Below are 60,669 nucleotides of genomic sequence, written 5' to 3' on the forward strand. Positions count from 1 at the left end.
GATCAGTCAAAATTGTATTCATCTATTGCTATGGTAGTTAATCCGATTAACTACGTCACTTCTACGGCGTAGTTAATCGGATTAACTACCATAGCAATAGATGAATACAATTTTGACTATACCGCCCTGCACTACAACTTTCACGCGGTACCGATGCATTGAACCATAAATGTCAAAGAAAGGCTGATCACTCGCACCTGTATGATAAGCATTTTTAAAAAGAGCGGTATTGTATTCATTCTATGTTTGCTAACATACACAGGTGATTAGTGCAATCTGCTTGTAGTGCAGGGCGGTCTATTCAAAAATTGTATTCATCTATTGCTATGGTAGTTAATCCGATTATGACGTCACTTCTACGGCGTATAGGCATGGGTAACAGTTATGGTCTTTTTAAAATTAGTAAAACTGCAAAAATACGATGCTATGAAGCTCTTCAAGGTTATGTTAACCCGACGAGTTTAACCAACAAGCACGGTCTTTTCTTGTCGTCCGTCTTATCAAATCCATTCTTTGATTTTATGCAATACTGCTCCGCTCTCAGACCGGGCTCTCAGATTCAATTGCACCAGCGCGCTGCAGCGGCCCAAGAAGATGACAAGAGTTGGACGCAGAGTGGGTTCAGTACGGGCGCGCTCGTGGACGATAAACGATGATGATATAAGCCTAATGATTAAGGTTGTCGGGAAAAGGGTAAACGAAACCTCTACAACAAATTCAAAATTGACATGAACTTTAAGCTGCCAGTTCTGACAAATATACTTAGTAAATACGAAAAAATGCCTACTTGTCAAGACAAATGATCCAACAATGGTTACAAGGCCAAGTCCCACTAATAATGTCATGGGACACGCTTCCGTAGAAAACTAAATCTTGAAAACCTTGAGTGAATATACGAGGCTAAAGCGTGAATAACAGTTCAGGTTAAATTAATAATTACCTCGACATACTCGGTAGAACCTAGAAGCCCATACTCTTCAGCATCCCAACTAGCAAAGATTATTGTGCGTCTTGGTCGCCAACGCCCTGCAATATCAAAAAGGGAAAATAAGACTTCGTCCAAAACCAATTGGTCCAATGAATTTTGATGCAAAGTATTTGAGTCCAACTAAGTTTCGGCCAATTATATTTTGTTTGTCCCCTTTTATTTGGCCAACAGAAAATTATCCTATCAGGTCAAAATAACGTTGGACCATGTAGCAATTTTTTGACGGACCAAAGTATGCGTGGACGAAATATCTTTTCGACCAAAATAATTTGAACGAAGTTTATTAGGAGAGACAACATGATTAAACTGACTGTATTTGGGATATTGAACAAAGTTTGGCGCGATTTGAAAAGTGGGAAATTCAGATAACGCGGTGAAATTGCAAAGCCAGCATGTTCCACACACCCGAAGTCAGAGGTGGTCAGCGTGTGCCATCGATCGGCAGTGCAACTGGTCACGCTGACCGCGGTCTTTTCGATATAGAGGATTTCGATCAGAGGATTTTGCATCTATGCCCATTGAAAAATATCATTTTACAGCAAGTAAAAAAATAATATTGCTCAAAACCAATATTGTTCAAGGTTGCCCCACAGGATTACAAAGATACACTATTGCTCCAATAACAATAGCTATCAAGCAGGAGGGTGAGAGTTCATAAGAGCATTATCGTGTCGGGACCTCGGGTCACAGGAAGTGGGAAGATATGGTATTCCACCACCATGACATTACAACACGGGAATAACATCATGTCCCCGGCCTTAGCCCTGCGGCCTTGGATGTTTTTGTTGATACTGAGGTCCAGTATCAACAAAAAACATCAAGGTCACAGTACCGGCAGGCCCGAGGCCGGAGACTCCCATAATCGAATTCTTTATTAATTGAGTTCCAATATAGAAGGGCCCCGCAGGGCAGGAAAGAAAAAGTAAGAGAACAATATGTATGCGATGACACTGAATTTAGAGCAGATAATAGTAAACCGGCAGTCGACTTACCTGACACAATTAATTCCCCGTAAGCTCTAGTTATCTCCAGTAATGATGCCGTTCCACTTGATGGGTCCATCGCCCCATACACCCATGCATCTCTATGATTTCCTAATATAACATAACGATCTGTCGAAAAAGTCAAAATATATTCAACACTTTTATGCGCGGGACAAAATGGCAAAAGCCAATAAGATGCCGCATCACACCCGTTATTATGTAACTGTTTATTATGTAATTGTTTGCGGGGTCATAATTTTTGATACGATTGATTAAACACCGGAAAGTGTGATATGAAGAATATTTTGTTGATATCTCACTTGTGTCAAAAAAACTCGAATTTATCGGTTTTACGAATATTGGTGACATTTAAAAAGTTGTAATTCAACAGGATTACGCGGTGTCAAATTGCTAACGGATGTTACACTCGGCTGAATTGAACGCATGGCAAGTGCGCGTCATCGATCGGTTAAACTAAAGCGTAAGGGAACAAACCAAAGATCGATGACGTCCTATAAACGAAACTGGTTTCGTTTAGGGGGGAGGGGGTAAAAATACTCGATTACGTCTGTACAAAAACATCGGTCTGAAGAATGTGTCATTATTATTATGTCAAAATTTTCAACATTTCTTTAATACATTTCTGGCAGAGAGGGAGGGGGTCGGCTGAGAAACGAAACTAGTTGCGTTTATAGGACGTCATCGATCTTTTGGTTTGTTCCCTAACACATTGCAAAACTTTAAAAATTCGCACAAATATTCGTCAAATCGGTAAATTCTGGAAGATTTCGAAATCATTTGACAAGGTATCAAACTGAAGCTAACAAAATTGTTGACACATTCCTACCAAATTTGCTGTATTTAATCAATCGTAACACATATTATGACCCCTCAACTGCTCAATTCAAGGCAATTATAGGCATTATGGGCCTATTTTGAAGTTCGATACCTGGTTCAGTCGTGCCCGTAATAGTTCCAATAACATTGTAAATTGTTCGTTGCTCTCGGCTTGAATGAACACTAAGTTTGACTTTCCTGTAAAGTGAAAATTGAATTGAGAGACGAAAAAGCAGCAGAGCAAAAGAAAACAAGACGAAGAGACAAACAGAGATAGATGAAGGGAGAGAAGAACGAATATTAATATAATAATTAAAATCTTACATTTTTGTTATTGGCGATAATGTTCCATTTACCATGTTTGTTGGGGAAGACAGTAGGATATATACCGTAAAAACTCGATAGTTAGCATATGTGCTTACTATCGAGAGCTTTTGAAAACATGAAACTGTCCGGGGCTTTACCAATTGAGCTAATGGGGTTGAGACACACATTTGCAGGTTTACATGTTAGTCTATAATTATTGTATCGATGATTTGCTCAAAACCCTTTACACCTTTGTAGATGGGTTCTTCTTGTTTGCATGTTTTAAAAGCGCTCGATAGTAAGCACACATGCTAATATCGACTTTTAACGGTATATGTTTACGTATAATCATTTTAATTCGTATAATTCGTTTTAAACAAAATGCATATTACAAACCTATTGGTGTTGGTGGAACCGGGACCCAACCGATACGTTATGTTTAGACTCCCTCTCCAGTCGTTCGGAACTTCTGGCCCAGTCATTTCACTAGAAAATATTCAGAAGGAAAAAAGCATTTACGAAACGTACACCCCAAAATAATCTGGATACGTCACAATATTTTACTCTGAATTAAGGGACAATAGTAGAAGTATTATTTTAAACTTCCGCGGACTTTTTTTTTAGAATTTAATACGAAACATTATAATGTTAAATCTGATGATAAAAATCATTAAAAACAATAAACGAATGGGAAGTCAGGAGCCATATTTTTCCAGTTTAGCCATTCATAATTCCATAATGTGTTGCTATTCTTGAGTTATAAAAAGGTTTTGGGCGTTTTCCCCTACATGGAGCGGAAATAAGGCCATTTATAACTCGCATTGGGGTCTCCTTTGTGTATCACTATCAGCTTTATTTGTCTCAATACTTGAATAAAAATATTGGTAGGTCTTGCTCCCTCCCAATCCGTCTTAATAAGTTATGTTAGATTCTTAAAGGGGAGAATCATTAAAATAACCACCAGTGTCAAGTTATTACCGGAGAAAACGTCTAGCATCGTCATAGCCAATAGGATGTACTGGAATTTTTGGAAGGTCTGTGTCTTCATCATCCAAACGATACATATATGCTGTGAAAACAAATGAGTATGAACTAATGTGATGGTGGAGCCTAACTTGCCACCACGACTAGTTTTTTACATAATGTTGTGATATCATTGTGGCTGATTGGACGGTGTCTACACTTAAAACGCTTCACTTTTGTGTCACATTGGGCCAATGTATATTTACAAATCAGGTGCTATTTTTACGTGCCTCCTGGCCCGTACGTGCAGTGAGATTAAAAATCCGTGCAGTGACAATTAGAATTCCGTGCTTAACATGTGCACTATGCAGTATATACATGATATAGATGCTTTTAAAGCCTTTCTTACGCCCACATTCAGGTAAAAATATCAAATATTTCGCGCGCTTGTGAGGGCACTCAACACGTGACTAACGTCACGGCTGTGTAATAATTATTTATTAATTTGCTTTGATTCCAATTGAAATTGGCCTTATCATACAGTTATATACTTCGAAATTTGTTCCTCTGGTAGGCATATACTAATATATATTTTACGTATTCACATTTGGTGATCTTTTTGTCTGTGTATGACTTACGTTTAGCTGGGTATCCAGGGGTAGCTGGATCGCCCTTTGCATCACTATCAAATACATTACCCCTCTGTACCCCTGTTCCCGGCAGCCACCAACTTGATGGGTAGACGTAGGACTCCCCTTCCAATGCATATTCTGCCGGATCGGAATACAAAATCACCCCTATTGCACCTGCCCTTTGAGCAAGTTTGACCTATAAGAAATTATTAATACACAGAGTATAGTTATCTATTTTCACATTTTGTTCGTGTTCGCTCATATTCCCAGTATTATCTTATAAATTGAACGATATGGATCCCCGGCACGGATCGCCTTCTGTTCCAGCAATGTCGGGACTCGGGAACATCTTTTTGCCGAATCTAAGACGTTTACGGTTGATATCTTAGGTACCGTTATCGGTTGACAGGATGAAGCTTGGTGTGAGACATACCTGGTCCTGAATATCCAGTATAGATGACTTATAGATGTCTTTTGAAATTATTTGGGACTATCTGACTATATCGAGAAAGTACAAATTTAAACAAAGTTCTCACGACTTACATTGTGGAGGTTGGTGGCCTGCGACCTGCATCCACTGACTATCTGACTATAGTTTTTTATTTTTACGTCTTCGACTTTTAACATCAATTTCAGAAATACCATTTCAATCTTCTTTTACATATATTTGCAGGTCACAATTAACTTATTTCATCGAGCTATCGATACATATACAAGCTCTATACAATACAGTCTGTCTCAAAAGAAATTGTGCAAGTAAAAAGTGCCCTCTCTGGCAATTACAAAATACCGTTGTGATATGATGCTGATATCAACGTCCAGGGAATAGTCTTAGCTCTCCAATGCTGTTTGTTCTGTTCCATTTGCTTGTTTTAATCTCGAGATATGTTTCGTTAAAGACGAAAGGGTAAAATCACAATTGTGCCACTTTTACTAGGGAAGAGGGCTTTACATGTAACAGTGATAGCATCAAGTTTATCAAGAGTTCCTTCGTGAAATCAAAAGAATGCATCAATTACACAATACAAAATTTTGTTGACCTTTTTTACTGTTTTATCATGATGCAGGAATGATGATTCTCTTTTCCCACTTAAAACAGATTAAAAGATAAATAAATAGTTCACATTCTGCTGTAAAAATTAAATACATGTGCATGTCAATGATTTTCATGGCAAATACTGTTCTCTTAAAAGACATGTTAAAAGACAAACAAATATTGCACACTTATAGGTTAATGAACGCGTATTACTTATTGGGAGAGATATTAGACAAAATAATGCACGCGCTTGATGTTGATGCGTCAAATGCAAGAACCCCGAAGGGTGAGTGCATTAAACGCATCAACATCAGCTATCATTGATTTACATGTTCAGCTCTCTTCCCTAGTAAAAGTGGCACAATTGTGATTTTACCCTTTCGTTGTTAAATTAACATATCTCGAAATTGGAACAAGCAAATTGAACAGAACGTTAACGGCATTTGAGAGCTAAGACTGCGCCCGTGACGTTAATGTAAGCATCATGTCACAACGGTATTTTATAATTGCCAAACAGGGCGCTTTTAACTTGCACAATTTTTTTTGAGACAGGCTGTAGTTATCTACAAGAAAGCAAACTTACCTTAGTACCCCTGAACAATTTACCGTATTTTACAATGACGATACTTCCATTTATGTTAATTTCTGGGTAGTTTTCCTGCAAAAATTTGAAGTCTTCGTGACGACCATAGTTAACGTAAACGAGGTTACCCTGTAAATTTGAAGGATCGTGAGTATTATACACTAAGCCAAAAAAGAAACTTATAATTTTTCACAAGGTCATATCTTAAAATCTTGTACATCAAAATGAACCAAAATTACACACATGATTACTTCAATACTCTACTATAAACACATGTCAGTAACCAAGCAGTTGTGCAGATGATACAACAGCAAAATGCACTGACATTGAACAGCTTCCTGGACCACATTCACAGCCCAATAATTGGCACCCAGCAAAAGAAATCTATGAGAATCGTTGAACAGATGATAATTTACAAAACAGTTATTGTTGCACATGCAGGTACTTCTTCTGAAAATCCTAATCAAGGTATAGCAGTCGCTGATAGGATATGCAGCTTATAGAACACGGATAACCTCTATTGCAACGATTTTGTAATGAGCACACAATATGTTTTGGTGTGATTCAAGGCCAGCAGGAGCCTAATGGGATAACCAGAGTCCCCCAGACCTGAAGACAATTCCACCCGACACATTCATGAATCGATCTCCCACCACCATTTTCCCAATACCTTGCAGAAACCATTTAAACTATTTGGCGACCATTGCAAATGGATCTGGACATTTTGCGGACTAAAGTTCCATGTCGCTGCATTCAAACGGAATACTCGCATTCATGAATCGATCTCCCACCACCATTTTCCCAATACCTTGCAGAAACCATTCAAACTATTTGGCGACCATTGCAAATGGATCTGGACATTTTGCGGACTAAAGTTCCATGTCTCTGCATTCAAACGGATTACTCGCATGGTGTCACCTCAGATGAAACCTTCCATTCCATTGCGCAGCCTAATCTTACTCATTTCATGCAAAGAACATTGCCATCTATATATGTAATGTGAAATCGACATGATATTGGATGAATGTTCAATTTACAGTTTGCCGAATTCCTCTTTTTTCAGTGATGTTGCAAAATACTTTGCCAGTGTGTGTATAGTGCATCAATTTCCTTCAACCATAATTCAACGAACATGGGGTCATTATGGTTACAATGATTTCCGAAATCGACCCTCACTTTGGTTCGAAAGTCCAAATATGGGGGATGTTATATACCTCTATTTCTCCTTGATGAGAATAAGCATTAAATGGCGGCACGATGTTGGGGTTGTAATCCTCCGGTCGAAGAATTTTCTTCCAGCGCTGAATGAAAGATTTCCGTTCCATTTTCCAATAAAGATACCTGCAAAAACAAAGCACACAATTCTTTCAAGATGGCCTTTCCTGAAAGACGTAAAAGTTGGTAGAAATTGGTCTAGCAACTTCTCCTTTGGGTCGTTGTCGACGTCCCACGTAAAGATCATGAAGCACAGTTTCACAAAGCCTTCCAAGGACAATTTGGGAGTAATGCCCAGGGAGTAATGACTTGGAGTCCGAGTCACACTATAGCACTCGACTCGGAAATCGCATGTGAATCGCTCTATGAGCAAAATATTTGACCAAAGCATGAGACCAAAATAATGATCAGATTATTGAAGCCTTGATGGTAGTGTTTTTCATTTTAGTAAAGTTGATCTTAAAGTCTGACATTTGCTCCATTATGGTCCAATTCGTACTGACATAAGAGTGTTTCCGCACATACCGGTATTTGCTGACAAACTGCCGGGCTGTTATAACAAACATTTGAGGATTAATCAAATAGTCACACTTTTGGTGATTTAAAGTTTTGGACATGAAAATTATACACTGTAATATTGTTGTCCTTTTCGTTTGCATTAATATAATCTCACCTTATTCGGTAAATCAGGATTTGGATAGCTCAACATGACATTATAGGGAACCAGTTTAGCTGAATCAAGCCCCTGCTCCAACCATTTGTCTCGAACATATTCTGCCGTCTTGAGACCTTCTGGTGTTCCTGCCAAGTGTGGAACACCAGACAAAACCCTGCAGGATTGAGAATATATTGAGTTTGTACATGGTTGCTTGATGATTGTTCTTCGTTCGGTTCCTTGACCATGTTGGCACATCTATAGAGATTATCCGTGTTCTATAAGCTGCGTATCAGCAACTGCTATACCTTGTTTTGGAAGTACCTGCATGTGCAACCATGACTGTTTCAAAATAGCCCGCCAAAGTCATGCAGGTAACTCTGTGGTCGTCAAAGTCATGCAGGTAACTCTGTGGTCGTGCATTGGATTAGTTTGAATGAGGAATACTACGTGAACCCGCGCCTTTTGTTAGACATGAGTAAAGTGGATAACGTCTATTGTTGTTCATTATGCAAAAATCTATTTTTTGCTAAAATTTAGGGTGTTCACTGATAAAGCCTTTAACATCATGTTTACTTTCCCGATTCAGATTGGAATGAATTAAAACTATGGCTACTATAGTACAATAATTATATTCATAATCATTGACTTACTTCAAATTTTCCTCGATATTTTTTGCACTAACAGATCGTATTAACAAATTGGATATAGCAGTATCTTCCTTTGCATTTCCTGGACAGCGGTGTACGAAGAACGCTACGGAGTATCCTATGATCACGGCAACAAAGATCACACCAATTAGCAGTAGAGCTAACTTTAAACGGGTGTTTCTGAAACAGAGTAAAAAATTTTAAATTGCAAGTTGTGAACAACCAACCAGGAAAATGAGAGTAGCTAGAATCACTTCGCTGCTGTAATAAAGATTGATGGAGCCCTTTAAGGATAGCAACGTTTGCACAGTATTTTTTGTGGGACCAGAGAGCACATACAGGGTGTCCCAGAATGATTTATACCGGGAAAGTTGATTTTTTTTAGGTATGAAGGGCATTGGTATTGGTAGTAATGTTTTAAATTCTAAAATTTGACAGTGGATCTAATTGTGAGAGGAAGTTGATTCCACAGGGGAACGATACGGTTGAAAACGATGCCCTGTGAGATTCGGTTTTGCATCGTTTGGGAATCAACAATAGGGGGTCAGCAGATGATCTGGTGATGGGACGGTCCTTGAGGGTGGAGTTAAAAACTACAAATGGTTAAGGTTAAGGTCATAAAGTTCCATTTTGCATCAAAAAAAGAATATGAGATCAAGGATTTCACGTCTAAAAGACAAAGGAAGGAGGTTTAATTAGTTAACCTCTCACGATAGTCTAAATCAGGGTAATGTAAAAAATCTATATCTTCAATTCGAAAAGCAAAATTTTCATATTATGGACGGCTTTGCAAAAGAAAAGCTAAGAAATTGTGTCCAACCATCTGCCATACAAAATACTTTTCACGGACGTACAATTTGTCTTCTCCCTGTGTTGTATCCAATACTGGTTCTGTTAGATCTGCCATGGTTAATGAAAGTGGATACTGGATCGAACTTGAAGGAGTCCTACACCTTGTAAAGTCGGCTCAAAACTTGTGTTCTTTTGATTGTACATGTACTATATATCCATAGGTCTACAATACAGATTAGATTGACTTGATGGTATTTAGAAGCTTTATATTAGGTCAGCTTTTATTTATTGTGGTGACCGTGACCGTCGTGAGTGCCAGTACTCTACCTAGTTTCGATGCAGGTCATACGCTATAAATAGGGGTCGGAGTAGGGGTAAATAATAAGGTTGATGTTTCAGATTCCTTAGGGACCGATCGTTATTTACGGCAGGGGGGTAATAGGCGTTTTGGACAAAATATCGACAAAAAAATTCGCGTTCCCCCCTCGCGTCCGCTCAAAATTTTCGGATTCCCCCCTTGTTTTCCCGAATTTCTCCATTTAAAACTTAACATTCCCCCCTCCTGGTTCACCGAAAAATTCGCGTTCCCCCCCTCAAGACCCAAACAAATTTCGGATTCCCCCCCTCAAAACGCCCATCCCCCCTGTCGTAAATAACGATCGCTCCCTTAGGGCTCCAACTTATTGATGCAGGATGATCTCTTGAGCATTTTTACACCTTTTTTTAAAATTGAAATCAGCGAAAAAATGAGAAGGTGCCGGCCAAAAACTTATTTCGGACAGGGGGAGGGAAAATTGTCATTAATTTGCATCAAAAATATTATTCTATGCCTTATTCTATTGATATTGGTGTTGTTGAATATGTTATTGGCGCCAAAGAATCATTTTTTAAAGTTTGTATAGACATTTGGAGCATCCATGTTCTTGGAAACGGCAATTTTATGTCAAAATTAGGGTATGAGGGCGCTTTGCATTAAATTCGAATTCGCTCTACCAATTGAAAATTTATAGATGTAACTATGAAGACAATCATAGGTGGAACCTCCACAAGAAGTTTGGGCATTTAATTGGACCTTCATTTTGCAAAATTTTCCAAATTCTGAGGGGGGAACATCCTTCCTCACACACACCCCTGCATAGTGGATAAACAAGTGGTCAATTTCACTTCTCTTTTCGACAATTTATAGGCCTACAATAAATAGGGAAAACTTGTCAGCGAAAAGCTTCATGGCCAGTCATTTCACAAAATTTGGGCTTTTTTAAACTAAAATTTTAAACACTAATAGTGCCAAAATGGGTCACCAAATCGCTTCAATTAGGTATTCATCTTGCAAACGTTTCTTACTTCTGAGGGGGGAACATCCCCCCTCAGGCCCAGCAACCCCCCGCTTCACGGCCATTTTCTATTGATTTCTCACATTGGGCCTCCCACTGTCAGTGTGTCCCCCCCCCCCCCCCCCCACTTTCAAAAATGGATTTACGCCCCTGAGTTCAGGTAATTTTTCAGTATCGTTGGCAAAGGTAGGTCAAAAATAGATTTTGCTTATACCTTGGGGGTTGAAGTACTTTGGTAACCTGTTACAGTGTCGAGCATTGTTCGTCCATTTTTTGCTTGTTGCCATGGTAACAGCCAATTCTTAGTTTTATGCAGTTTTAGTCAATTTCCAAAATTAACAATATGTTTGCTATGGTTCACCATTCTGCAGCACTACCATGACTAAATATAGCTAAAAGTGCATACTTATATTTATAACTGGATCTTGGTTTTTTTTTTTTGAAGGGTAGGTTTTCATTTAAAATGTAAATCCCTTTAATTGACTTGTCGCTATTTTTACTACAGCTTGATGAGGCATAGTACACACCTGGTTCACTAAATGTCGAGTTTATAACGATTAAGCGGTAACAATGTTAATCAGGATGCAAAAACGAATAAAAACTCTACAATTTCATTAAAATTGCAATCTTTGTGAAATGTTAATCAGAAAAGGAAATATTTGGATTTTGTAAGAAGGATAGAGTTTCATTTAAATTTCAGTCCGATTGAATTGTAATTTGTGTACCTACAATCCCCGAAATATGTCGTTGAAACGCTTTAGGAATCTTGAATGAAATCAAAAGTGTATTTTTAATGTGGATAAAAATGTTCAATATTTGGAATTAGAAGAACGCTGGGCCATCAATTAACACTTTTCCCGTCCCCCCCCCCATCATTCAATGTTGCGACACTTTACAGACACGCTGAACACATTTGCACGTTTCAACATTGCACGGGGGAGTGGGGGGACTTATTTTCCCCTAAAGACGCTTTAACGTTTCAAGACATATTTCGGGGATTGTAGCTGCAGCGCGATGAAAGCTGTTACTGATATCAAGTTAGATGGTATTATGTTTAACCAAATAATGCTAAATGCATACAATTTCATTATTGCAATCTTTGTGAAATGTTAACCAGAAAACATGTTTAGATTTATTAAGAAAGATAGAGTTTCATTTAAATTTCAATCTGTTTTTCTTTTTTGACAGAGTGGGTGGCAGTTACCTCGGGTTCGTTTTACAATCCATCAACCAAGTGGCTCCCGGCATTTAAAAACATCTTACTAATGATATTATTTGAGTATAATATTGCTGTGTAATAAGTAGAGAGAATATAGAGAGAATAAATTGGAACATCCTTGATGTATTTATTAATAATGTAAATAATAGGGGTCCAAGAATATACCCTTGGTGTACACCACAACTTATATTCTTAAAATGTATAGACTTTAAAAGTGGCATACCTATAACTGGTTTCTTGTTTTTAGATTGATGTAAAATGTAAATCCCTTATTGACTTGCCGTTATTATTATTTAGCTATTTGGGACAAGAAATAGAATTTTGTTCCATTTTTCTCTCTAAATTTTCTACTCGATGACCCATTTTCTGACATTTTATACCCAATGACCCCCTTTTCCCACTATATTATGCCCAATGACCCCCTTTTTCATTTTGTTTGTACTCAATGACCCCCCTTTTTTAAAACGGTGTTTTGTACCGATAGGCCCCTACTTCGGAACGCTACGCTGGTAGGCACATACCCGTCACTTGTATTGCTGATTGAGGTATTTGTGACTGGCAATGTTATCTACTGCTGATTTAGGCACTGATAACCTACTAGCTGTTGAAAGTTGAGTGCCCCGGGCATATAGCCCCCGTATTATAGCCTAGGCCATTCATGACGTTTTGAATAAAGCTGTCATCAAAACAGTGTTTGTATGACACTATACAATTCACTTACCTTTCCCGGCCGTAAGTTTTGTTTAATAGAGGCGTTTTATCGTCTGCTATATCCATTGGCTCTTTCAAAGTTAAAGTTCATATGGAAAGTGGATAGTCTACTGCATGCAGGGAAAGCTGGGATGGATAGTACATGAGACTACGTGTATTACCGAGGCCAATTATGTGCTGTTCGATAAATTGCCAAGCAGAAAAGAAGCTTACCATTATGTTGAAGGTCTTTTTAATGGTTCGATAAGCATTGCATGTGTTATGCTTTGATGCACGTTTAAGTGGCAGTGACCCGTGGTTTGGCCAATTGTATAAAATACAGGTCAAGGGCAAGGCCAATAAGCCCAATCGCCATTCTAACTTCCGGTTTTTGAGAGCAGTTTTAGGACACTTTGACCTCTGACATATCGGGAAAATTGACGTAATTATTATTAATTTTCTTATTATTGTCACAATTTTGATCATTAAAAATACCAAATAATTAATTTATAAAATACTAATATTTTTTATATTTGTTTTAAATATTGTAAAACATTTAAGATTATATTTTGTACGTACAAAAACCCAATATTTCTGAATTTTCTGAAAGGTCAAAGGACAAAGTGTCCTAAAACTGCAAAAACTGTCCTACAATGCATTGCAATCTTCCAATGCCGATTGGGCTTATTGTTAAGCAACACTGAATCTTTGGCAAATATTGACGTCGTTTTTATTTCCTGCTTGACTTATCCAGGGGCTTTGAATTACAATAATAAAATTCCTTTAAAAAGGAATGGGCGCCCGATGGGAGCTTTGATGTGATGTGCTGAAATGTAGCCGTTAAGATAAAATTTTCTTCTTTAAACAAATTGTAACATTCTCAACAAAACTATATAATGTTGTCACCCGCCTTGCTACTTGGATGGTAGGAACTCTTTCTGAGGCTGCTACCATTTAAACCATACAAGTTTTGTGCCGATCAGCAGTAGATAGCATTGCTAGTGAGTCATCAATGCCTCAATCAGCAGTAGATAGCATTGCTAGTAGGTCATCAATGCCTCCATCAGCAGTAGATAGCATTGCTGGTAAGTCATCAGTGCATATATCAGCAGTAGATAGCATTGCTAACAAGTCATCAATGCCTCCATCAGCAGTAGATAGCATTACTAGTAAGTCATCAATGCCTCAATCAGCAGTAGATAGCATTGCTAGTAAGTCATCAATGCCTCCATCAGCAGTAGATAGCATTGCTAGTAAGTCATCAATGCCTCCATCAGCAGTAGATAGCATTGCTAATAAGTCATCAATGCCTTCATCAGCAGTAGATAGCATTGCTAGTAGATCATCAATGCCTCCATCAGCAGTAGATAGCATTGCTGGTAAGTCATCAGTGCCTCCATCAGCAGTAGATAGCATTACTAGTAAGTCATCAATGCCTCAATCAGCAGTAGATAGCATTACTAGTAAGTCATCAATGCCTCAATCAGCAGTAGATAGCATTGCTAGTAAGTCATCAATGCCTCCATCAGCAGTAGATAGCATTGCTAATAAGTCATCAATGCCTTCATCAGCAGTAGATAGCATTGCTAGTATACGTCATCAATGCCTCGATCAGTAGTAGATATCATTCATAGCTAGTAAGTCATCAATTCCTCCATCAGCAGTAGATAGCATTGCTAACAAGTCATTAATGCCTCCATCAGCAGAAGATAGCATTGCTAGTAAGTCATCAATGCCTCCATCAGCAGTAGATAGCATTACTAGTATGTCATCAATGCCTTCATCAGCAGTAGATAGCATTGCTAGTAAGTCATCAATGCCTCCATCAGCAGTAGACAGCATTGTTGGTAAGTCATCAATGCCTCCATCAGCAGTAGATAGCATTGTTAGTAAGTCATCAATGCCTCAATCTGCAGAAGATAGCATTGCTAGTAAGTCATCAATGCCTCAATCAGCAGTAGATAACATTGCTAATAGGTCATCAATGCCTCCATCAACAGAAGATAGCATTGCTAGTAAGTCATCAATGCCTCCATCAGCAGTAGATAGCATTACTAGTATGTCATCAATGCCTTCATCAGCAGTAGATAGCATTGCTAGTAAGTCATTAATGCCTCCATCAGCAGTAGATAGCATTGCTAGTAAGTCATCAATGCCTCAATCAGCAGTAGATAACATTGCTAATAGGTCATCAATGCCTCCATCAACAGAAGATAGCATTGCTAGTAAGTCATCAATGCCTCGATCAGCAGTAGATAGCATAGCTAGTAAGTCATCAATGCCTCCATCAGCAGAAGATAGCATTGCTAGTAAGTCATCAATGCCTCCATCAGCAGAAGATAGCATTGCTAGTAAGTCATCAATGCCTCCATCAGCAGAAGATAGCATTGCTAGTAAGTCATCAATGCCTCCATCAGCAGAAGATAGCATTGCTAGTAAGTCATCAATACCTCCATCAGCAGTAGATAGCATTGCTAGTATGTCATCAGTGCCTCCATCAGCAGTAGATATAATTGCTAGAAGGTCATCAATGCCTTCATCAACAATAGATAGCATAGCTACCCAACAAAACGTTTTCGACATCATTCACAAAAGGTTTTTAAAGGTTGTCAGAAAATGTTTAATTGTCCATGCCAGAGAGATGCAGGCAATATGACAAAATCTGGGAACATGAAGGTTGGCCAAATCGGTTCATACTTTGGAAGATTGATGTACTGGATGACATATTTTCACATGCCAGACTAGACCCACCTGACCCCCCTGGGTAGGGAGATATGGGTACCCCCTAATTTGGGGCTTTTGACACAGGAAAATTGCTGTGAAAACAGTTGAAAAATGGCAAAGTTCATGAAGTTATTTTTCTATCAGCAACTTCTCGATTGGATTTTATTTTGAAATATTTGTCAAGAGCATAGTTTATTTGTAATATAGAACTTGAAATTGCAATGATTGGGGTCTTGGGTTTTCAGGAGGGGGTCATCAATGTTACCCCTCTTTAGCATTTGTAAAAAATGTAAAAAAAGGGCAATTTTTAAAGCCCTTTTATGAAAATATACATCTTAAATATTGATTTTTTTTAATGTCAACATTTTGAGGCTATATTGGTCTACTCCAAACAATAAATGGTAGATTTGGGCGGTGTAACGAATTTGCATAAAATTGGTGTTTCTAGACAGTATTTTCGTCTAATAAATTTCTTGAAAATGATATTGTAAGTCTAAAAATTGGAGGAAACTGAATGTGACAATTCTATTTTTTAGTCTTAAAATTCTTTAAATGTTTTCATATGGTGACATTCTTTTAGAATTTTCTAAACAGAATCATGTCAAGTCTGCAGAAGTGTTTCTAAACACAAAACAATTCATATTTAGCTATCTGAGTAAAATGCAAAACAGAAATACTGAATACAAGACTACCTTGTGATAAACCATGATGAACAAAATAGCAATATAAATGTAGGTCCATTATGTAGGCCTATTGTGTATGCATTTTTTAATTATATCATATATATTGTTTTTATATATTGATAAAAATTATGCCTAAAAGCCCTCAACGTTATGAGTAAGAAACAGTGGCGTGCGCAGCACATTGAAAGTGGGGGGTGGGGGGGGGGCAGGTTGTTCAGTTCCTCCGAATGGAGTCTGATTAGGAGTGTAAGGTGCGGGCGAAATCAGTTATTTCGGGGAAATTGACTGATTTCCCCATAATGACCAACAAAAGTAGGGGGCCGTGGCCTCCCTGCCCCCCCCCTTTGCGCACGCCACTGGTAAGAAACTAGGATATTATTTGGCTACTGTGATAATAGCTGATAACTAACATAAATCACAAGAGTTTATAAAGGAGTAAGTTAATCAGTTCAAATAAATTGGATCACAGTTTAAATTCACAAATAATTATTCTAGAAACACTATGCTGCAGGTGTCCAAGAATCTTAGCCATAAGATGTTGTTTCAGTAGGCCTAGCTAGTAGCTGGGGCAGATATGGTCTTTTATGATATGAAGTATGTGCTGCATCCCAACAGAAGTCTCTACATGGACTTGACTATATTGCAACAGAAGGATCGGAAGCATTCGATACAGTGGAAGAAGTGGTGAATACTTTGTTTGGTAATGGATCTCCAGCAGATGTTCACATCTTTGATGAATGTGACCAGTCATGGTTTGCCATTGCGTTTATTATTGAGAATCCCTTAGCTACAATCAAAGCTCAAAACTCTTCACTGAAGAATGTATACCTGAGATCAGATAATGCTGGGTGTTATCACTGTGCACCCCTTATCTTGTCAATTCAAGGAATAGCACAGCGAGTTCAATGCAGTGTCCGTCGATATGATTTTTCAGATCCTCAGGGCGGGAAAGATATTTGTGACCACAAAATTGCCCCCAAAAAAGCACATATTATGTAAATGAAAAGCATGATGTTACAAGTGCTGCAGATATGAGAAGGGCCCTGATACGACGGTGTACGAGGCTGCAAGATTGCAGTTGCAGAGCTGGTCATGAGTAAGGTAGACAAACATCCAATGAAATCGGAAGGAATTACCACCTACAACAATTTCCAGTGGGAAGAGAATGGAATTCGAATATGGAAGGCCTACAATGTAGGAGAGGGCAAGCTTCTGAAGTATACTGAACTGCTCAAAGGAAACCAACAGCACACAGGACTAAAGATCATTGACGACTTTAGTTCAGCTACCCCTGGAAGACAGACAAGAAAGACTGACAGTACCAGCAGCAAGAAAGGATTATTTCACTGTTTGGAGATTGGATGTGTCTTATCCTTTGATGAAGAGAAGGACATACAGCATCACTTGTCTGTAGGAACACATATTAGGGTACTTGAACATGAATCTTCTTATAATCAAATTAAAAGCAATGGGCCATGACGGTGTCAGAGATAAGCCAAAAGCCAACAACCTCTATTCTCTCCAGAAGTGCTGCATCTGATAATCGTCCTGAAATGAGCAGACGCAGTCCAAATGTATCAGAAAGGGTACCACTCATTCCAGAAGCTGGATGGGCTCTGAGGAAATCCAGACAAGATGTTCAGACTTCAGTTCATGTTATATTATTATATATTCAACAAGGGAGTGGAAACAAAACAAAAGGCCGATCCTACCAATGTGGCACATAAGATGATGCACAGTCGCACCGAGGATGGAAAGCTTATGTTTCAGCCGAATGAGTGGAAAACGGCCAAGCAAATCACAAGCTTTTTCTCCAGGTTAGCTGCAACACAAAGGAGGAATCAAGTGTTGAATGTAACCGCTAAAGCTGCAGAGGAAGAAAAGATTAGCGATGAGGATGTTGATGGACTAAACGCTGAAGAAGAGCGGCAACAGTTAAGAAATACAGTCTTCAGTTCTGTTGACTTTGAACACCCCATGAAGTTGAATGAAGTCAACTTGTGTGTGAACTTTATAGCAAGACCAACATCGGCAAACTGAAACTTGCAGAACTAAAACTTGTGTGTAATAATCACTACGATAAAAATATTGGACCTGCCTGTCGTCTATCATAGGTAGAGGATAGGCAAAATAAAAATTCCTATCGTTTATTCTCATTCTTAGCCAGTTAAATATTATTTTAATAACTGTAAACTATTTTTTAAAGCAAAAATTAAGTTACCGTCATTAAAACTCCCCTTTTTCTAAAATGAACGAAACTTGTTTACAACTTCACATCTTTTGTTGCGCGTACTGCTAGCGCGTACGAGTATTCCGCACTGCTTCTACGCAATTAACGCGATACATACTCGCACATCTATGAGCGTGTTACGCGTTATCAACACTCATGATGACGTGGGGTCGTCTACAGCCTGATAGACGACACCCAAAATCATGCGATTGTCCAATCAGATTATGTGTATACTAATAAACCACTCCCACTGACTAAGAATCTTGCATACATAAGATTCTGGCGTTACATGTTCATTCGATTTTAGTATGTACGTGCAACATGGCATTATGCATGAAAGACATGACATATATACGATATCTTTCAGCTTTATGATTGTTTAATCAAATATTCTTTAATAGTCTTGAGTATTGATTACAATACGATAATTTTGTTTTACTCATTTTGGAGGGAATAAGACATAGAAACATCTACATTTTTAAGGCTTAGTAATGTTTATTTTTCCATTTATTATTAGCTTGGTAACTTTAGTCAACTTTATAATGAAGAAATGCCTTAAAAGACATGTGCTTCCTTAAGGGGGGTACTACACCCTGGCCAATTTTATGCCTATTTTTGCATTTTTCTCAATACTATGGCGCATTGGTGACAAGTAAGGTATGTATATTATAGGGGCAAGGACTACAACTACTGCACTGAAAATTCAGCAACTCAAGGCAAGTAGTTATTGATTTATTGATCAAATATTGGTTTTCCCTCATTTTTGACTGTAACTCCACAACTGTTGTCGTGCTGAAATAAAATTTCCAGTGCAGTAGTTGTAGTCCTTGCCCCTATAATATAAATATCTTACTTGTCACCAATGCTTTATAATTTTTGAGAAAAATGCAAAAATAGGCACAAAATTGGGCAGGCATGTAGTACCCCCTTAACCGAGATTTTCAGTTTTGTGATCTTGGTAAAATACCATATAGAAACACTGACTTTTCTATTAAACCAAGTAACACCATCCAAAGATAATCTGATCTGTTTCCCAAAGTCTAGGCCTACATCCTAAGGTTGTTTCATTTGGAGGAAGATGAAACAAAGCAAAATTTGGATGTACATTCTATATGCTTGTGAATTAATTTAATAAAAAGTTCTGAGGGAGGCCAAATGATAGGGGTTGCTTGAATTATTATTTATTAACTAGAATGTTCACTAGAATGAATGAGGTATAATGAGGTTATAATTTTTGTATTACAATTATATTGTATATTGCAATCGTTCAAAACAAAGCAAATAAGGGCATGGTCTACGTTGTGACAATTTGAGAAAGTAAAAGAACGGTAACATGCAAAGTGTCATCATGATTATGCACTAATAAAAAACTGAATTGCTAGATCTATAATAACTCATTTTTATATGTTGATGCTAAATAATGTTGTATGATCATGATTTAAATCCTAAGGGAGTGCTGCTTACCAAATAATTGTTTATTTCTTACTTTTGTTTGAATCTGTTCATAAATGGTTTGTCCAATCAAACTGTTCTTTAAAATTCCTGAGTGTTTGACTAAGTATTTTAGGTTTTTCTCATTTTAGATCAAATAAAATCTAGAAACACTTCAATTTTAGTAACATTTTGCTTTTGTTATCCATGTTATTAAAGTTTAAAACCTTACTCAACTTAATAACCAGCTCTAAATAAAGTATGTAGTTGAAATAATCACATATTTCATTAATATTACAACATTTTCATCTTTGTAATATTGCTTAAATACCATACAGAAACACTGTATTTTCTTAAAAAAGAAACACCGCCCGAAGATATTCTAATTTGTTTCCCATAGCCACTTGTTGGGTCACTCTAATGACCCAAACAAAAATTCAAAATTTGGATGTATATTTTTTATATTTGCATTTGAATTCATCAACTAAAAATTCAATTTTTAAGACATTTTGAGGGGGTATGTTTAGACACCCCAGAGCCAAATGATAGGGGTTGGTTGAATGTCAATTGTTCCCTGTAATGCCCGGGGTAGATGTTTCCTACAAATACTTAATTTACTTAAATAATTTCAACCACTTGTGAAAAATTGAGAATACAAAATTGTCTTAAATTCAGGAAAAATTCATCCATTTTTAAGGGGGTAGATTGTACCAAAACAAATAAGGGCTATAAACCCTTAACAAGGAGGGTCAGAATCCTGAAAAAGTTTCAGTGAGAATGTTTCATCAAACACCCCTACTACACCAAATATGGGCAAATTCGGCCAACCTTCATGTTCCTGCCACTGCCTGGTTTTCTCCGGCATGATCAATTAAATGTCGGGGTATATAAAGGGTATATAATGGCTATAAAACGTTTTCATAACATTTAAAAAACATTTTTAATAACATACTGCAAATATTTTAACAAAATGTTATTTAAGTGTTGACAAAATATTTGGTAAAAAATATTTGCAAAAAATAGGTTACAATAATATTTTGTAAACATTTTAAAAATATTGATGCAGTGTATTTTCATACAAACCGTTTTAAAACGTTTTCATGCCCTTTATATAACCCGACATTTAATGTTTTAGAAACGTTTTGACCTAATCCAAAACCAAAAATATAACTTGTTTAAAACTTGTTTGTGTTTGCTGGGTAGTAAAGTCATCAATGCCTCCATCAGCAGAAGATAGCATTGCTAGTAAGTCATCAATGCCTCCATCAGCAGTAGATAGCATTGCTAGTAAGTCATCAATGCCTCCATCAGCAATAGATAGCATTGTCACTAAGTCATCAATGCTTCGATCAGCAGTAGATTATATCATTCAATATATCATCTTTGTTGATATTCAATGATAAAACATAAAATGTAACATAAATACTTATTTGCCAAGATTTTTTGAGTTCCACTTGCTTATGATGGTTAAATCCAAATTTTCCAGGGAGTACGGTGATAGAATTGAGGTACCTTGCTGTTGCACAATGCACGTGGCGTGGAAGAAGAGCCTATTATCGGCTTCATACTGATAGCAGGGTTCTATCCCGGGGGTTCTATATGCAAGTTGTTAAATGCTCTTGTCTTTCAGGGCATAGTATATCACACTTCATTGGCAGCAGGTGAGGATAATATCTGACATACAGTAAGCAGAACGCGCTAGACTCCCCTTAAGTTGTAGAAGGAAAAGTATTCACCAATACCTATATAGAATGCCATTTAATGGTATTTTGGCGGCCATTTTGAAAACCGCCCTCTAGCGGGAGTTCCCCACATTTCCTAGAGGTTGCACCACAAAATTCTTATTCGGCACCCTCGAAAGTATCCTCAAAAATACAAAGTTCAGTTGATATATCCTTATAAAGTATACTATTCTAGAGCCCTAGAATGTCATTATTTAATGGTATTTTGGCGACCATTTTGAAAAACGCCCTCTAGCGAGAGTTCCCCACATGTCCTTGAGGTTGAACCCAAATATTATTATTCAGCATCTTCAAAAGTACAAAGTTCAGTCGATATATCCCATCAGTATACTGTTCTAGGTCTCTAGAATACTATTTGATAGTATTTTGGCGGCCATTTTGAAAACCGCCCTCTAGCGGGAGTTCCCCACCTTTCCCAGAGGTTGGACCCAAAAATTGTTATTCAGCACCCTCGTGTTACTAAAGTATTCTAATGCTCTAAAATGCCATTTAATGGTATTTTGAGGCCATTTTGAATGAGTCCATTATATGAAGAGCTGATTTGCAAAAGGGCTTACATCCTCTTTTTGACTTTTTTTGTTATCGTTACTTGTTCGATTGGATTCATTTTAGTTTTGGAATAAGTGGCGATGAAAAGAAACTAAAAGAATAGGTTTGGTGCAATTTTCAAGCCTTCATATTTATTCTATTATTTCTTTTATATCACGCCTTTTGTGGATATAAGCCCTTTTGCAGCAGAATAAATTGACCCGTTTTCTAGAAACTACCTTTGCAATCTATTTTTAGTACTTTTTGCATTACTTTATGCAACTTGACTAATGTTTTCAAAATCAAAAGAAAAATTAAAATATCTCATTTACTTTTTTAATTATGAATTTTTAATTAGATTCATTAAAAGCCATTTCAGCCATTTTTTGAGTATTTCCGAAGCTACAACTTAAAATTATTAATTAAAATTATTTTTTTCAAACAACAATGACCCCAAAACAGTTTATTTTGGGTTTAAAAGATAACATCCCTTTAAACATCAGAGTTTCCCCTACTGTAGATAGTTTCAAGAGTAACCTAAAAACTCACTTGTACTGATTGTTGTTGTTTTTAAGCCTTTTTTCAGGTATTATATGTTTTTGTACATATTTTGTATCTTTGTAAAGTGCTTTGATCAGGTTGGAAAAGCGCTACATTAAGTGCTGTTATTATTACAGGGTGAGCCAAAAAAAGTGCAACAGAGCAAAGAATCAATATTTATGTAAGAACCACTCTGAACTTTCCAATTATTGAAAGTTTCCATAAATGCCACACTCAATAGTCACCTGTTGTGAAAAACTGAAGTCAATCACAATTTTTATGAGTCCTTTTGCTACGATACCCAATTTCATTATTTGTCCACGAGGTACCATGTATTTTGAATGAGAGCACACAGTGCACGATAAAGGCACCAGCTCTGAAACTGACTTTAACTAATATCAGGTTGATTTTTGCGTTATTTAAAAAAAAATTCTGTTCAAACAAACTTTTTAACATCTCACTTGACTCCAACTCCCGTTTTTTTAATCCCAGTATGTCCAACTTACTGGGTATTTTATAATTCACTCCACTTCATTTTGCGCGCATTTCATGTCGACATTTGAAAAAATCCGCCTGTGTATGTTCTTGATAGAGAATAAACATCTTTAAAGTAAAGGTAAAATGAAAATAACAACAAATAATGTTTCTTTTCCTTAAACAAGACCAAGGACAATAACAATTTGGGTGCTCCATTTTATTTCAATGCCAATGAGGTTAAGAAAATAGCAGTTGTTCCAAATCTACCTTACACAGAGTGGGCTGACTTTCAAATTGTAGATGTTTCTTGGACAAACATTAAAATTGGGTATCGCTATAAAATGTGTCATAAAAACAAAACGGTAAATGCTAATTCCTTGGTTTTTTCACACAAGGTAACTAATGGATATATCATTTATAAAATGTTTTAAAACCTATAAGGTTCAAACCGGTTCTTAAATAAAAATGGATTCTTTTCTCTATTGCACTTTTTTTTGACTCACCCTGTATTATTATTATTATTATTATTATTATTATTATAAATAACATTCAGGGCTATCACAAAAAAATCAAAAAATTAAGGGATCTAGAATGAGCGTTTATGGCGTTTCGACAGTATTTTTTGTGGGACATGAGAGCATCTCAGACGTATCGAATTGCATTCTGAATACGAAGCATGTCTTTCTGATATCAAATAATTTTCATTTTTGAAATTCACGATATAATACAAATTTTATGACAAATTATTAAAATTTGATATTTTTCAAATTGTTGATATATAACAGTCCTCGAAGTAAATTATATAAATCTAATGATATATTCTTAAAGTGTATGTAGCAGGGAGGAAAAGCCGACGGTCAATTGAAAATTTTGACCCTTTATATTGAAGATATGGTTTTTTCCCAAAAAGACCCACTTTTTTTTGGTGTTTTGGAAAAAAATCTTTTTTCGTAAAATTTTCAATTGATCGTCGGCTTTTCATCCCACCTACATACACTTTAAGTATAAATCATCAGATTTATATAAAGTTTACTTCAAGTACTGTTAAATATAAAAAATATCAATTTTAATGATTTGCCATAAAATGTGTATTACATTGCGAATTTCAAAAATCAAAATTATTTGATATCAGAAGGACATTCTTCGTATTCAGAATGCAATTCGATATGTCTGATATGCTCTAATGTCCCACAATAAATACTGTCCAAACGTTCATACCCCTTCCCTTAATAGAAAGCTATTTTCATAAAATTTTATGTTCATTTTCAGTCCAGATGTCCGGAAATTTCCGAAGATTCCCGAAAGGAAAAATGTCCGATATCTTCGGAAGGGAATGTGATATGAAGGTCAAACAACCACCAAAATGTGTATTTTTACCCACACTATAATAGTCTGCCAATAACTCAATTTCGGCCAGAGGTGGATGTAAGCCCATCTCAGCTCTTCATATGCATGCGACACCGAGAAGAGCATAGGCAGCCGATTGAATTGTGTAGGCAATAACGGCCATCTGTTGTCTCACTACATCCCATCTCTCTTCGGGGCGAGGATCACTGTCAATTTCAAACATGGCGTCCACAAGTCCAGGAAAAGCAGACGACGAATACTGATCGTGTTCACTTGGTGCAAAAACCACATGTCTATAAAATGAAGTGAATATTTATTAGGTGTAATTAAAAGTTGCTGCCCGTTGAATCCAATTTATGTTGATGTATTTTCCGCGTTACATAGCTAGGTAGCAAAATGTCGCACATAGTAAAAACCAATTTTTCTTAATATGAAAACATTTTGAGACCATTTTGATCAAGATCAATTTACTGTATGTTGTACCCAACCCAAAGGTGAAGTATGTCTGTGGCACCCAACTTATAACAAAATGTGGACAAGAATTTCATTTTGATCTCGAGGCTTACCTGAGATATTTACGATCTGGGAGACCCAACGGATCGATGAAACTTCTCTCTAAATTCATTAATCGATCGTTCACGTTTCGTACTTCTAATTGGCTGTAATGAATGAAATGGCATTTAAAAATCGCATATTTAAAAAAAAATGAAAATGTTTGTTTTCAAATTCAGTTGAAAGACAAACATGACAAGGTTTATTCAAACGAAAATGTATTTCCAAGCAATATAATTTATTGTATGGTACACTCAGATCTCTAGTCAACCGATGGCTATTGTTGTACAAGGCTCACTCAGTCATTTAATGAGGCAATACAAACGATCGAATTTGGTGTTGATGAAATGAGCAAAATTCTGAGTTACACCTTTTCAATGTAAAATTAATTTTCTCGGCCAAATGAAAAGCAATAAATGTCAGAAGAAAACTATAATGCTTGGTACTGTATATTTTTTTCAAACCCTGATGTTAAACTTGGGTGTGAAATTTATGCTTCTAATGCAAGATTTTCAATTTTTACAGGCTTCAACTTGCCCCACGTTTTTGCTTTTCAAAGTAACATAATTCGCTAACGAAAGATATTTCTCAACTTTCTAAAGCACATCATATTTAGCTTAAAAGCTATATGTTTTGTCAGAATTTCGGTTTTGATTGCGCCATTTTTCAATTCCGACTACCAATTTTGTCAAAATCAACTCGCGAATGTACCCATGGATGGATGATTTTGTAAGCCACAATAGCCATATACCTGCCTATAGGCCTAATCATAGACCATATAGATGGTCTGTGCTATGAAATACCTTAAACCTATACCTATACAAAAATCTACTACCAACCCATAACCTGAATACCCACCTACTATAAAACAGTAGCTATCCATTCTCATTCAAACATGATTGACAAACACCACATATTAAATCAAGAATTTTGCAGTACCATGTCCATAGACCATGGAAGTAAAACACATGAATACACAGTGTGGTATTACCATGGAGCTATTAAAGATGGAGAAGCAATAGATTATGTAACGCATTGTTCACTTGTGCCGATTTGAAATCTGACAAGCTATTCATCGAAAGGTACCTTTTGTTTGGGACAAAGGGCTTCCGCCATTAAATCGGTAAGCTGACCCGACAGTGTATTAACGCTTTACCTAGCAGGCTACTGTCAATAAGTGATCAAACGAAAGTCGCGTTACCTAGCAGGCTACTGTCAATAAGTGATCAAACGAAAGTCGCATGAAAGCGCCTACTGCAACGAAAAGTACCTTTTGTTACCATAAAACCCTTCTGTAAGCACAAAAGGCACACATTAGCCGCTGATGTACAGTTCGTTGTCACCCCACTGACTTTAGGTGCTTCATTTAAATCAATTGAATGCGCTTGCTGAATGATTACACATCAAGGCTGCCATGTCTGTTTGTCTATAGTACTGTATAATGGTAATAGCTACGTATACATAGATATAAAAGTTGTTTCACAAATTGACATTTTATTTTATTTTAAGAAGGAGAATGAAGGAGGGGATATGAAGAATGAGAGGGGGACTGGAGGAAGAGAGAAAGAGGAAGAAATGAAGAGAAATAAATAAATAGAAGTAAATAAATAGAAAGGTAAGGAAAATGATAGGAATGAGAGGGGACAAAAAGTAAGAGGGGATGGAGAAGGGACGGGATATAAGTAGAGGGAGTGATACTTTAGCAAGGAAAGAATAAGTACAGAGAAAGGAAAAGAAAGGAATGACAAATAAATGTAGGCCTTATAATAATTATTATAGAAACTAAACACAGCCCCCCCCCCCGCACATAGAGCAAATCACTGTTAACATAGTTTTTAGTGACGTTTCATCAGACAGGCAACCCATCACACCGACTGCTTCGGGAATGGGAACCGCTGTAGAGGGCGTGTTGAGTTGGTCAAAGATATTATAGAGATAATTGAGTGAATTATAGCCTCCCTCGTCTTCGTTTAGAGTGTGTTTTCCTCTTCGGCGGATGGCTTCTTTTAGTCACATTATATCATCAGCTGCAACTTTTGAGTCCTCCTAAACAATGAAATGATTGGTAGAGGTAACATGATCAGTAATAGCGGACTTGTGAATGTCTGCGTCCGATTATTTATGCCCACGGCTACAGGCGGCATAAGTCACGCGACACGTGACGTTCGAGGCTGGCGAAAATACAAGGCTGACAGCCCCATTCAAAATACACGGTTAGCATTTATAAATTGAAAAATAACATACGTACAGTGTGGTACATTGTCGTACCCCAACGGTTTTAGAGTAAGATAATTTTGCTTTGACACCACATAACAAATTTAGAATTGTTTGTGAAGATTTCATGATTATGTGTTAATCCAATGGCGACGTCAAAAATTGCGATATCGCTTCCACCACCGCCTGCACGGCTAGAACGTTTGTATGGCTTACTATGTCTTCACCTCTTTCTTTGAGAAGAACGCTCTGTAAGGTCCTCTACATGAGCTACAAAAATGTGAGTAACGCCTTCCATTTTCCTTGAAATTGTACAAAAAGCCATTTCGATATCACTAGCAACAGTACTTTGTATACATTAAGGGGAAATAACGCTGCAAATAAAAAAGCCATCTTAATCTAATAGTCTCAATGCCCACGCGCGCATTGGGTCTAGTAAATTCGCCCGATTTTTGCGCGGCGTTATTCCCGTTGGATTGAGTAAATGTCATTTTTTTCCCACCACATAAAAATATCACATCCCGCATTAGGTTTTCAACTTGGGGAAAGGCTTAGAGGCAAACTATTAAATTAAGATGGCCTAAGAATATACAGTATCTTACTTATCCTTGTTAACTTGGTCCATTTCTGTCTGGAAGCGTTCTGTTGCTGATGTGAAATTATCTAAAGCTGAGTAAATATCATCTGTATGGAGTAAAAGCCCATAATTTCAGTTGACATTGTTTAACAGTGCAAGCATATAGCCGGCCATCAATGGCCGCACATGTGACAAAAATGAATGGAAGCAGATCATTTATGCCTTCCGAATGGTACAGATAATTGTAATAAATCCGCGCCCACGCTTAAGTTGTTTGATGTGATCATTTATTAATGTTGCTAACAAAACATTGCATAATTCTCAATTCTAGATCTTTACAATATACCAACAGCTATCACACTAATATACACATATATTTTTTAGTTATTTTAAACTTTTTGTCTTTTTGTGGCAATTCTTATTCTATAAACTGTGTACTTGTGTGCAAATTGAGGGCGCTATTTACATATATTTTAAATTGAAATTCGCCAAATAATATGAGTTATTACATTTCATGATAAACAATTTTTTGAAAATTTCATTGCCATTATACAAGTGTCTACCCCTTGTAAAGTTGAAAACACGATTTAAGATAAATAGCGCCATCAGTGTTCACCTTTTCTTAAAAACAACCGATCCGTGTTGCGGTTTCATCGGATTACAACATTAAAAACATTGTACGGGCAGATTGTAATCAATAATCATTGTAATTGCAATCATTGCAATCTCCCATTGTCCGGCATTATACATTTATGTTATTTACCAAAATATATGTCTTGCTGTTCCATTTTATCCGCGTATAATTCCCTTATCGCATCCATGGCTTGCCTCAGTCGAATTCCATATTCCCTTGTATCCATTGGCAGTACAACGGCATCTCCAAGATGACGCCCAACTTCCGCCCACACTTGAGCTACTGCTTGCGAGCGTAAGAAATTAGAATCGACAAATGTTTTTACGCAATAAAATGTCTCGTAGCTGCTATGATAGACGGGATAATATTTAATTTTCTGAAATATAAACATGATGAAGGGTTGACCGATCGAAGTTAATAAGCAATGTTATTTAAATTCATAAGTTGCATCCAATTTATGCGAAGTCACTTGAGTTCATGAAGATATATAGGGGAGCCTAAAAGACAACCTTCAGGTTGGAGACAACCAACAGCGTCACCAAGATGAAAAAAGACCTCAACTGGCCTGACTTGGCTACACGTAGGAAAGTAGCCCGTCTTAATCTATTTAATCAGGCTATTGGGGGTCACCTTGCCCATAGATTTTAAAATCTATGCCTTGCCATACCAACTCGAAATATCCTGCGTCCGGTCCAACGGTCAACTAGACTAACTTCACCAAACTCAAGAAACTTCACACCAATTCAAGCAAATAAAAACTGTTATAAACAATCATTCATTCCAAGAACACTGATTGATTGGAATAACCTGCCCAAAGAAATTACTACCATAGAAGAGAAACAAAAGTTCAAATCAGCAGTCAACAAATTGTATAACAACACGGAAGAAGAATAGCATCAAATAGCACTATACGCGCCCACCTAAACCTGCTTGAGTGACTCCTGCAAAGGGGTGTTAGGCAGTATTCATCAAGACAAGACAAGACAAGACTAAGAGGATACTATTTTAAGATATGACGAAACATCATTACTATTACTGACTGCTCCACATACTGATATTCATGATTAGGGTCACTCCATACCATATCAAGGAGGGCCCCCCACCTGACCCCCTCAGATTTTGTTTATAGTTAAAGTATAAAGTAAAAAATGCTGATTTTTGCTAAATTACTGATTCGAGGAAAGTATATACAGAGCATTCATAATGGACTATCTTGAACTACAAACGGGAAGATTGTCGCTTAGGTATATCCACAATACTGCACAAGAACCCGGGTAAAGGTCTTTGAAAGAAGACTGGGCCATATGGAAGAACAGGGGAATACTTAAATTTTCCCCTGAATATGGACCCAGTATAAAGAAGAAATAAACAAACAAACAAAAGAATGTAAAAATACGATGGTTCTGGAAAGAGCCGTTCAAGTAGACTGCATGTTAAAGGTTGTTGGCTCTCAAAAAACAAACCGATTCAAAGTAGGTTGTATCCGGCATATGATATTGATATTGAAGAATTGCAAGTACGCAAGTCAAAGGTAATGTCAGATATGCTGAAGATATTTGCGGGATTACCTAAAAAAAAATTAATTCCCGGGAATTGATTACCTTGCAGCAACGATTCAACCGAAAGCAACTATGTGAATGGTCTTTGTTTTATTGTTTAACCAGTCGGTCCGGGCGGACACACGCTTGGGTACTGATGGGACCAGATGTATATTTTTGTTACTAAAATCCAAACCACTCGATATAATTTCACGTGAAGTTCATCGTGTGATGCAATCGAACTATTCGCCTTTAAACAAGGAAATAACACACACCGACACCGCCTGGCTAATAATTACTTGGTACAGCAGAGATACTAAAATAAATACCCGGGATCGATACACGTGAATGTGCTATGCGCGATTTGATATTAGACGATAAATCTTTGGAGCCCGGGGTAGAAAATGATGAATATCTCCCGTAATTTTTTGTTCTAAAGAAGCCATATTTAGATCCTTGCACTTGAACATGTGTGTTGAAAGGATATGATAGTCATTAGCTTGAGAATTGAGAAAGAAGCGTGCGTCTTGAACTCTAAAAATGACCATTGACCTCAATGGCGTATACAAGCATACTCACACACAAAGAAATCAATTACTGGGCTATTGTCAGTACCCTTAGTCATGTCCCTCCGGCTCATTATGCGTCTCAAAGGTCGGAACAAAATGGCCATGCGTGGCTGAGGATTTAACCTACCATGGCGATTTCTGCCATGAAGATATCGGGGCGATGACACTGTGTAACATACCTTCCAATCATATGAATACGTCATATCTAGCGCAGACACGCCAATCCGGTACACAAATGGCTCGAAATCAGATCCCGTGCCCAGGTCTGCAACACTGTATAAAACGAAGTCCATGATTTTGAATTATTGTTAGTCAGTGGTCATGTTGATGCTTGATATAGTTAGACATTTGGAACCAATAGCCTTCTTCATGATATGATAGAGGTCCCTGAATTGGTAATTCACCTTAATCTTGACAAAATTCCAGTGTGTAGGTACAGTAGGTAGGGTGTCCTTACCTGGGTTTATAGGCACCAGGAGCTGATTTGACCCAATCCCAATGTGTAGGTAGACATATCCTTACCTAGAATTTACTCAATCCCAACATGTCCTTACCTGGGTTTATAGGCACCAGGAGCTGATTTGACCCAATCCCAATGTGTAGGTAGACATATCCTTACCTAGAATTTACTCAATCCCAACATGTCCTTACCTGGGTTTATCGGCACCAGGGGATGATTTGACCCGATCCCAATGTGTAGGTAGGCATATCCTTACCTAGAATTTACTCAATCCCAACATGTCCTTACCTGGGTTTATAGGCACCAGGAGATTATTTGACCTGATCCTATTAAATGTGTAGGCAGGCATGTCCTTACCTGGGTTTATCGGCACCAGGGGATGATTTGACCCGATCCTATTAAATGTGTAGGCAGGCATGTCCTTACCTGGGTTTATCGGCACCAGGAGATGATTTGACCCGATCCCAATGTGTAGGCAGGCATATCCTTACCTAGAATTTACTCAATCCCAACATGTCCTTACCTGGGTTTATCGGCACCAGGGGATGATTTGATCCAATCCCAATGTGTAGGTAGGCATGTCCTTACCTAGAATTTACTCAATCCCAACATGTCCTTACCTGGGTTTATCGGCACCAGGAGATTATTTGACCCAATCCTATTAAATGTGTAGGCAGGCATGTCCTTACCTGGGTTTATCGGCACCAGGGGATGATTTGACCCAATCCTATTAAATGTGTAGGCAGGCATGTCCTTACCTGGGTTTATCGGCACCAGGGGATGATTTGACCCGATCCCAATGTGTAGGTAGACATATTCTTACCTAGAATTTACTCAATCCCAACGTGTAGACGGACATATCGTCACCTGGGTTTATCGGCAGCAGGAGCTGATTTGACCCAATCCCAATGTGTAGGTAGACATATTCTTACCTAGAATTTATTCAATCCCAACGTGTAGACGGATATATCGTCACCTGGGTTTATCGGCAGCAGGAAGTGATTTGCCCAATACCAATGTGTACGTAAACGTATCATACCTGGGATTATCGGCACCAGGAGAGTTGACCCAATCCATTGTGCAGGAGGCATGTCCTTACATAGGTTTATCGGGGTAATTGGCACCAGGATTTTACCCAATCCCGATATATATGAAGACCGAATTAAAAAGACTAGTTTGCGTCTGACGTCCTGGACAACGGCGCGGCGTGATTGGTTGCTGACCTGCGCAGTACGGCATTTTTGGTCTGGTTGACAGGACCTCATACGCAAACTAGACAAGACACGATCAAGCGTTGGGTATGGTTTGTGCAAGAGATTGATATTTATATTGCGAAGACCACACGAAGACCAAATCAAATGTGCCGCAGACGACAAACATTTGCATTTTTCTTTCTTTTACTGTCACATTGTAAAGTGCCAAATAGTAGAAGTGTTAGTTAAATACCTTTATAAAATATTTCTCCGTGATGACTCATGTTGATTTTGGCTAAACACGTTGTATTTTCACTCAAAAGGGTACGCGATTCCGCTTGATTCATTGTGCACTAATTTGATCCCCTAGCTTACTGAATAAATACTGCGGTTTTTCGATCTTGATTTGAAAATGTCTATAGACCATGTAGCCTAGGCCCTATCAACAGTCAAAGTCCCCGTGCAGTGTATGCAGTGAATTCTCGCATATTCATGAGGGCTGATTGTTCGATCGTGTCGTATCTAACAATCACGCCAGCGCACTGTGTGCCTTCGCGTATACGCGATAGAGCGTTGCGTGCCTTCGCGATTACGCGATAGACCGTAAAAATACACGGTAGGTGCGTAGCAGTTTCGCCTGTCGCATTTCGTGGAACAATCGGCCCTCATTATCGGGTGATGCTGAGACTTTGCTTGTACGCGGTCTGTTATCTTTTTCGTCCATGGTGTAGGCAGACATGTCCTTACCTGGGTTTATCGGCACCAGGGTATGATTTGACCCGATCCCAATGTGTAGGTAGGCATATCCTTACCTAGAATTTACTCAATCCCAACATGTCCTTACCTGGGTTTATCGGCACCAGGAGATTATTTGACCCGATCCTATTAAATGTGTAGGCAGGCATGTCCTTACCTGGGTTTATCGGCACCAGGGGATGATTTGACCCGATCCCAATGTGTAGGTAGGCATATCCTTACCTAGAATTTACTCAATCCCAACATGTCCTTACCTGGGTTTATCGGCACCAGGAGATGATTTGACCCGATCCTATTAAATGTGTAGGCAGGCATGTCCTTACCTGGGTTTATCGGCATGCGGCACCAGGAGAGTTGACCCAATCCCATTGTGTATATCCTTACCTAGGTTTATCGGCACCAGGAGCTGATTTAGCTAGCCAGCTATCGTAAAGAGAATCGGCAGTACCGTCTGGATCTGCAACCTAAATGTGTATTCATAAATTAAGGATAATAACCATGATAACTAGACTTTGCATCAGTAACTATTGTTTTGAAGGTATTGTGAAAAATCATTTTCGAAAAACACTTTTGCGTTGGAACCAAGGAATATAACTAGTGAAAGTTCAAGCAAATGCAAAAAGGTCAACAAATTGCAGCTCAGTGCGGCAAAACATTGAGAAGAAATGTACAGACAAATTGAGCAGAAAATTGCTCGGCCAAGATCCCAGCCAGTGGTGTAACTAGCGGGGGGGGGGGGCACGAGGCGGAAGCCTGTAAGTAGGCCTACTTCCGAGAATTATTAATCAACCTCATATTTGGTCATTTTAACCTAAAAAAAACCCAATTTTTGCGCGCTTCGCATGAATTTATTGCACTTTTGTACAGTTTAGATTTAATATGCCAAAATTTTTTGCGCGCTTCGCCGGGAATTTGTACAATAAATTACTTTTGTCGCCACTTTATTTCACTTTACTTCAAGACAATTTTTCCAACCCCATCCCCCCATGTCAAAAAGAAATCAACGCCACTGTTCCGGGGCACATTCCAAGCATATCCCAAGACTCCTAAGACACCCCGTGTCGCCCAGTGCGACGAGGGTGTTGACGCGCTTACAACCCCAAACAGTATAAACAATGCTTGTCCCCTCATTTATTATGTTTGTCCCGGCTTACCCCCCACCCCAATGCAAATGTCTGGTTACGCCACTGATCGCATTGTTACAATGGGAAATTGCAAGGAAAAACTACGTATATATGCTGGCCCAATGTGTGGGCTATTATGTTCAGAATCTACGCCTCTGATTTCGCTTATACGTCCCTATTAAAACGATGAAATGCTTTAATGTAACTTTAGTTTTTCTAACGTCTGTGACCAAACTGAAAAAAAAGAAAGGAGAGACTACCTTTTTAGTAGCTGCAAAAATGGCTTGATACAAAAGTGGAGTACCTCGAGCATATAAGGAATAGTTTCCTACTAGTGACAGATCTACATTGATGTAGGCTACCGCACGATCTGCTAGTGAGCTTTGGAACTCCTATGGGAAAAAGTAACATCAAATTCAGTAGTTTAGATATTTTTTATGCAATTCAAATGTACCTTTACCATTTACTATTAGCTGTAAGCAGTAAAAAACCCGGCTCATTTTGCACCAAGAGACGAGAGTGCCCTATATGAACTTGATATTGGAGTACCTCGGGCAGTGGGTCTTTCGGTGAGTTTACATATTTCGGCGACCGATTATAAAAACGGAATCTTTCAGTGAATAAAAAATGGAATCTTTCGGGACGTCTTAAAGAGTGAAGCCTCTCACAGTGATACATTACAATGTTGGATTATGCAGTAATACAGCAATTGGTAGACCTCTTCAAACGTGTAAAACATTAACAATTAGGCATGGGTAATATGGTCTCTTTAGTAAAAAACTGCACAAATACGATGCTACGAATCCATTTTTTAATTTTGCTCCGCTCTCAGTGCACCCACTGCAGCCCAAGGTGATAACAAGAGTTGGAGGCAGAGTGGGGTCACTACGTGGTCTTGGACGATTAACGATGATGATGTAAGCCTAATGCTTCGAAAAAAAGGCAAACCTCTACAACAAGTTTATACTGTCAAATTCAAAATTGACATGAACTTTAAGCTAGGAGTACCGGTTCTGACAAATATATTTAATAAATACGGTAAAATGTCTACTTGTCAAGACACATGATACCACAATGGATACACGGTCCCACTATGTCGTGGCACTTACACGCTTCCGTAGAAAATTTAATCTTGAAAACCTTGAGTGAATAACAGTTCAGGTTAAATTAATTGTAAATTACCTCAACATACTCAGTAGAACCTTGAAGCTGATACTCTTCAGCATCCCAACTAGCAAAGATTATTGTGCGTCTTGGTCGCCAACGCCCTGCAAAATCAGAAAGGGAAAAATAACACTTCCTCCAAAAACTATTGGTCTGTGACGGGATTCGAAATATTGTTAAATAGTATCCTTTAATTTTACTATCCAAATCACGTAGTGCGCCTTTAAATTAGTTTCTGCATTACGTCATTATCAATCAATCAATTAACTGATAATGGGCCGCCCTGATTGGCGTGCTTCCTAATTGCATGAGGAATGACGTAATCCGGGGAAAGCAGAGATTGGCGATTTCATGAATTGTGTGTAAACACCCGGAAACGAGTGATATTTATCACTAAAACAGTGCTGGGGATTCAGGTATTTATAAAATATGAGTTAAGATTTGAGTAAACAAACATTCATAGCACATGATGAGCCCGCTGGTGTGTGTTTAAGTGCTCTCAAATTATAGAAATTAATGTTTTTCTGGTGCGTGTTTTGCATTCAGATCTGCATTCAAATGGCATGTAAACAAAACGTATTTTTGACATGACCATCTCGAGTTTGGGTTCAAAATCCTCTTTGTTGACATAATGTCAGGGGCTAATTTGCGTGTAAGGGTCATCACTAATGTGTATCTATCATGATGTTAACTTCGTTAGAGTAAGACATGGGTGATTGGCCGTAAACTTCGTCATTTTCTAGATCGTCTTCATTTTGGAAATTGATATTTTACAATTTGTCACGTAGGCAATAGGTCATAGGGCACGGTACATGCCTGCCGCGGCACACATACAAGTACGGTTTGTCATACAAAGCATTGGGTCATTGTGTAGGATGTATAAAATAGATTGAATGTTTGTACTTAGTTTATATTATGTCAGATGCTCCTAATTAAGTGATTGCTCGCCCATTGTTGTGATTTTAACTCATGCACCAAAAATAATTATAATTCTAAAATGTGAGTTTTTGAAGTCGAGGTATCAGTCGAGTTCATGTGAGTTACCATTTATTTCTTTTATTTTCAACCAAATATGTAGGTCCTCTATTTGGAAGTTATTAAAATAGTAATTGTTTATGTGTGAGCCCAGTAGGCCTTCACTAATTAGTAGTACATTGCAAAAGAAAGGTAACTCATTAACAATGTTTTGATATATTAAACATGTAGCACAGAATACTTTTACATGCTTTATTAACATTGTGTGTTATAAAAATGAACCCTTGCTATAAAATACTGTGCACTTATGTCAATTGTTGCAAATTGCTCTATTTCAAAAGTGACCACATGCCAAGAGAGTCGTGTGTTGGCGAGTTTTGATTTTCTTTGTAGAGTTGTTGAGCGAGTTGGTTTAGACTATATCATGTTGTGGGGAAATTCACACATGAACCAAAATTAGGTCATTTTATTATTTCTTTGTGGAGTGACTAATGATAGCCGAGGTATATCATAGTGCTTTTAACATGGTGCACAATTAGCAGGTACTCAAAGTAATTATTTATTATCTATGTTTCTCAGTAATAAATATATTTGTAATATTGCAACATAATGTATAATGCTCAATAGTGACCATGGGTGCGCGTCTGCTGGACAGTCATTACTAAGGAGAGTTATATATGGAGAGTTACCAAAAAGGAGAGTTATACATGGGGAGTTTTCACAATATGGAGTTCGGAGAGAATGCACGCTTCAGAGAGGTGACGCCGGTTGCACTCTGTGTAGGATTCAATGAGTCTTCGATGGGGAGTTAACAAAAAGTTTAGCAAGGAGTTACACACAGATTGTTCAGCAAGTCATTCAGGCACTCGTGTTGCAATGTTATATCATAATGTGCGTAGATATTAAGTAGGTTATTATATTAAATGTCTTTATTTTTCTCTTTATATCAACAGCCTGTTCTGTTATTGTTCTGCAACAGCCTGTTGTTCTGCTGTTGTTTGCTTGCCTGTTTGTTATCAATGGATCTGGGATAAGTTGCTCGATCGATCTCTGTTGGTCCGTTAGCTGGTTATTCACTCCCGTGTACTACTATTGCTGGCGCAGTAGCTCGTGTTCACTTGTTGTACTGCTGCCTTCCTTGACAGATCTTAACAGCCTGTTGTTGATTAGCACGTGTGATGACTATTGGTTTTGAAGATAGTAGTAGACTGAGAACCAGTAGAATGTTATAGTGTAGTAGTGCTAAGAATAAATAAGTACCAGTTGGAAGTAAAAACAAGGTATCACCGTAGATTTCTTTGTGGTCCATCACAGTCTCCTCCAGTGCGTAGCCGGATTCCAGCTCCGGCAAACCACCAATTAAACCACTTGCTACGTACCTAGCCGCTCGGTCCCGTCACAGGTCCAATGGATTTTAATTCAAAGTACTTGAGTCCCACTGAGTTTCGGCCAACCATATTTTTATTTGGGTTCATAATTTATATTTTAAGCCAACAGAAAAATTGTCCTATTAAGCCAAAATTAGTTGGACCATGAAGCAAATTTTTGATGGACCAAAGTATGTGTGGACGAAATATCTTTTGGACCAACATAGTTGGACGAAGTTTATTTGGAGAAAACAGCATGATTGGACTAACTGTATTTTGGACATTAATTGCGATTTGAAGTGGGAAATTCAGATTACGCGGTGAAATTGCAAAACCAACATGTTCCGCTCACCTGGAGTCAGTGGCGGTCAGCGTGTACCATCAATCGGCAGAGCAACTGGCCAGGCTGACCGCGGTCTTTTCAATATAGAGATCAGAGCATGTAAACAACAATATTGCTAAAAAACAAAATTGCTCAAGGTTGCCCCGCAGGGTTATAAAGAAACAATATTGCTCCAAAAACAATAGCCACCAAGCATGAGGATAAGAGTTCGTAAGAGCAATGTCGGGTCACTGGAAGTGGGAAGAGATGATATCTACATTTTGATTGTAACTTATTTTAATTAATTTTCAAACCACAATGCAAAACAAGACACTAAGGTACAAGAACATGATTGTAATGATTTATAGCTGTACCGCACAACAACTAGATCTGAGATAGAACATGAGTGAAATGTTTTGAAACTATAATCTTCAAGAGTCATCGATCCTATTGTGACGAGACGGTCTGATTCTATCAAGCATATAATACCCATAATAAAGCTATTGCGATGTTCAAAAACATTGAACATTGACATTGAAATAAAAACATTGAAAACATTGACTGCATTAGCACCAAGTCAACAAAATTTTTTTTGTGATATAATATAAGATTACTGTTGGTGTTGGTCAATTTTTTGAGATATAATATAATTGAAATCTGTACTTCAAAGCTTTAAAATCATACCAAGGCAATGATGTCGGTATACTTGTATACCGCCGTTCTCCGTGAACGGCGGTATTTGACTTTGTTGTGACCTTCAGTGACGGGCATTTCCCGAATAGTGATAGCAGCTTCAATTCATCAAGCTTAAACTATAAATTAGCCCCGATAGAGGACAGGGCCTAAAGAATGAGGGAAATTGTGAGGTATGGTTGACGGGCTGTCTCTAAGTATGAAATACTTAAGGTTATTCTTGCTTTCCTGCCCTGCTGGGCCTTTCTATATTGGAACTCCAGAACTCAACTATGGGAGTCTCCGGCCTCGGCTCTGCGGCCTTGATGTTTTTGTTGATACTGGAACCCGGTATCAACACACATCCAGACTCCCATAGTTCTTTACTAATGGAGTTCTAATATAGAAGGGACCCGCAGAGCAAGAATGCAAGAGTAATCTTCATGTAACATTGACCAACAGTAACCTCAATGTAACATTGACCAACAGTTACCTTAATGTAACATTGACCAACAAAGGGGTAATTGCGACTCAAAGTAAACTTAATGTAATATTGACCAACAGTAATCTTAATGTAATTGCACTAATAGAGGGCGCTATATATGCCGTATATTCTGTGTAATATAGATTGAATATCGAATGTGGGTACAGTGCGATATAGAAGCTTATAGACTGACCAGGTTGGTTCAATCCTACCCAGGACAATAATTATGCAGGCGATGACACTGAATTTAGAGCAGATAATAGTAAACAGTCGACTTACCTGACACAATTAATTCCCCATAAGCCCTAGTTATCTCCAATAATGATGCTGTTCCACTTGATGGATCCATCGCCCCATACACCCATGCATCTCTATGATTTCCTAAGATAACATAACGATCTGTCGAAAAAATAAAATATTCAATGCCAGTACTTTTTCGCGCGGGAAAAAAATGGTAAAAGCAAGTAAGATTCCGTAGCACACCCGTTATATATATATTATGTAAAAACCGAACAAAAATTAAGTCCATAGTTCTTTGCGGGGGCATAATTTTTGATACGATTGATTAAACACCGTAAAATTGATTGGAAAGTGTGAAGAATTTTGTTGATACACCACTTGTGTCAAAAGAATATTGGTGCAATTTAAAAAAGTGTAAAAATGCTTACGGATGTTACACTCGGCTCAAGTGAACGCATGGCAAGTGTGCGTCATCGATCGGTTAAACTAATGCTGGTTTCATACTACCCTGCCGCTTGCCGCTGAGCGGCGTGGCGCACGCGCATTGCAGACAAACGGACACAATAAATGCTTGTCATTGGTTGAAACGCCCAGCCGCTTGCCGCAGCGGCAAGCGGCAGGAAAGTATGCTGGAGGCTTAAAGCGTAACACATTCCAAAACTATTCGCACAAATATTCGTCAAATCTTTAAATTCTGGAAGATTTCGAAATCATTTGAGGTATCAAACTGAAGCTAACAAAATTCTTGACACGTTCCTACCAAATTTGCTGTATTTAAATCAATCGTACCAGAAAATTATGACCCGGCAACTGCATAAATAAATAGGGATCATGGGCCTACTTAGTATTTTGAACTTCGATACCTGGTTCAGTCTTGCCCGTAATAGTTCCAATGACATTGTAAACTGTCCGTTGCTCTCGGCTTGAATGAACACTAAGTTTGACTTTCCTATAAAGTGAAAATTGAATTGAGAGACGAAAAAGAAAAAAGAATATTTACAAAATAATATTGAAATCTTACATTTTTGTTTTTATGTTATTGGTGATAATGTTCCAATTAATACCATGTTTATTGGTGAAGACCGTTGGATATATGTTTACATATAATTATTTCAATTGTATCATTCGTTTTGCTTTAAAAAACAAAATGCATATTACAAACCTATTGGTATTGGTGAAACCTGGACCCAACCGATACGTTATGTTTAGATTCCCTCTCCAGTCGTTCGGAACTTCTGGCCCTGTCATTTCACTAGAAAATATTCAGAAGGAAAAAAGCATTTACGAAACGTACACTCCAAGATAATCTGGATAGTCACAATATTTTACACTGAATTAAGGGACAATAGTAGAAGTAATGTTTATTTTAAACTTCTGCGGACGTCCTCATTTTTTAGAATTTAATACGAAACATTATATAATGTGAAATCTGATGACAAAATCATTAAAAACAACTTAACGAATGTGAAGACAGGATCGAGCCATATTGTTTCAGTTTAGCCATTTAACTATTTATATTTCCATAATGTGTTGCTATTCTTGAGTTGTAAAAAAAAAGGTTTTGGGCGCCTACCGAGCCACTTATATCATGCCTTGGGATCTCCTTTATGTAACCCATACCCTTCCTCTTGTGTATCAGCTTTATTTGTCTCAATCTTTGCGTAAAAATATTGGTAGGTCTTGCTCCCTTCCAATCCGTCTTAATAACCTATGTTAGATTATTAAAACACCAGTGTCAAGTTATTACCGGAGAAAACGCCTAGCATCGTCATAGCCAATAGGATGTACTGGAATTTTTGGAAGGGCTGTATCTTCATCGTCCAAACGATACATATATGCTGTGAAAACAAATGAGTATAAACTAATGATGGTGGGGCCGGGCCCTAACTTGCCACCACGACTATTTTTTTACATAATCTTGTGATATCATAGTGGCTGACTGGACGGTGTCTCCAACGCTTCACTTTTGTGTCACATTGGACCAATGTATATTTGCAAATCTGGTGATATTTTAACGTGCCTCCTGGCACGTACGTGCAGTGAGATTAAAAATCCGTGCAGTGACAATTAAAGTTCCGTGCTTAACATGTGCACTATGCGGTATAAAGATGCTTGTAAAGCCTTTCTTACGCACACTTTCAGGTAAAAATATCAAATATTTCGCGCGCAATTGAGGGTACTCAACACGTCACTAACGTTACGGCGGTGTAATAATTATTGATTCATTTGCTTTGATTCTAATTGAAATTGGCCTTATCATACAGTTATAAACTCCAGAATTTGTCCCTCTGGTAGGCACATACTAATATATTTAAATTACGTAGCCAACACACAACACGCAACAATGTCTGTCACACCGTGATCTTTTCGTCTGTCTATGACTTACGTTTAGCTGGGTATCCAGGGGTAACTGGATCGCCCTTTGCATCACTATCAAATACATTACCCCTCTGTACCCCTGTTCCCGGCAACCACCAACTTGATGGGTAGACATAGGATTCCCCTTCCAATGCATATTCTGCCGGATCGGAATACAAAATCACGCCTATTGCACCTGCCTTTTGAGCAAGTTTGACCTATAAGTAATTAATACACAGTACAATATATATAATTCTCTATTCTCACATTTCCCAGCATTATCTTATAAATTGAACGATATGGATCCCCGGCACGGATCGCCTTCTGTTCCAGCAATGTCGGGACTCGGGAACATCGTTTTGCCGAATCTAAGCCGTTTACGGTTTATATCTTAGGTACCGTTATCGGTTGACAGGATGAAGCTTGGTTTGAGACATACCTGGTCCTGAATACCCAATATAGATGACTTATAGATGTCTTTTGAAATTAAAATTTATTTGGGATACATCTACGACTTTTAACATCATTTTTCAGATATATATACCATTTTAATTTTCTTTTAGTTATCATTTTACCTGACCTGTTTTGAAATTGGGTCCAGGGGTCTGGTTGCAAATGAGAACGTGGTGAGATTGCGCGATACCTTCAAGTTTGCTGGAGCCAAATTCGCCAAGCAATTGTTTCGGGAGATTAGTAAGATCGCGTGCTCGTCAGTAGCTTCACGATCTGGAACGCCCGCAATGAGCTCATTGGGACGCAGCTACTTAACCAACGTAGGTTTTCAGCGTGTCCTGGGGGTGTTCGTACATTCATACTGCAGTTACTGTCCGTTTTCCTATACACAATACACAGTGCTCTCACCATTGACGCGCGACCTTTACAAATAGTCTATGTTAGAAGTATATTGCATTTGCCTAGTTAACATCACTGTGTGAAAAATAACCGGCCAATATTTAAACTATTCTCCAAACTTCTAGCAAATATATTTCTCTAACATGACCTAAAATTACAGCTAGGTTAGATGTTCAGAAGGGGTCGCACTTTCGTAGAATATGAGTGAGGGCAAAGCATAGCTAGCTCATAGCTAGCCAACTCCCCGTGTTAATTCTCGCTATTCGCAATAAGGGCGCCGCCAGCGGTTTGCGATGTATCATGGGAAAAATCGTGATGTATCATGGGAAAAGGTCGACATCCAAGTCCGCGCAATACGAATATTACCATGCTATTACATAGGAACACGTGACAATATCTTTTAGTTTGTCAATATAACGGTATTACACGCAAATCGATAGAGAAAAAATTAATTGTGCACATTTCAAATCACATTATTAAGTATTATTGAGTATCGATTCGCGTGTAACACCTTTATTTTGACAAACTAAAAAATATTGTCACGTGTTCCTATGTAATAGCATGGTAATATTCGTATTGCGCGGACTTGGATGTCGACCTTTTCCCATGATACATCACGATTACATCGCAAACCGCTGGCGGCGCCCTTATTGCGAATAGCGAGAATTGAATGGAGATTTGACCGAAAATATTGAGCTATATTTGTAACGGACCACTCCGTTCTGAAGGATGCTACAAAAAAACGGTACAAGCTACATTTAAACTATTCCATGAAATTCTAGTTAATATAGTTTTGTAACATGTCCTAAATTTTTAGCTAATTTAGGTGTTTGGAGAGGGTCGCACTTTTGTGTTTTAGGAAGGATATGTAAACGACAGATAACACCAAAAATATGAAGAAATTATTTCCAAACCGTGTTAAGTCAACAATCATTATGTTGCTCATTTTCAAGAATGCTGGTTAACAAAAAGCAGGCCATTGTCTCATTTCGTGAACAAAGGTCCACATACCATTGTTTCCTTTCGTTTCCTTTGTAATCGGTTACCCAACTGAAGCTATAATACCAGCTTTATTGCGATATCGCACATGCAAAACAGACACATGTGCACAACCAGAGAAGATCCGATTTAATCAGTTGAGCTGTTTCAATGAGTGTTATCTTGGTTTAATAGCTTTTAATGGGGTTTAAGTCCTGCAAAGGTCGAGATGAATTCTACTGTAGACATGACTGCATCATGTCTTTTGTTAATTTTTGTGTGATTTTATGATATGATTAATAAAGAATGATTGAATAAAGAATGCAAACTTACTTTAGTACCTCTGAACAAATACCCGTATTTTACAATGACGATACTTCCATTGATGTTAATTTCTGGGTAGTTTTCCTGTAAATATTTGAAGTCTTCGTGACGACCATAGTTAACGTAAACAAGGTTACCCTGCAGAAAGGATCATGAGTATTATAAACTGGACTCAAAAAGAAACTTATCATTTTTCACAAGGTCATATCTGAAAATCCTGTCCATAAAAATGAATCAAAATTACACATAGGATTACTTTAATACTCTATTCTAAACACACGTCAGTAACCAAGCAGTTGTCCAACTAACACAACAGCAAAATGCACTGACACGGAATAGCTTTCCCAATAATTGGCATCCAGCAAAAGAAATCTGGAAGAATCGTTGAACAGATGATAATTTACAAAACGGTGCTGCTTTCTGCTTTTCACGCACCTTCTTTAAGAAACAGGTCTTGTTCCACACTATTCCACTTACTCTTTGGGAATTGTCATCTGTGCAAGGACCTTGTTCAACGATTCTCAAAGATTTCTTTTGCTAGGTGCCAATTATTGGGCTGTGAATGTGGTCCAGGAAGCTGTTCCATGAGTGCCTTTTGCTGTTGTGTTCAGTTGGACAACTGCTTGGTTACTGACATGTGTTTAGAGTAGAGTATTGAGAAAATCCTATGTGTAATTTTGGTTATTTCTGAAGGACAGGATTTGAAGATATGACCTTGTGAAAACAGTTTCTTTTTTGGCTCAGTGTATATAGACGGATGGCATTTAATATAAAGAGAATGTTACATAACATTATTAGTCATGAACGGCCCTTGATTCCATCTACAGCCCGCACATGGAATACACTCACATTCCAGAAATTGTGAAACGGTAAGCTTCAAAAAGGAAGTTCCCAGCAAACACAAAAACGTTTTAAAAACGTTTTAAATAAGTTATATTTTGGCTTTTGGTTTAGGTAAAAACGTTTTAATAACATTAAAATGTCGGGTTATATAAAGGTCATGATAACGTTTTAAAACGTTTTGTATGAAAACACACTACAACACTATTTTTAAAATGTTTTCAAAAAATGTTATTTTAAACTATTTTTGCAAACATTTTTGCCAAATATTTTGTCAATACTTTATAAGTAACATTATGTTAAAATATTTGAACCCAGCAAACACAGAAATGTTCTTAAAATGTTTGTTTCAAAACCTTTTAATAACATTTAAATGTCGGGTTATATAAAGGTCATGAAAACGTTTTTAAAACGTTATTGAAAATATTTTGGCCAAACATTTTTCGCAAAATATTTTTTCAACCCCAAAATAACATTCTGTTTAGAATGTTTTGTATCAAGTTTTCAAGAATGTTTTTGGAATGTTATTAAAACGTTTTTATAACCTTTATATAACCCGACATTTAAACGTTTTCTGTAAAACATTTTTGTTTGCTGAGCAGTAGATTATCAAAAATGTTTTTAAGGTTATGAAAACGTTTTACACTCTTACTATACCCTTTATATAACCCGACATTTAAACGTTTCTGACAACCTTTTATAACCTTTTGTGAATGATGTCGAAAACGTTATGTGTTTGCTGGGTTAACAGCTATCTAGACGTCAACCCGTCAGCTTTATTGTAATGATAACAGCTGTTAATGCCTTGATATGTCTTGACATAAAAAAACAAAACAAACAAAAACAGAGGAGTGGGTAGATCAAACTACAAAACACTGTTGCTGAAAAAAGAAGAAATCGGCACTGGAAATTGAACATTCATCCAATGTCCTCGATTTTACATCACGTACCACAGGGTGAGTCAAAAAAAGTGCAATAGAGAAAAGAATCCATTTTTATTTAAGATCCGATTTGAACCTTATAGGTTTTAAAACATTTTATAAATGATATATCAATTAGTGACCTTGTGTGAAAAAACCAAGGAATTAGCATTTACCGTTTTATTTTGATGACACATTTTATAGCGATACCCAATTTTAATGTTTGTCCAAGAAACATCTAAAATTTGAAAGTCAGCCCACTCTGTGTAAGGTAGATTTGGAACAACTGCTATTTTCTTAATCTCAATGGCATTTAAATAAAATGGAGCACCCAAATTGTTATTGTCCTTGGTCTTGTTTAAGGAACTTTAAAGATGTTTTTTCTCTATCAAAAACATACACATTTGCAGGCGGATTTTTTCAAATGTCGAAATGAAATGCGCGCAAATTGGAGTGGAGTGAATTATAAAATTTCCAGTAAGTTGGACATACTGGGATTAAAAAAACTGGAGTTGGAGTCGACTGAGATATGAAGGACTTAAAGTAATGTTAAAACGTTTGTTTGAACAGAAAAAAGAAATTAAAATAACGTAAAAATCAACCTTATTTAAGTTAAAGTCAGTTTCAGAGCTGGTGCCGTTATCGTGCATTGTGTTCTCTCATTCAAAATACATGGTACATCGTGGACAAATAATGAAATTGGGTATCGTAGCAAAAGAACTCATAAAAATGAAACGGTAGATGTGATTGACTTCATTTTTTCACAACAGGTGACTATTGAGTGTGGCATTTATAGAAACTTTCAATAATTGGAAAGTTCAAAGTGGCTCTTACATAAATATCGATTCATTGCTCTATTGAACTTTTTTTTTACTCACCCTGTATATGGCAATGTTCTTTCTTTTTTTGTTGTTGCTAGAGTGAACAATAGCCCATGAGGAGTGACACAGGTCAAGAACTTATATAGGCGCCTAGGCACTATAAAAGACAACCACACGGGCAAATCAGTGGGTCACATGGGCCAACCTGTGGTTGCATGATATAAGTAAGATCAGGTTAATCAATGGGATGTAAGGTGTTCCCTATGGTGACATCATGCGCGTATAGTGATTGCAGGTGGAATGATGGAAATCCGTTTGAAGTAGAGACGAAAAAACTCAGGGCTGTCAACTCTCACGCATTGGGTCACTTTCTCACGGTCTCACGCCGAGGTAGTATAATCTCACTCCTAGGTAGTAAATCTCACGCAAAACGCTGGAAAATGAGTAAAATCTCACGCATCATCAAAACCAGATTCTCGAACGCCATGGCTCAAATAATCATGGGTCAAAATGAACATTGTAGTCGACATATCCCGGTACGCCTCAGTCTCACGCCATGCGCAAGCAATTCCAAAAAGTTGACAGCCCTGAAAAGCTTTTGTTCACATAATGTGTAGATGCCTTTACAATGATCGCCAAAATAACAGTCAAAGATGTCCGACGTCTTGCAAGGGTTGGTGAACTCAGGAATTTCAATTACAATAATATTTAAAGACACGTAAAGGACATAATCACAACAATTTTGAAATGAACACACAATATGTTTTTGGTATGATTCAAGGTCAGCAGGAGCCTTATGGGATAGCTAGTGTCTCCCAGACCTGAAGACCCTTCCACCCGACACATTCATGAATCGATCTCCTATCACCATTTTCCCGATGCAGAAACCAATTAAACATTTGGCGACCATTGCAAATGAATCTGGACATTTTGTGGACTAAAGTTTAATCGTCTCTGCATTCAAACAGATTTATATCTTTTCGCCATTGCGCTGGAATACTCGCATGGTGTCACCTCAGATGAAACCTTCCATCCCATTGTGCAGCCTAATCTTACTCATTTCATGCAAAGAACATTGCCATCTAAAGTCTGCACAAAAAGTAACTCAGCTGTTATATATACGCTTATAGATTCAGAACTATAATTGTTTTCACAATATTTTAACATAAAAAGAAGAATGATTTATTTACGCGCATTTTGATACCCCATTTGTTCAATTTTGTTCAATATTGACAATACAGCAGTGTTTTGAAAGAAAAATACCGTAATTTAAAAGTTGCAGTTATTTGTATTGATTTGAAGTAAGGGACCGATCGTTATTTACGGCAGGGGGGAATGGGTGTTTTGGCAAAAATATCGACAAAAAATTTCGCGTTCCCCCCTCGCGTCCGCTCAAAATTTTCGCGTTCCCCCTTGTTTTTCCAATTTTCTCCATTTAAAATTTAACAATCCCCCCTCCTGGTTCAACTAAAAATTTCAGGTTCCCCCCTCAAGACCACAAAAAAATTTGTGTTCCCCCCTAAATTTACCCATTTCCCCCCTGCCATAAATAACGATCGCTCCCTAAGCGCGAAGATAATGGCGGGCTTTACGTGTTTACAGTGCTGGCATTATAACCATTGATCGCTGTAAACTGCAACTTTTAAATTCGGATATTTTTCTGTAAAAGCACTACGGTGTTGTTAATATTGAACGACATTTGACGAATGGGGTATCAAAATGCGTGTAAATAAATCATCATTCTCTCTATGTTGAAATATTGTGAAAACAATTGTTAGTTCTGAATCTATAGGCGTATTTATAACAGCTGAGTTACTTTTTGTGCAGACTTTATATACGTAATGTGAATGTTCAATTTACAGTTTGCCTCTTCTTTTTTCAGTGATGTTGCAATATACTTTTGGCCAGTGTGTGTATAGTGTATTCATCAGTTTCCATATTCAACGAACATGAACAAGGGCTCAAATTAACGAAAATATCCTTGGGGTCATTATGGTTACAATGATTTTTGAAATTGACCCTCACTTTGGCTCAAAAGTCATTCATGACATGATAACTTATTTATCTGTTTATTGTGCTGACTGTAGTATACACTACACACCGACATCGCCTGGCTAATAATTACTTGGTACAGCAGAGATACTAAAATAAATACCCGGGATCAATACACGTGAATGTGCTATGCACGATTTTGATATTCAGACGAAAATCTTTGGATACCGGGGTAGAAAATGATGAATATCTCCCGTAAATGATTTCGTCTGAAGAATCCAGATCTGGTTCCTTGCACTTGAATATACGTGTTGAACATATATGATAGTCGTTAGCTAGCGTCTTGAGAAAGAAGCTTGCGTCTTGACTCAAAAAATGACCAAAATTCTAATTTTATATTGCGTTGGTCCTGTATGGACTACAGCGCGTAGTAGGCTATATAGCTGCACTCACTACTCCCGTGGAGGCAGTATAAAAGTCGATGACCATTGAATGGCGTATGACAAGCTTACTCACGCACAGAGAAATCAATTACCCGGCTATTGTGAGTAGCCTTAGTCATGTCCCTCGGCTAATTATGCGTCTCAAAGGTCGGAACAAAATGGCCATGCGTGGCTGTGGATTCTACCTACCATGGCGATTTCTGCCATGAAGATATCGGGGCGATGACACTGTGTACTACGTCATGAGAATTCAAGCATTAGGTCCATAGCTGTCCATGGAGAGTTTGCAAATCTTGTTGAAAAATCAAATATGGGGGATGTTTCATACCTCTATTTCTCCTTGATAAGAGTAAGCATTAAATGGCGGCACGATGTTAGGATTGTCATCCTCCGGTCGTAGAATTTTCTCTTCCAGCGCTGAATGAAAGATTTCCGTTCCATTTTCCAATAAAGATACCTGCAAAAACAAAGCACGCAAGTCTTACAAGATGGACTTTCCTGAAAGACGTAAAAGTTGATTCAAATTGGTCTATCAGCTTATAGACCGAAGATGCGGGCAGTGCGAGCGGTAGCCCTCTCCTTTGGGTCGTTGTCGGGTAACCACGTAAAGATCACTTAAACAAACAAACAAGATTTTCTGATGTATTGCTATAAGGATTCGGTATAATAGGTTGGTGAAGCACAGTCTGACTACATGTTTCTGTGCAGAAATAAAATGTGCGTGGTTTAAGGAGGAAGGCCGGTTAGCTCGCCACTTTGTCTTTTAGAGTCCGTGTTTTCTATTTCTGGAGGTTCTACTTTAGCCCGAGGTACTCACACCTCCTTCACTAAGATTTCAACTGCCTTTTCCTCACGGAGACCTGTACTGAGGTCTACTGAACAAGTAGGGTCATAATGTTTCGGGCTATGTTGAACTGGCAAATTGTATGCAATCTATGAAAGGCTCTAGGATGCACGATTTTAAGCATATCGTTTCCTTGAAGCCCAGTCATGAAGACTCCTGTGGAGTTCCCAATCGCGCGTAAAAGAATGGTTGGGTCCGAAATTTACGTAATATGAGCAAGAATACACTTTTATATACATGTAGTTCTGCGGGGTCACAAATACGAGTAATACCCAGGGAGTAATGACTCCCAGCATACTCGGAGTCCGAGTTAAAGAAATCCGAGTTATAATAAGTCATTGCGAAATTTAAGTCCGTTGCGAAACAGTCACACTTCTGGTGGTTTAAAGTTTTGGACATATGAAAATGATACACCATGTACACTGTTATATTGTTGTCGTTTTTTTTTTGCATAATCTCACCTTATTCGGTAAATCAGGATTTGGATAGCTCAACATGACATTATAGGGAACCAGTTTAGCTGAATCAAGCCCTTGCTCCAACCATTTGTCTCGAACATATTCTGCCGTCTTGAGACCTTCTGGTGTTCCCGCCAAGTGTGGAACAGCAGACAAAACCCTACAGGATTGAGAATATCATGAGTTTGTACATGATTGCTTCATGATTGCTCTTCGTTCGGTTCCTTGGCACATCTATAGAGGTTATCCGTGCTCTATAAGCTGCGTATCCTACCAGCAACTGCTATACCTTGTTTAGGAAGTACATCATGCAGTTATTGTTAACTACATGTATGCACACAACACAGGGGCATTCACATAGGTAATTGACCCATACTAGTAGCGCTGTGCTGTGGGTATAGGAGATGGACTAGTTAGCGTCATATATCAAAAAGTATAAAAGCTCTGATTTTAGTACTTGCTCTATGTTTCAATTACTAATTATTCTTTTCAAAATATCTGAATTTTTAATCCGGTATAAGCTTTAATAACGGGGGAGCATGCATTTGTATGAGAAAGGAAATCTAGCATCTTATCCAAACTCCCGTGTTAAAATCCAATGCACATTTTGCTTCACCGGGCCGCCCTGACTTGGTCGCGTTTGGAAGAGAAGTGCCACCAAACCGTAATAGGTACAAATTTAGTACTTTCTGTCAATCAAGTATGGTTTATTTTCTACAATTATTAGCATAGTTCTTATAATAACGGTGGAGCGCCTTGATGAGTAAATGATAGCAAACCAGTGAAAAATCCCCAAAACTCAGTCAGTGGAGCTCCACCCGTACATGTCAATAGCGCCATTATCGATTGGATTAGTCGACCGTACGCGTAGCGGACAATTCGATCGCTCATTGGATTAATATTATCACGTCGTAAGAAATGTGCATTGGACCATCGATTACTATAATGGTTTAGTACTGCATATTTCGGTTTAATCTTCACTAAGCGGGTTTATGGCTGAAAAGGTCACGGTGAATTTGCCGTGGACAAAACTGCACTATGACCGGCATGTGCAACCATAACTGTTTCAAAATAGCCCGCCAAAGTCATGCAGGTAATTCTGTGGTCGTCAAAGTCATGCAGGTAACAATGTGGTCGTGCATTGAGTAAAATGGATAACCTCTATTGTTGTTCCAAATATGCAAAGATCTATTTTTTGCTCAGTGAAATTTATGGTGTTCTGATCGATCACTGATAAAGCCTTTAACATGTTTAAGGGATGAAAAACTTTCCCGATTCAGAGTGGAATGGATAGAAACGATGGCTACTATAGTACATGATTTTATTCATTAATTATTGACTTACTTCAAGTTTTCTTCGATATTTTTTGCACTAACAGATCGTATTAACAAATCGGCTATAGCAGTATCTTCCTTTGCATTTCCTTGACAGCGGTGTAAGAAGAACTCTACGCAATATCCAATGAGCACTGCAGAAATGATCACACCAATTAACAGTAGAGCTAAAAGGGTGTTTCTGAAACAGAGTAAAATTTTAAATTGCGACTTGTGAACAATCAACCAGGAAAGTGAGAGTGTCTAGAATCACCTCGCTGTTGTAATAAAAATTGATGGGGCCCTTTAAGGAATTGGATAGCAACGTTTGCACAGTATTTTTTGTGGGAACTGATATCAGTTCTGGATTTGAATGTCCTTCTGATATCAAATAATTATTGGCAAATTATTAAAATTGGATATTTTTGATATTTAACAGTCCTCGAAATCTAACATGTCTAATGATTATTCAATGATGTACTTATAGTGTATGTAGCTGGGGTTAAAAGCCGACCATCAATTGAAAATTTAGACCTTTCATATTGAAGATATACATCCCCAGACCTACTTTTTTGGTGTTTTTTGGGAAAAAATCTATATCTTCAATACGAAAAGTCAAACTTTTCATATGATGAGCGGCTTTTCAATAGAAAAGCCAAGAAATATTATTGTGTCCAACCATCTGCCATACAAAATACCTTTCACGAACGCACAATTTGTCTTCTCCCTGTGTTGTATCCAATACTGGCCCTGTTAGCTCTGCCATGATGGTTCATGCCCGGGCCTACTCCCTATTCCAGAAAAATACAGAACTAATTTTTTGAATAAAAAAAATATTATCCTGTTTTGCCACATGAAATATAGCTAAATCCTAATCCTTTAGTTAGTCTTAACTAGCAATAAAAGTCAAAATTTAATATATAGCCAATTTGTGGAAATAAGGGCCAAAAACATGCGTTTTAGGGTGTTTTCATATATGCTGTGACAATCAAGCCCAAAGACTTGTACCAGTACTAAGACTAATTTCAGTTTATGCATTCTAATTTTTGGAAAAGACATGTTTCATTCTATAACCAACCATTTATTAAAGTAACACCAAAAAAGTTAAAATTAGAGCAAAATTTGGGCATACTCCAGATTTTGAATGCTTAGACTTGTACTCTGATTTTTGTGACTCGATTGTCAGAAAACATGCCGAAATGCATGTTTTTGGCTCTTTTTTCAAGAAATTAGTAAAATGGTGAACTTTTTCTTTTATCTCCAGTTCGGACTGAATGAATGATTAGGATTGAGCTATGTTTCATTTGGTAGAACTTGATAATAATTTTTTAATCCCAAAAAATTAGTGCTGTATTTTTCTGGAATGGGGAGTATAGTTCATTCATGACATGACGTTTAAAGCGTTCATCAAAATGAGTGTCAAACTCTACAATTCACTTACCTTTTACGGCTGTAAGTTTTGTTCATTAAAGGCGTTTTATCGTCTGCTGTAACATCCATTCTTTCAGTTCACATGGAAAGTGGATGACCTACTTACTGCATGTATGGGAAGCCGGAAATGGATAGTACATGAGGCTACGTGCATATAAAACTGAGGCCAATTATGTGCTGCTCGATAAATTGCGAACCGAAAAACCTTACCATCATTCCATGCAATATTGTATATGTTCAAAGGTCATCATGTTAAGGTTATTAATTATTTTAAACTGTTGTGATTTGGTAGTTCACAGCATCTTACGAATGGTAGTGAGCTTTGGCAAAAACTGCACTGCTCAATTCATAGCGAGTGTGTAGAAGAATTGAAATATCACAGATATACTTTTATAGGTGTTGCGGTTCTTGAGTTATGTTGTAAAGAGGGCTGAAACAACAACACTTTTGTAAAACGCACATAACTCATTAACAACAATAAATTAAGCAAGTTTGCAAAGTATACGATTTGTAGAATGAACTTTTGCAAAACACCAATGTGTTAATTTTCAATAATATATGGATCTAGATAATGAAAATCGATTTTTAGGTTGCTTCGACCAACAATACCTCGTCTACCCTTAATGGTTCGATAAGCATATTGCATGTGTAAATATTTACGTTATCTTGATGTGATGCACTTTTAAGTGGCAGTGACCCGTAGTTTGCCCAATATTGTGATATAAAATTGGATCGATTGAGCCCATATTTATTGGTACGTCTCGTCCAATATTTTAAAACTCATAGCGAGACCAATAAATATTGGGCGTAGGCCTATGTTTTGTATCTAATATTTTTACACACTTGGACTCATCAAAACATAATAATATTAAATGCAGGTCATGGGCAAGGCCAATTGTTAAGCAACAATGTGTCGCAGATATTGACGTCGTTTTCATTTCCTGCTTGCCTTATCCAATGGCTTTGAATATCAATAAAAATTCCTTTGAAAAGGAATGGGCGCCCAATGGGAGCTTTGATGTGATGTGCTGCCGTTAAGATAACATTTTTTCTTTTAAACAATTGTAACATTCTCAACAAAACGATATAAGGTTGTCACCCGCCTTGCTACTTGGATGTAGGAACTCTTCCTGAGCATGCTGCCATTTAAACCATACAAGTTTTGAGGGCATTTGCATCGATTTGTGCCGATTTGCATCGATCAGCAGTAGATAGCATTGCTAATAAGTTATCAATGCCTCCATCTGCAGTAGATAGCATTGCTGGTGAGTCATCAGTGCATACTGTATATCAGCAGTAGATAGCATTGCTAGGTAGGTAAACAATGCCACCATCAGCAGTAGATGGCACTGTTAGTAAGTCATCGGTGCCTCCATCAGAAGATAGCTTTGCTAGTAAGTCATCAGTGCCTCCATCAACAGTAGATAGCATTGCTAGTAAGGCATCAGTGCCTCAATCAGCAATAGATAGCATTGCTAGTAAGTCATCAATGCCTCCATCCGCAGAAGAAAGCATTACTAGTATGTCATCAATGCCTCAATCAGCAGTAGATAGCATTGCTAGTAAGTCATCAATGCCTCCATCAGCAGTAGATAGCATTACTAGTAAGTCATCAATGCCTCCATCAGCAGTAGATAGCATTGCTAGTAAGTCATCAATGCCTCCATCCGCAGAAGAAAGCATTACTAGTATGTCATCAATGCCTCAATCAGCAGTAGATAGCATTGCTAGTAAGTCATCAATGCCTCCATCAGCAGTAGATAGCATTGCTGGTAAGTCATCAGTGCCTCCATCAGCAGTAGATAGCATTACTAGTATGTCATCAATGCCTCCATCAGCAATAGATAGCATTGTCACTAAGTCATCAATGCCTCGATCAGCAGTAGATAGCATAGCTAATAAATCATCAATGCCCCCATCCACAGAAGATAGCATTGCTAATAAGTTATCAATGCCTCAATCAGCAATAGATAGCATTGCTGGTAGGTCATCAATGCCTCCATCAGCAGTAGATAGCATTACTAGTATGTCATCAATGTCTCCATCAGCAGTAGATAGCATTGCTAGTATGTCATCAATGCCTCCATCAGCAGTAGATAGCATTGCTAGTAAGTCATCAATGCCTCAATCAGCAGTAGATAGCATTGCTAGTATGTCATCAATGCCTCCATCAGCAGTAGATAGCATTGCTAACAAGTCATCAATGCCTCCATCAGCAGTAGATAGCATTGCTAGTAAGTCATCAATGCCCCCATCAGCAGAAGATAGCATAGCTAGTAAGTCATTAATGCCCCTACCAGCAGTAGATAGCATTGCTATTAGGTCATCAATGCCTGCATCAGCAGTAGATAGCATTGCTAGTAAGTCATCAGTGCCTCCATCAGCTGTAGATATCATTGCTAATAAGTTATCAATGCCTCCATCAGCAGTAGATAGCATTGCTAGTAGGTCATCAGTGCCTCAATCAGCAGTAGATATCATTGTTAGTAAGTCATCAATGCCTCCATCAGCAATAGATAGCATTGCTGGTAAGTCATCAATGCCTCAATCAGCAGTAGATAGCATTCAACTAGTAGATAACATTTAGATTGCATTTAGTCAACTAGTAGATAGCATTGCTAGTAGGTCATCAATGCCTCCATCAGCAGTAGATAGCATTGCTAGTAGGTCATCAGTGCCTCAGTCAGCAGTAGATAACATTGTTAGTAAGTCATCAATGCCTCCATCAGCAGTAGATAGCATTGCTGGTAAGTCGTCAATGCCTCAATCAGCAGTAGATAGCATAACTAGTAAGTCATCAATGCCTCCATCAGCAGTAGATAGCATCGCTAGTAAGTCATCAATGCCTCCATCAGCAGTAGATAACATAGCTAGTAAGTCATCAATGCCTCCATCAACAGAAGATAGCATTGCTAGTAGGTCATCAATGCCTCCATCAGCAGTAGATAACATTGCTAGTAGGTCATCAGTGCCTCAATCAGCAGAAGATAGCATTGCTGGTAAGTCATCAATGCCTCCAACAGCAGTAGATAGCATTGCTAGTAAGTTATCAATGACTCCATCAGTAGTAGATAGCATTGCTAGTAAGTCATCAATGCCTCCATCAGCAGAAGATAGCATTGTGATTGTCACGTAGTCATCAATGCCCCCGTCAGCAGTAGATATAGCATTGCTAGTAAGTCATCAATGCCTCCATCAGCAGTAGATAGAATTGCTAGTAAGTCATCAATGCCTCACTGGAATTACTTTTCGTTGGCTTCATTCCATAGTGGGGTACTATAGGTCCGATACGTCACTATGGAATGTAGCGAGGTGTACGACTGTACGCCACTATGACATGCAATGTTTCTCATTTTGTTTATTATTATAAAATGTGTAAAAAGTGGCGTATGGTCTATATGCCACTATGGAAAACACAAAATTTCACTTTGTAAAGATACGCCAAATTTAATTTTTTAATTAATTAGCTAATTTTGACTGCTGAGACTTAGCAAAATGAATGAGAACATCATTAAAAACATATTTGCCAATTTTCAAAAAAATTACCAAAAATCACAATAGAGCTAGACCACTATAGAATGAAGTCGACGACTTTATATTATTTCAAAAAATTACACAGGGTGGGAGGGGTTGTATAGGTGGGGCTGGGTGATAATGTGTAAAAATTACTCTTTAGACTACAGAGTTCTTATACAACAAAAAATTACAATTTTATTTACACTGGATTTACTTTTCTGTATTGCTCACATTTCATTTGACTATATTGATAAAATGGACGAGATATATAAAGACACGAGGGGCAACATCACTCAGAAGACCTGTTACTGAAAAGGCCCACTATTCAGAAAACCAGTCAATTCCTGAATAGCAGGCTTGTTTTCAATTAAAATCACCCGCTAACCAGAAGACCCGCTAATCAGAAAACCTGTTAATCAGAAAATATTTTCCGAGTAGCGGGCCTTCTGATTATTAACAGGCCCTTTGCAGGGTTAGGGTTATGGTTATGGGTTAGGGGTAGGGTTTAGGGTTGGATACAGCCTGCTAGTCAGAAAAAAATCCAAGTAGCGGGACTTTTACATAAAATTCAACAAAAAGCCCACTATTCAGAAGGCCCGCTACTCAGAAAATTTTGACTGGCGGGCCTTCTGAATAATGGGTTTTCTGAATAGCGGATCTTCTAACTACCGGTCTTCTGTGTGACGGGATGCACCTCAAGACACTTGCATCTGTGTACAGGCTTATCAAAATGATTGGTACCCAACGGTTGTCCATAATAACAGACAAGAAAGCCACAGCAATACGAAACATAAGATAAAAGTTGTATATATAAAATAAAACCCAGCATTTTAACGTTTCCTGCAAAATGTTTTGTTTGCTAGGAGCTTCAAACCTAATGGGTACCAGTCATTTTTATACAGGCTGTATTTGAGCAGGTTGTTGTTTCAAAACTTGTTTGCATGAATTATAGGGTATTAATACACACCTATGACGTCGCGCTATTGTTTTACCGCTCCATTATTTTCCACGAATGGAGCGATGATCACAATAACACGCCATTCGTAAATGCCTTTCTCTTTTCTCTGAAAAGCAAATACTTTTCAGGGAAAAGTACTGGCATTTACGAATGTAGTATTATCAATTGCACTTTTGAAAAGCAAGTATTTGCGAAAAGTGCGGTATTGTTATCATCACTTCATTCATGCAAAACAATGATACTGAAAAAACAAGAAGAAAATGATTTTCATTAATACAATAAATTGAGGAAGCGGATAGCAACATTTGCACAGTATTGTTATGGGACCTGAGAGCACATCAGACATATCGAATTGCATGCTGAATACGAGGATTGTCCCTATATCTAAAAATAATAATAATTTTGATTTTTTGAAATTTGTGATATAATACAAATTATTAAAATTTCATATTTTTATATTTTTCCAAATTTAACAGTCCTCAAGTAAACTTTATAAATCTAATGATATGTAATTAAACTATAGGCCTATGTAGCTGGGATGAAAAGCCGACTCAATTGAAAATTTGACCTTTCATATTGAACTTAAACATTTTTTTCCAAAAAGACCTACATTTTTTAGTGTTTTGAGGAACAAATCTATATCTTTAATAATGAAGGTCACAATTTTCATATGATTGACGGCTGTTCAACCCAACTTCCTACTATTTACTGCATATCGTTAGATGTATACAATTTACTTTGAGGACTTAAATTTCAAAAATATCAATTTTTAATAATTTGCCATAAAATGTGTATAGTATCGCGAATTTAATAAAAATCTAAATTATTTGATATCAGGGATGTGTCCGATTTGCTCTCAGGTGCCACAAACAAAATACGTAAAAACGTCGCTATCCGAGCCCTTACAATGCAATCTGTGAAAAGCAAGTCAAGATCAAAACGGGCAGGTTAAATTGTTGGCTAAGTTGTACTTATTATGCAAGATGTATTTTTACCCTCACTTTGGAAAATGCTTATTTAGGCTTTACTTCGTAGGCCATTTATTTATTTATTTGGACCTTTCTTTCTACGCTTACTGTTTTTTATAACATTTTTTTTCTTCTATATATTTTTATACCGTTTTCAGTGGCTTAGGCCCTACATATAATTTGTCATATTTTGGGCAACATTGCTACATATACATAATACACATTCTGTATCAATGTATTTAGGCCTATGAATCTGTTTATTTTTAAATCGTTCTCTTCGGGCATGTTTAATAATGATAAAAGCCACAGTAGGTCTATTTTCTGTATAATTTTTATTTGTCATTAGTATATCTGATGTTTCATCTGATGGTATTTTAGCATGCTTGAATATTTACATACATCGATCAGTAGGCCTATCCGATACCGTAAAATGGGGTAACTTTGGGCACTTTTCAGAGTTTTTAAACCACTGCTTCCAAACAAAACCAAATATATTTCTAATTATCTCTTTTTTTATGACATTAGGGTTCCCTTCTACACCTTGAAGTTGAAAAAGATTTTTGAATAATTTTGAAAGGGTGCCCTAGGGGTTGAAAATAGCCTGACCAAAGTTACACACGCATTTGGGGCAACTTTGGTCAGAGTATTACATTCCATGAAGAAAAAAAATGAAAAAAATTGATCTTCGCTGTATATGGGCAAGGTTTTGTTTTTTTGTGACATTTGACCCCTTGCAAAATTAAGCAAGCACGCATCCTTGCTCACAAATATCGATTTTATTTTGTCTGAAAAAATGTTAAAAAATGCTCATTTTTGGTCAAAATGCCAATATTTTCGTAACTTTCAACGAAATTGGACATGAGCGACTTTTATTTCTTCCAAATATATTTCTTAACAAATTGAGACCAAATATGACTAAAAACAATATTGCTGTACGGAAATATGACCATTTAAAAAATATATTTGAACGACCAAAGTTACCCGCTTACCGGTTACCCCCATTTAACGGTAATTAAATATTACAATGTTAGGGACGATCCATTTGATTTGGAAGGGGACTGGAAGTTGAGGTGGCTTTTATTTCGCGTCGAAGGCGGCGAAGTTTGTTTTGTTTTTTGCCGACAAAGTTCAGGGACATAATAGGCCTAGGTAAAATATGTTGTAGTACATTTAAAATTTTCGTACCTTTCGTACCTGATTTTGGTCCTTCTGCTGCGAATCAACGATATATATCCTCGGAATGATTCCATCACAAAATTATCCAAGATAAACAATAGTGTCCATAATTGCATGGTTGTTCCAAAATCGAACACTCGATTCACAGAGAAGAGTATCATTGCTCAGGTATAGCGATAGGTGTAGCTTTCTTGAGGTACACAACAGTAATGACCATTTCATATGAACCTATATGACCTTTTTGCCCATTTTCCTTATTATGCAAAATAGAGACCTAAACGCAACTACTTCAACAGTTAACGCATTAGAAGTGGTCATAAAGAACTATTGATTGTCTAATCACTTGGATGATTTTACGAATCTACGTTTATTCAATTTGTGTAACAAACATTTTAAATCTTTATAATTCAAGAAGGTGGTTACGGATGATTTGAACTAAACACCTGGATCGTGATATGATGGGTATTTCTATAGAAATTTTACATAAAGCTGAGTTGGACTATTTTTGCACTCGCACTCTAAAATTTAGTACGATCATTATATTAGTGTATTGTCCGCATCAATGAGTAATTGATCAATTTGTAAAGAGCAGCCTATTTCAATAACACTCCATTCGTGAAAAATAATGGAGCGGTAAAACAATAGCGCGACGTCATAGGTGTGTATTAAGTCGGTTAATGGCGCGATTAGAGCGTGAGTGGATAAGAATGGCTTCGTCGCTCCGCGACTCAGCCATTCTTATCCACTCACGTTCTAATCCTTGGCCATTATCCTATACATAAATGTGTATCACTTGTTGGAATTGAAATTATACAAAATAATGCATGCAAGCTGAGATGTTGATGTGTCTAATGCACAAGCCTCGCATGGCAAGTGCATTAGATGCATCAACATCTCAGTACAAGTGCATTATTTTGTACAATTTCTTGAGCAAAAAGTGATTCGCATTTATTAACTTATTTCATACACAACTAAAAAATCCTGTGATTTTTGCTATTTTTATAACAAAATTGTCACTAAAAATGTTGGAAAATGCCAGCAAATATTAATG

At 37.6% G+C, this 60,669-nt stretch overlaps 1 protein-coding gene and 1 pseudogene across 1 annotated transcript; both read right to left on the bottom strand.

Moving 5' to 3' along the window:
* Window positions 1-13,571, bottom strand: part of LOC140135513 (N-acetylated-alpha-linked acidic dipeptidase 2-like) — a 25,919-nt pseudogene extending 12,348 nt beyond the window's left edge.
* Window positions 13,572-24,379: 10,808 nt separating this feature from the next.
* Window positions 24,380-53,203, bottom strand: LOC140135514 (putative N-acetylated-alpha-linked acidic dipeptidase). Its single transcript, XM_072157040.1, has 18 exons — window positions 53,011-53,203; window positions 51,601-51,771; window positions 50,260-50,416; window positions 49,283-49,411; window positions 43,948-44,076; window positions 41,813-42,002; window positions 41,174-41,264; window positions 40,589-40,678; window positions 40,290-40,375; window positions 39,466-39,585; window positions 35,385-35,470; window positions 34,463-34,594; window positions 33,463-33,542; window positions 30,849-30,942; window positions 28,692-28,938; window positions 27,954-28,035; window positions 25,152-25,244; window positions 24,380-24,878 (listed from the first exon to the last, which is right to left on the bottom strand). Exons 1-18 carry the CDS (start codon window positions 53,067-53,069, stop codon window positions 24,683-24,685), a joined length of 2,232 nt encoding a protein of 743 aa, XP_072013141.1. The 5' UTR covers window positions 53,070-53,203; the 3' UTR covers window positions 24,380-24,682.
* Window positions 53,204-60,669: the final 7,466 nt, after the last annotated feature.

This window comes from Amphiura filiformis, chromosome 16 (genome assembly GCF_039555335.1).
Source record: "Amphiura filiformis chromosome 16, Afil_fr2py, whole genome shotgun sequence".
Classification (NCBI taxonomy): domain Eukaryota; kingdom Metazoa; phylum Echinodermata; class Ophiuroidea; order Amphilepidida; family Amphiuridae; genus Amphiura; species Amphiura filiformis.

Bases quoted from the DNA above. Each gene is read 5' to 3' on its own strand.
- LOC140135514 (XM_072157040.1), bottom strand. From the start codon at position 53,069: ATGGATGTTACAGCAGACGATAAAACGCCTTTAATGAACAAAACTTAC. The intron at 41,265-41,812 runs GTAAGTCATAGA...TTGTTTTCACAG, and splicing joins CCCTGGATACCCAGCTAAAC to CATATATGTATCGTTTGGAC. The intron at 24,879-25,151 runs GTAAGCCTCGAG...TTCATTTTATAG, and splicing joins CCAGATCGTAAATATCTCAG to ACATGTGGTTTTTGCACCAA.